Raw genomic sequence first — 72,089 nt, forward strand, 5'->3', positions numbered from 1 at the left:
TTTAGAGGAATATTTTCAGCTAAACACAACTAACCAACTGGCACACTCGACTATATGGGAGGCACATAAGTGCATGATCAGAGGGGAATTAATCAAATACAAAGCGAAATTACGGAAATGCCAAAGAAATATATATCAAAGGTTACTGACGTTGGCACAGCAGAATGCCTACACAAACAAGACCCAACAAAACAATCCTACACAGAACAGTTGACGCAAAAAAAGATTAGCACTACAGCAATATCTACAACTTGAACAACACTGTAGCACCTTCTCTTTAAAACAGTACTACTACAAACATAGTAACAAAGTGGGATGCCTAATGGCTAGGGCCCTCCGTCACAAGCAACTAAAAGCTTATGTCTATTCTTTAGAAAACAAAGCGGGGCAAATGTGTGAAGACAGTCTTCAAATAGCAGACATATTTAAATGCTACTATTCCACTCTTTATAATTTAAAGAGTGAGCTCCAAGGCCCCTCCCCCACGGACTTCACAAAGCTAATTTGTACCTGTCTCAGTACCTCTCTTCCCCTGACTTCCCTGGACTGGAGAACAGTGACTGAAGCATTAGAGGAACCTTTTAGCACAAGAGAAATATCCAATGCCATCAGGGAACTACTGGTCGGTAAGAAGAACCCGGGTCCAGATGGTTATCATAATAAATACTATAAGACTTATATCCATATCCTTACACCCCATCTCACCAACTTGTTTAACTCAATACAAGAGCATGAGGGGTTCACACAAAATATGCTAGAAGCTCACATCACGGTTCTCCCCAAGCCAGGGAAACCACCTACCAAACCAGAAAACTACAGACCTATTTCCCTTCTGAATACAGATATAAAAATATATGCCAAGCTGCTGGCTAATCGTCTCAACCCGTTACTTAAACATCTGGTACATACAGATCAGGTGGGGTTTATCCCAGGTAGGGAGGCTAGGGATAACACCCTTAAGGTTACCCAACTAATCTCTTATGCTCGTAATAATCGCATCCCACGGGGGCGGAGCCAACTGCCAATTCAACAAGACGTGCCGTTGCAGAGCTCCTGAAGCTAGATCATTAAAATATCACTTTATGGCGTCCTAAGAACTTATATATCTTTATGTTTCGCTCTTAACATATACTAGGGCATGGATTATATAACCTGGGTCTCAGATAAAACATAATTGATATGGAGAGGACACAGAGGCCCGCTAGCCAGTTGAGACCGTGACAGGGAATACAACATTATAGTTGAAGTGCCAGATATCCTCTTGGTGGACTGGACTGCTCCCTGGTTTATCATCAAGCCGGATAACATAACCCCTGCAATACTATCAAGATGGAGGAGTTTTCTATGCACCTTGCTCTTTTATTGGAAGGGCTATGTGGTAAAGCTGACAGACAGTTTCACAGTCTGCGGTCTCTAATCACTGAACTGCGCAACCAAGATGGCGCCTCTCACCTAAACAGCTCTGACACCTACGTGGTAAGCCCGATAGAAGACTTGATGTTGCCAACCCTGCTCCTTCATGAACGATCACAGGTAAAGCAGGCCGGGCAGGATTCACCTAGCATCTTATCAGAGGCAGTAAGTTACGATTTGACGCAACCACACACAGATGACCTGTTGCACTTCACTGCTGTTACATCAGGATCCACAAGAGTCGCTCCGACCACTACTGGGCAACATCCCCAGCTCTCTCTATCTCCCTACCTGCAATCCCAAGTGGCCCTAAGACCTAATGTTCTCAAGACTCTAGGAAATGCAGGCGGTTACTGCGGGCAATTAGTGGAGAATTTACACACTCCATTTAAGGTACTTACTGCATGGGGGAGAGGAGACCGGGCAACAGTCCTGTCTTTTGTCCAGGAATGGAGTGTTTCACAAAGCTCCTCTTTACAGATGTATTGTTCCACCACCGGGGTTCATCCAGAGGCCTACCGGGACCCCCAAAATGATAGAATTGGAGTGGGTTAGAAAGGATCTTTGCACATCCTCAAAGATTTTCACTTCGGCTCCCAGGGACTTAAGTTTATATGCTTGATGGAGACTGTCCTAAAAAATCTAGACACTTGGTCCAAGAGGTTGGAATTAGACTAAACATTGCCTTACTTGATTTTGTGTCAACTACACTCCTCAGCTTAATAGTGTTTTTTCCTACCTTTAGTAAACTTACAGTGGGAGAAAATATCTCAAATCCATTATACTATTGGTAGGAGCTAATATAGCCTTATTTCTGTTGTTGCCTATCTCCAAAGATAATATGTTCTGTATTCACATAAGAGGCCAGTAGTATGATAACTGTATGTTTGATGTTTTAATTGGTACTCTCCGTTTATATTTGTTTTGCAGCACATGTTTTTTGTTTTTTTTAGGCTTTGAGTAGCTGATTTACCCGCCTATGTTATTCCCATTTCCAGTATTGTAGGGGTACTCTCTTTATTCTCTACGCAGTTGTGGAAGTACTTACTCCTCACCAGACTTGATATTCTCTTAGATCTCATTAATAGGCTCCTTGGGACGTAATTATAGACTAAATTACTGCCATAAACCTCTTCCATATATACTTGGTACATTTACCCATTGCTCCCTATATAAGAAGGCATATGCGCACTATATTGGATGTTCGACTGCCAGAGCAAGTATAATTTACCCTGTTCCCTGTTTAGTAATACAGGCTGGGATACAGATTCTCACTCTGTCTAACTGCCCTGTCACCGCTACTAATAACCCACAGTAGCTCCCCCCAAAAGAATGCACATATCTAATGTATGTGCTGTTTCGCCAGATCCCTCTATGGAAAGTACTTACCTTAGAACCATAATCAGAGATTGTTAACCTACATGCCTTTGATATGTGGGTGTTTTGGGGTTTATAACTTATGCTAGAGGCTACACCAAATTCTATTACTCCCCTTTCTATGGCTAGGGAGATGCAAATACTTATTAGTTCATACCCATTGTTAACTTATATACAAGTTCTGTTGGCTTGGTTTCTTACATGTTATACGTCTTCTTGGAACTAGTTAATTTCAAGTTTAATGTTTAATTCAAAGCTTATATATATTTAGTATATTGTAGCATTAGCATGCTGTTAGCTATTACTATAGTCATAGTTACACTAGCCTACTAGGTGCATAGGGTCAAACTACTTCTCTATAATCTACCTGTCATGGGTATACTCAATGGTTTGTTTTGACCATACCTAATTATTTCACTATATTCCTGTCTGGATACTGCATGGGGTTAGAAAACATGTTCGACGAGATTTATTATACAATCAATATATATATATATATATATATATATATATATATATATATATATATATATATATATATATATATATATATATAGCTTGATAGGAGCTTACTGAGATTACAGTCTTATTATTTTATTCCCTTATTATACCTTTTACACAATAAATAGTGGTGTAAAGCTTGCTAACTATACAGTGAGGACTAATATTGTAAAATGTGGATAGAATTGTATAAGCTGCACACTGTTATCCATAAATTGTATAAGCACGATTGTTTATAATTGAAAGGGAAGAGAAAAGACGACGGCACTACTGGTGCTGTGTCCCTAATAGTATTTATATCTCTTATATATTTGTGGAGAAAATAGTAATATAATCTGGGACTTAGGTGCTGTACACTAGGAGAAACAGACTGAAAGATACCAATTGCTGTACGCAATTGAAAGAGTGTACTTGGATAGCACTCAACAGCACAGGTTGAATACTAGCTTGTCATACCATAGGTAAAGAAGCCCATAGAAGGCGAGTTTAAAACTTAACTTTTAATAAGAATGTTAAAAAATAAATTCTAAAAAATTCAGTCAGTGTGAAAGAGAATGGGGGTGATTCAAAAGGGCAGATGATACCTCCCCGATCACAAGGTATTTGGTAGGACTTTTGACAAAGCCGTTTTGGCGAAACATGTCAGGGCTACTATTTCTCCTTTTTAACTAACCAGCAGTGTGATTTGTAGAACGAATGTGTTATTAGAATTTAATTTAAACCGGTATCTGTGTGAGTGTGCCTGGATGAAGTATACTTAAGCCGAATACCGCTCAATAATTTACATTGTCTAAGTATCCCTCCAACCGTTACTCTGTAGCGCTTGTACCGCAAATAGATATATTGGAGGAGTGGAGACCAGAATCCACATTAACATTTAGAAAACGAAACCGCTAGCTGTAAACTTGCAGTATCCAATTAACCTTTACACCAGTAGCGCTTATACTCAAAATAGAGTTACGGGAAGAGGGGAGATCAGCTTTTTCCTATATAACAAGATAGCGATACTGCTAGCCGCAAACAGCGGGTAATATCAGGACAATCAATTTGGGGAACGAATTAGATTTATTCTACTATTCATTTCTGTCTCTCCCAGCGATATCACTGTGCAAATAATAATACAAATAATCTAACAGTGAAAATAGCACAAATCGCGGGACTGACTTTCAGTACTCAGTTTAAGAGATTCATTGATTTACAAAATCACATATAAGATATACCAAGTGTACTATTTGTTGTGGATATCATTTAAGCTGCCCACCTAAGGGGTAAGAAAAGAATATGACTTTGCAAATACAACAAATCTGATTCAAACTAGTTCACCACTGGTCTTATAGGAACAGCGGTTCCTGAATATATACAGCCTCCTTGAAAATCACATTCCGACCTTTCTATAATAAACCAACTTAGACTGGTATTCATTTAGTGTGTATATTTTCCCTGAAGCATTGTTGTACCAAGTATTTTACACCAAGCATTCCTCTAACACCATTACACATCAATATCAAACAGCACATTAACCGAATAGATACTGGGTTACCAATTGTGGCAAACTTTTAAGAGGGGTACAATTAGCTGAAACCCAGATACTTATACCAACAGTAATACTCACTTTGAGTTCAGCAAAATATTGTTTCCCAAATGATAAGAGAAACATTGGGCAGCAGCAATTATTGATGACAATTCAGGCTCCGCTACACTATTTATATTTATTATATAGTGGTACTATAATACAATAACAGTGTCCAAGACGCTGAGGATCCTAATATTTCAACAACTAGGGTAATAAACCTGGATTATAAAGATATATTTAATTCCCAATATTTACGAGTCACCTGAAAAGAGTGAATTATATTATTCTACACTGGGGTTTCACCCCAATTTTGTGTATATCTGTTGAAACAGTGAGGGCTCCTTAGATCCAAACATATCCCGGGTAGCCCAAGTGTCCTACTGGATGACAAAAGTAGAATTGATATTACAAGTACGTGGTATTTTACCATTATCACCACTATAATCTATCCAGGAATCAGAATAATGCCAATATACTTAGAAGTCCTATATCAGTGGGGAGATAACTTATGGTGAACCTCACAGGAAATTATTGACTCATAGGTAAACAGTAGGGATACTCATTCAATCCAGGTACTGAACAAGTGACAATTATCTCTAACTCGTATCTCCTAAAGGGAATTGTACCACATAACTTACACGGTGGTGTTATATTACCACATATACCCCCGGACTCAGACAAAGAGTAACAATAGGGGCGTTCTTGTTTTGATAGTGACATATACTTCAAACAAATTGAATAATACGGTACATATGTATAACCCCCTTTTAACTAAGGGTACAATTCCAGGAGACCATACCGGGGTCTTTATACCGAATACATTGTGATCAGGGAGGTATCATCCCCCCTTTTGAATCACCCCCGTTCTCTTTCACACTGACTGAATTTTTTAGAATTTATTTTTTAACATTCTTATTAAAAGTTAAGTTTTAAACTCGCCTTCTATGGGCTTCTTTACCTATGGTATGACAAGCTAGTATTCAACCTGTGCTGTTGAGTGCTATCCAAGTACACTCTTTCAATTGCATACAGCAATTGGTATCTTTCACGATTGTTTATAACCCTGATACTATTCCCTGGTACATATATGTGAATTTGAACAGGCCGATATGGCCAATGGCAAATTTAATGTGTATACCACCGAGACTACAGCCATATATACCACTAGACTACCACAGCGCTCTAGAACAGCTACTCCTCCCTGCCCACAGTACATTACACTTCTCTTGAGTCTCCTATATACCCAGGCTATGGCACACTGTTATATATGATATATGATGAAAGGGACTAAATCATATCAGTTTCCCCTCTCCATACACAGCACTGATAGGATACATACTTTCTCACTATACACTCACTTATAGTTTAAAAGCCCATAAGAATTTTCCAGTCTAGCATCCTAACTAACTCCACCACCCTTTCCCCCCCTTTCCTCATTTTGAGCGGCTCTTGCCCGCTGAATTTTTCTTCCCAAACCCCCCCCAAAAAAAAAAAACAAGCTACCCCCCCCTTGCCCCATTTCTCTTAGAATAGATAACCTAATAAATGTTCTTCATGGCAATGAGGGGACTGTTTTTCTTCTACATTTAACATAAAACTGAGGTTCCATTAAATTCTATATGAGATTCCCACAGACATACTAGTTTAAATTACTTCGGACTACCATCTCCACTTATTAGATCCATATCGTACATTTTTTTCTTATTTTACAGAAAGATTGAATAATAGATAAAGTTATATATTATACAGGCACAGCGTTTCCACCTGTTCAGAGATCTACGGACTTCATAATTTCATGTTTAAGAGTTTTTATCACTTGGGATTTGAGCTATGTCTTTTGACTAAGGGTGGTTGTATTATTACATTGTTATTTTTGTGTCTGTGTGATTATCTCATGTAAATTCCTTCATAACCTCAATAAAAATAAGTTTTCAAAAATAATTGCATCCCACTAGCGCTGATTTCTACTGATGCCGAAAAGGGGTTTCCTCAGGGCAACTCTGTCAAATATGAATCTAGGGGACACATTTATTGAACTCATTTTTGCTTTATGCTCTTATCCCACAGCCAGAGTTAAGATAAACAACCTCCTCTCTGAATCATTTAAAATTCAAAACGGCACCCTACAATGCTACCCCCTCTAGCCCCTTCTTTTTGCCCTCTCTATTGAAGTCCTAGATCACAAAATTAGACACAACTGTCTAATTAGGGGCATTACAGTCCGACACACAGAATACAAAGCGGTGCTATATGCTGGAGATGTCCTTTTTACTTTGACTGACCTAGATACATCCACTCCTGCATTACTCAATGAGTTTGAGACATATGGCAGGTTCTCTAACTTCCACCTTAACATCACCAAATCAGAGCTGCTTAATGTTTCCACTCCAGCCAATATTATGCCTCCTCATACTGCCCCTTAAAGATACAACCACATAAACTTAAATATCTGGGTATATATCTACTGGCAAATCCTCAAGACATGGTAGATGCTAACTATAACCCTTTTTCAGAATGAAATAATGACTGACCTATCTAAATGGAATGGTAGACCTTTTTCCTGGCTCGGTAGAATACAAATACTAAAAATACCCCGTATTCTCTACTTGCTCCAGACGATTCTTCTACCTCTGCCCTATCACTTTCTTTCTAAATTACAATCAAGGATAGAGGTGTTTGTGTGGAACAAAATTAAATGTGAATGTGAATAAGTGGTGCAACAAATTACAACAAATTGATAATAAATTTCAACTTAATAAAAAAAAAAGATTATATAATCTAGTGTATAGTTAATTAATTCTAGATGCAAAAAAGTGCCAATTGTGAGACGAATATAAATCGGTTAAGTTAATACAAAATTTGTGGAAATTTTTAAAATAAATGATTGATTCGTGGCTCTATATGAGGTGACGGGCTAAAAGGATTCTTTGCTTGAACAAAAGCAAAAGTTCATTAAGTGTCAAAATTCTAAAGTGTCCAAATTACAAATTGTAAAAAATTAGTCCATATTAAACAAAATAAATATTGAAAAAATAAAGAAAATAGTGGTAGAAAAATGGTTACGTGAAGCTTTGCTTGGATATTTCTGTATCGATAGCTTTTCTTATGAATAGCAACGAAAAAGCAGTGGGGCAGCTCTCTTCAAGAATAGGCAGATTCAGTGAACATCATCCTGGGTAGGAACAAACAAAGAAGCGCCCAATAGTGTGATAACGTAAGGACCAATGGCCATACAGCTAATGAGTACACCTATATTCACAAAGCAGGTTGCACATCCAGTACATTACTCAGCAGACCGAGTCTTCAGAGCTGCTCGGCTGACTCAGTCCCCCCCAGAGCAGGCAGCTGGGCCAGCTAACAAGCCGTTCCTCCAAAGCGTCTCCCACAGCAGTGTAAAGGACCAATCCGTGACATGTGAGTAAGTGAACAGTTGTGATTCGAATGTTAATCACAGAACAAGTATCCCAGATCCAAAGAGCAAGGTGATGGTAAAAAATGTTTTTATTTGGTTAAAAACAATTAAAACATAATGCAAGCACAGCAATGCATTTCTCAGTGATAGTGCATTTTCATCAGGCCCAGCTGCCTGCTCTGGGGGGACTGATGCTACCTGCTTTGTGAGTATATAGGTGTACTCATTAGCTGTATGGCCATTGGTCCTTACGTTATCACACTATTGGGCGCTTCTTTGTTTGTTCCTAGCCAGGATGATGTTTATAGACTCAGATATTCTGGAGCTCGAAAACGTGGGCACACTGGCGTGGATTATGCCACAAAAAAAAGGCCTACATGCATCAAACTATATCCACTTATGGACAAACTATTCAACCAATGGGACAAACTATGGAATACAATGTCACATGTCTCCTCTATTCCTTCCCCCTTAAAACCATTTAAAGAGAACCCTGACATTCCGCTACCTAGGCATGATCACTCTGACACATTATCTTTGCACATTAAAAATTGTGCCATTGGCTCCATCATAAGGGACGGCAAATTAATCCCACATGGTGAGCTTGAGGAGTTGGATGGACCTGTGTTTTTCTCATGGTTTTCATATGCACAGATAGCCCACTTCATACAATTGCATAGCAAGAGACCTTCTTTGACTAGACACACAACGCCGTTTGAGAGTTTGTGTTTGATGGAACACTTAGCTCGACATATGCTATCCAAAGTATATAAACTACTTACACCCACTGACACATTACCCTCATATATATATATATATATATATATATATATATATATATATATATATATATATATATATATAAATGGCATGCAGATTTCAACCTATAAATTGACCAAAAAGACTGGGGGGAGATTTTCCAATTAATTGAGTCCTTCATATACAATAACTTTATAAATTCAAACTCCTTGCCCTCATCAGTATCACATCTTTCTCTCCCCCTTCTACCTATTTTATCCTCTTAACTTTCCCTTTCCCCCCCCTCTATTCAAATAACTAGGCCGCAGCCTGTCAAGAGCCTAATGATAACTTACTGAAAGTCTTTATATACACAGGTTACATGTGATATTTGTTTGTTATTCAGGCTCTACTTTACCATACACATTCAGGGACCAATAGACCCTGACTATTTACTTAATGTTAATTTTTTTTCCTTCTTGTTGTTTAAAACTTTGACAAAAAACTTTGAGCTTGCCCGGATCAACCGTATATTCACCTAACCACAGGGAGGAGTTTGTGTGCATAGCAAAAAAAGAAAAAAAAAGCCAGCTCAAATACTACAACCCGCAACTCAGTGACTTTTTTCTACCCCATGACATTAAACCCCACATGCCTGCGGGATCGGGTGTTTGTAAATTGTCTCACTATAATTTCTGTAAACTGTTTGATCGTGATTGTTGTAACCTTTTATTTTTGCACCAATAAAGGTTGTTCCTTTTGTGTAGGTGTAAGTTAGCATTGTATTAACGCTTCCACCAAATGCCGGATTTCTAAAAATGAAAATGTTACTATGGTAACCCGACCTTACACTACACTCAATCGCATATACGGCGCCGCATACAAGTGCTGCGTGTATATTTTCCCCCTCACTCGCTGATAAAATCAAATCAAACACCTAATGCATGTGCAATATCTACCTCTCAATCGCACCCCCCACCGCAATAACTGTGTTAACCCCTAATCCCCCAAACCCCATATTGAAAACTAGCTATTTAAACTATTAACCCCTAATCCCCCATGCCCCCTTATCGCAATTAACATAATAAATCTATAAACCCCTAAACTGCCAACCCCCCACAATGCAAATAACAAATTAAGTTACTTAGCCCCCTAACCTAACATCCCCTAAATTAACCCAGATTACCTAAATTAAAAAATACTAAATTACAATTAAAATAAAAACCTAACATTACTTTAAAAATATACAGTTATACAGCTCCCAGCAACTGAGCAGTTCATCTGTCTGGGCGAAAAGCCCATAGGTTAGGGACCAAATGTTGTAACTCATACAATTTGACTTTAATCAGCTGTGTGCTTGTAACAGAGTGTCAGACTTTCTATGTGTTATGTTATTTCCAAATTAAACTTTCATGTAATTGTAAACAACTTTCTAATTTACTTTTATCATCAAATTTGCTTTGTTCTCTTGCTATTCTTAGTTGAAAGCTAAACCTAGGTAGGCTCATATGCTAATTTCTAAGCCCTTGAAGGCCGCCTCTCATCTAAATGCATTTGACAGTTTTTCACAGTTAGAGGGCATTAGTTCATCTGTTTCATATAGATTACACTGTGCTCATGCACGTGAAGCTATTAAAGAGTCAGCACTAATTGCCTGAAATGCAAGTCTGTCAAGAGATCTGAGATAAGGAGGCAGTCTGCAGAAGCTTAGATAGAAGTTAATTACAGAGGTAAAAAGTATATTTTTATAACAGTGTTGGTTATGCAAAACGGGGGAATGGTAAATAAAGGGATTATCTATCTTTTTAAACAATAAAAAATGTTGTGTTTACTATCCCTTTAATGGATATAACATGTATTATTTTTATTATTCTTAAATTATATTTGATAAATAAACTTGCTGTGTGCTTCATTAACAAAATGACGGCCACTCACACTTCTTTTAACCACTCTTTCTTTGACAATGCAGCTAATCAGCAGAATCATTATAACGTTGTTTATATCCAATGACCCTCCATTTTTTCGAGTTGCACTACATCTTATGGTTGGCCTAGTAGTCAAATTTTGGGTATGAGGTAACAGACAGCACAATGTGCAATATTTAAATATTGTTCAATGGGTCACCTACTACTTTGATGGCTCCCCGGTCATAAATCGATGACCCTTTTCCCTTCCTTTTTTGTGTTATTCTGTTAGAATAAAAGGGGTGCAATGTAAGAATATACATAACCAGCCTGCCTCCATCTTGTATCTGCTCAGCCATTCTGACTTAATAATTACCTTTTATTAGAGTTTATTATACTCTCACCACATAACATTCTTATCTCTGTACCAAGGTTGATGCTTCATGGTTTCTTATACTTTTCATAAACAATCGCATGTCTTAGACATTGTAACGTTCCACTTATTATGTTGCAATAATGGGTTGTGTATGAAGCCCCTTTGTTTATTAATCACGTATGCAATGTATACCATATAAACCCTGCACTGGTTAATAATAAACAGAACAGATTTTAGACTTTACTTGTCTCGCAAGGTTAAAACACCCAGTGAAGGTGATGTGCAGAATACTGATCAGTGACAATTGGTACCCGGCCTCAGAGAGGACCTCTAACAGTGTTTCTAAAAACATTTGAGGGGACTCGCTGTACTGACTAGACTTCTTATATCATCTCACCTGAACAGAGAGCTCAACTGAAAAATCATCAGCTTATGTAAAATCATATTGAAGTAACTGCCATAAACCAATGCTAAAAATGGCTGTTTAAGCTTTTTTAATGCTGAGGTTGGCACCACATGCATTTGAGGAGTCAAGGTGGCAATTTCTGTTCTATCAAGGAATGCTGGTTGATAAGTATGCTCCATGCACTGCACACTGGTCAAACCTACCAATTAGAGCATTAAATAAAGGATAATGCAGCCCCAGCATACTATTGAGATCTGTGGCCCTTTCAAATGATGTGCAATTGTTTAACACTTAGTAATTCTTATGGACACCCTTAACTGAGGCAAGTGACTCCCCAATGTCCAGAAATCCTAGTTCATAATCCCTAGTCTATGAGGCCTATTTATCAAGCTGTCAACTATGCTGCATTCGCCGGCACCAATACGCTCGCCTAACATCGCGATTGCGGACCTGAATAGGATCTCCATATTTATAAAAAAAGCCGGCAAAAAGCTGCGCACCAAGTACAGGGCGATGAGCAGTGGACTGTTGTTAACTAGCAGTCATCGATCTTGCTGCTATTCGGCTTTTTACCATTTTTATTTATACCCTGTCACTAAACACTGCCACTATACTAAAATGTTTAACCCCTATCCCGCTGCTCCCGGACCCCACCGCAACTTTAATAAAGCTATTAACCCCTATCCCACCACTCCGAGTCCCGGGCCCCGCCGCAACTAAATAAATGTATTAACCCCTATCCCGCTGCTCCTGGACCCCACCGCAACTAAATAAAAGTATTAACCCCTATCCCGCCGCTCCCGGACCCCACCGCCACTAAATAAATTTATTGACCCCTAAACCCCTGGCCTCCCACATCACTACCACTTACTAAACATATTAACCCCTAAACCGCCAGCCCCCCACATTGCCATAAACTAAATTAAGCTATTAACCCCTAAACCTAACAACCCGCTAACTTTACATAAAAATTACCTCATCCCTATCTTATAATAAATTAAAACTTACCTTTAGAATTACATTAAACTATATTAAACTATTAATTAACCTACCCTAACTATTATACTAAAATTACGTTAAACTATATTAAACTATTAATTAACCTACCCTAACTATTATATTAAATTACATTAAACTATATTAAACTATTAATTAACCTACCCTAACTATTATATTAAAATTACATTAAACTACCAATTAAATTAACTATATTACATATTTAAAAACCTAACCCTACTCAAATTATTTAAAGCTATAATTAAAAATGACTAAATTACAAAAAATAAACACTAAGGCCTAGATTTGGAGTTTGGCGTTAGCCGTGAAAACCAGAGTTAGAGGCTCCTAACACTGGTTTTAGGCTACCTCCGGTATTTGGAGTCACTCAAAATAGGGTCTAACGCTCACTTTTCAGCCACGACTTTTCCATACCGCAGATCCCCTTACGTCAATTGCGTATCCTATCTTTTCAATGGGATTTTTCTAACTCCGGTATTTAGAGTCGTGTCTGAAGTGAGCGTTAGACATCTAACGACAAAACTCCAGCCGCAGGAAAAAAGTCAGTAGTTAAGAGCTTTCTGGGATAACGCCGGTTCATAAAGCTCTTAACTACTGTACTCTAAAGTACACTAACACCCATAAACTACCTATGTACCCCTAAACCGAGGTCCCCCCACATCGCCGCCACTCAATTACATTTTTTCAACCCCTAATCTGCCGACCGCCACCTACGTTATACTTATGTACCCCTAATCTGCTGCCCCTAACACCGCCGACCCCTATATTATAATTATTAACCCCTAACCTGCCCCCCACAACGTCGCAGCCAGCTACCTACAATAATTAACCCCTAATCTGCCGACCACAAAGTGCCGCCACATACGTTATACTTATGTACCCCTAATCTGCTGCCCCTAACACCGCCGACCCCTATATTATATATATTAACCCCTAATCTGCCCCCCTCAACGTCGCCTCCACCTGCCTACACTTATTAACCCCTAATCTGCCGAGCGGACCGCACCGCTACTATGATAAAGTTATTAACCCCTAATCCGCCTCAATAACCCTATAATAAATAGTATTAACCCCTAATCTGCCCTCCCTAACATCGCCGACACCTAACTTCAATTATTTACCCCTAATCTGCCGACCGGAGCTCACCGCTATTCTAATAAATGTATTAACCCCTAAAGCTAAGTCTAACCCTAACACTAACACCCCCCTAAGTTAAATATAATTTTAATCTAACGAAATTAATTAACTCTTATTAAATAAATTATTCCTATTTAAAGCTAAATACTTACCTGTAAAATAAATCCTAATATAGCTACAATATAAATTATAATTACATTGTAGCTATTTTAGGATTAATATTTATTTTACAGGTAACTTTGTATTTATTTTAACCAGGTACAATAGCTATTTAATAGTTAAGAACTATTTAATAGCTAAAATAGTTAAAATAATTACAAATTTACCTGTAAAATAAATCCTAACCTAAATTACAATTAAACCTACTACTACACTATCAATAAATTAATTAAATAAAATACCTATAATTATCTACAATCAGCCAATCGGATTGAATTTGATTCTGATTGGCTGATTCCATCAGCCAATCAGAATATTCCTACCTTAATTCCGATTGGCAGATAGAATCCTATCAGCCAATCGGAATTCGAGGGACGCCATCTTGGATGACGTCATTTAAAGGAACCGTCATTCGTCGTTCAGTCGTCGGCCAGGATGGATGTTCCGCGTCGGAGGTCTTCAGGATCCTGCCGCTCCGCTCCGGATGGATGACCATAGAAGATCCCGCTTGGATGAAGACTTCAATCGGATGGAAGACCTCTTCTGCCCCGCTTGGATGAAGACTTCAGCCGGATCATGGACCTCTTCAGCTCCCGCTTGGATGATGACTTCAGCCGGATCATGGACCTCTTCAGCCCCCCGCTTGGGCTTGGATCAGGACATCGGAGGAGCTCTTCTGGACCGATCGGTGAACCTGGCAGGGTGAAGACAAGTTAGGAAGATCTTCAGGGGCTTAGTGTTAGATTTATTTAAGGGGGGTTTGGGTTAGATTAGGGGTATGTGGGTGGTGGGTTGTAATGTTGGGGGGGGGGTATTGTATGTTTTTTTTACAGGCAAAAGAGCTGAACTTCTTGGGGCATGCCCCGCAAAGGGCCCTGTTCAGGGCTGGTAAGGTAAAAGAGCTTTGATCTTTAGTAATTTAGAATAGGGTAGGGCATTTTTTTATTTTGGGGGGCTTTGTTATTTTATTAGGGGGCTTAGGTGTAATTAGTTTAAAATTGTTGTAATATTTTTCTTATGTTTGTAAATATTTTTTTATTTTTTGTAACTTAGTTCTTTTTTATTTTTTGTACTTTAGTTAGTTTATTTAAATGTATTTATTTGTAGGTATTGTATTTAATTAATGTATTGATAGTGTAGTGTTAGGTTTAATTGTAGGTAATTGTAGGTATTTTATTTAATTAATTTAATGATAGTATAGTGTAAGGTTTAATTGTAACTTAGGTTAGGATTTATTTTACAGGTAATTTTGTAATTATTTTAACTAGGTAACTATTAAATAGTTCTTAACTATTTAATAGCCATTGTACCTGGTTAAAATAATTACAAAGTTGCCTGTAAAATAAATATTAATCCTAAAATAGCTACAATGTAATTATAATTTATATTGTAGCTATATTAGGATTTATTTTACAGGTAAGTATTTAGCTTTAAATAGGAACAATTTATTTAATAAGAGTTAATTTATTTCGTTAGAATAAAATTATATTTAACTTAGGGGGGTGTTAGTGTTAGGGTTAGACTTAGCTTTAGGGGTTAATACATTTATTAGAATAGCGGTGAGCTCCGGTCGGCAGATTAGGGGTTAATGTTTGAAGTTAGGTGTCGGCGATGTTAGGGAGGGCAGATTAGGAGTTAATACTATTTATTATAGGGTTAGTGAGGCGGATTAGGGGTTAATAACTTTATAATAATATCGGTGCGGTCCGGTCGGCAGATTAGGGGTTAATAAGTGTAGGCAGGTGGAGGCGACGTTGTGGGGGGCAGATTAGGGGTTAATAAATATAATATAGGGGTCGGCGGTGTTAGGGGCAGCAGATTAGGGGTACATAAGGATAATGTAAGTAGCGGCGGTTTACGGAGCGGCAGATTAGGGGTTAAAAATAAAATGCAGGTGTCAGCGATAGCGGGGACGGCAGATTAGGGGTTAATAAGTGTAAGGTTAGGGGTGTTTAGACTCGGGGTACATGTTAGGGTGTTAGGTGCAGACTTAGGAGGTGTTTCCGCATAGCAAACAATGGGGCTGCGTTAAGAGCTGAACGCAGCTTTTTTGCAGGTGTTAGGTTTTTTTTCAGCTCAAACAGCCCCATTGTTTTCTATGGGGGAATCGTGCACGAGCACGTTTTTGAGGCTGGCCGCTTGCGTAAGCAACTCTGGTATTGAGAGTTGAAGCTGCGTTAAAAATGCTCTACGCTCCTTTTTTGGAGCCTAACGCAGCCTTTATGTGGACTCTCAATACCAGAGTTATTTTTATGGTGCGGCCAGAAAAAAGCCGGATTTAGCTACGCGGGTCCTTACCGGCAAAACTCCAAATCTAGGCCTTGGTTACAAAAAATAAAAAACACTAAGTTACAAAAACAAACAAACCACAGTATCAAAAATAAAAAAACAATTACACCTAATCTAATAGCACAATCAAAATAAAAAAGACCCCCCCAAATAAAATAAACCCTAGCCTACAATAAACTTCCAATGGCCCTTAAAAGGGCCTTTTGTGGGGCATTGCCCCAAAGAAATCAGCTCTTTTACCTGTAAAAAAAAATACAAACATCCCCCCAACAGTAAAACCCACACAACCATTGGCTGATTGGAATAGCCAATAGAATGCAAGCTCAATCCTATTGGCTGATTGGATCAGCCAATAGGATGAAAGCTCAATCCTATTGGCTGATTACAACAGCCAATAAGATTTTTTTCCCCTTTAATTCCTATTGGCTGATAGAATTCTATCAGCCAATCGGAATGTAAGGGACGCCATCTTGGATGATGTACCTTAAAGGGAAACTTCATTCTACGTTGACCATCGTAAGAAGAGGATGCTCCGCACCAGATGTCTTAAAGATGGACCCGCACTGCACCGGATGGATGAAGATAGAAGATGCCGTCTGGATGAACACTTCTGCCGGCTTCGATGAGGACTTCTGCCGCTTAGATGAGGATGGATGTCCGATCTTCGAAAACTGTAAGTGGATCGTTGGGGGTTAGTGTTAGGTTTTTGTAAGGGTTTATTGGGTGGGTTTTATTTTAAGAGTAGGGTCTGGGCAGTAAAAGAGCTAAATGCCCTTTTAAGGGCAATGCCCATACAAATGCCCTTTTCAGGGCAATGGGGAGCTTAGGTTTTTTAGATAGGGTTTTTATTTGGGGGGTTGGTTGTGTGGGTGGTGGGTTTTACTGTTGGTGGGGTGTTTGTATTTTTTTGCAGGTAAAAGAGCTGATTTCTTTGGGGCAATGCCCTGCAAAAGGCCCTTTTACGCCCTTTTATGGGGGTTTTTAATTTGGGGATCTTTTTTTATTTTGATAGGGCTATTAGATTTGGTGTAATTGTTTTTTATTTTTGATACTGTGTTTTTTTTGTAACAGTGTTTTTTATTTTTTGTAACTTAGCGTTTATTTTTTTGTAATTTAGTAATTTTTAATTGTAGATTTCAATAATTTGAGTAGGATTAGGTTTTTAAATATGTATTATAGTTAATTTAATTGGTAGTTTAATGTAATTTTAGTATAATAGGGTAGGTTAATTAACAGTTTAATATAGTTTAATTTATTATTATTATTATTATTATTATTATTATTATTATTATACTTTATTTATTAAGCGCCAACATATTCCGCAGCGCTGTCCATGGATACAATTCATTTAAATAAAACAATACAAGACTTGTAAGATACTAGACAAAATTTACAAACACATACAGGAGGGATTGAGGGCTCTATTCCCATGGGAACTTACAATCTAGAAGGGTAGGAGGTTGAGAAACAGGAGGTGAGGACTGCAAGATTGAGAAGGATGTTAATACAGAGTTAAATGAGGGAAATATTAGGTAAGTGAAATTAATTTATTATTGAGTTGGGTGGTAATGTCATTTTAGTAAAATAGTTAGGGTAGGTTAATAAATAGTTTAATATAGTTTATTTTAATTCTAAAGGTAAGTTTTAATTTACTATAAGATAGGGATGAGGTCATCTTAATGTAAAGTTAGCGGGTTGTTAGGTTAAGGGGATAATAGCTTAATTTAGTTTATGGCGATGTGGGGGGCTGGCGGTTTAGGGGTTAATAGGTTTAGTTAATGGTAGTGATGTGGGAGGCCAGGGGTTAATAATTTTATTACAGTTGCGGCGGGGGCCGGGAATGGCGGAATAGGGGTTAATACTTTTATTTAGTTGCGGTGGGGTCGGGTAGCGGTGGGATAGGAGTTAATAATTTTATTTAGTTGCGGTGGGATAGGGGTTAATACTTTTATTTAGTTGTGGTGGGGTCCGGGAGCGGCAGGATAGGGGTTAATAATTTTATTTAGCTTGCAGCGATGTCGGGGCGGCAGATTAGGGGTGTTTAGACTCGGGGCTTATGTTAGGGTGTTAGGTGTAAACGTAACTGGTTTTCTACCATATAAATCAATGGGATATCTGGCTGCATCGAACATAAGCTTTCGCTGCTTTCAGACTCCCATTGATTACTATGGCATCCACGGCCTCCAGGATGGCAGGTTGAAAACCAGGTACGCTGGGCCGGAATAGCGGCGAGTGTACCTGTTAGAAGTTTGATAAATGGCAAAAGGTGTCAGATAGTGCCGACTTTGTATTCGGAACATCTGTAATGACGTAAGCATCGATCTGTGTCGGATTGAGACCGGCGGATCGTATGTTACGTCATAAATTTAAACTTTTGCCGGTCTGTATGCTTTGATAAATAGGTCGAATCAAGCTCGCCACAATTACGCTGAGGAATTCCGTCATATTTGCGGTTGACGGCTTAATAAATAGGCCTCTATATGTTCTGTAAATTAGTTTGTGAGTCTTAGAGTGTAAGCAAAGTATTGTATTACTAGGACTTATTAACTTGAGTGCAGTGCCCCCATCAGTATTAATACAGCAGTGGGTTGTAAGTATGACTAATACTAAAATAGATGTGCTGTTCATGAATATATTTACACAATAAGCATATTTTGTGATTAAATATTGCGCAAGAAAGCATCTTATGTATATTGCATGTAGTATTATTTAAATTTAGCATACTTCCAAGGCTTAGAGGTGTGTTCTGTGACTATAAGATTTGGCTCTTGATATTTTAAATAAATTGTACAACAAAAAATATTTAAAAATTCTGTTTCACACTAGTGATTTCAAAATTAAATGAAAAGCCGTTTGTTCAATCTTTTTTAAAAGAAGAATTTCTACATTTTTCTGTTACCTATTTAGGGCCAGTTTAAAAGTGGAGCACTATTTAGCTCTTTCCCTAACGAGCAAACACTGCTGGAAGTAAACTTTTAAAGCAGGCTGGTTAGGACTCGTATTAGAAGTAAAAAGTAAAATGTTTGCGGGTAAGCAAATACCCTAACATTACAGTAAAATATATATATATAAAAAATAAAAAACACTTACAAAAAAAATAACACACAAATTATCAAAAATAAAAAATATGCCTAATCGAAAAACTCAAAATAAAAAACCCACCCCAAAACAAAGAAAACAAGACCCTATTCTAAAAATAAACTACAAGTAGCCCTTTTTGTAGGGCACTGCCCTAAATTGATCCTGCTCTTTTTTATAAATACAAACCCTACAACCCTCTAACAATAACCTACCTCCCACCCCTTTCATTCTATTGGCTGATTTGGCCGATTTGAAATTGAACATGCAAATCAGCCAATAAGAATGCAAGGGTACCCCAATATAAAAGAAGTACCTTGCATTCAGAATTCAGTGTTAGACCTTCGTGTTCAAGGTCACAAGATGAGGACCCCTGTCGCAATCACCTCCACTGCCACCACCAGGATGAAGATGGATTGCCGCCGGGATGAAGAGGGACATCATCTTCAGTGAGTACCATCTTGGGGTTTAGACTTTTTTTTTGGTCAGGTTTTTTTTTTTTTAAGATTAGATTTGATTTTTTTTCCCTCTGGGCAGCAAAAGAGCTAAATGCCCAGACAAATGTCCTTTTTCAGGGCACTTTTTAGATTACTTGTTTATAAGATATATATTTTTTTTTATTGGGGGTTATTGTTAGACGGTTGTAGTTTTTTTTTATGAAAAAGGGTTAGGTCACTTCAGGGCAATGCCCTGCAAAAGGCGCATTTAAGGGCTATTTGTAGTTTATTTTTAGAATAGTTTTTTTTATTTTGCTGTGTTTTTTTTTATTTTGGGTTGTTATAATAGGCATCTTTTTATTTTTGGTAATATGTTTGTTATTTTTTGTAAGGTTAGTGTTTTTTATGTTTTGTAATGGTAGTTTTTTTTTTTTACTATAATGTTAGTTTTTTTACTGTAATAGAAGGCTATTTTATATTGTAATGGTAGTTTTTTATTGTTATGATGGATTTTTTTTATTGTAATGGTAGTTTTTTTTAGTTTTTTTTTTAATCAGGTAAGTATATATATATATTTTTTTTTTAGTTTTCAAACAAGCTTTATTCATTGACAAGAGATATACAGTATCGAGCAGAGCAAAGTGATATGGCTAAAACAACATAAACATAGATTAACACAAAAAGTCTTTGAACAGTATTGCCAAAAACAGTACTCTTGTCAGTGACTGCATTGCATTGGTCCATCGATTTTGAGCTTGTTCCCTCGATAATTAATGTGAGCTGCAAAAAGAGTCCAGCGATACTAACAAGTTATAAACTAACAATTTATACATCAGGTGTTATTATATTTATTTCAATGAGGATACCCAGCATAAATTTTACACAGAGCTGGGTGTATCTGAATACCTGATGAATGCACTCAGATGAGTGCAGGGGTAAGGAAACGACAGTGAGAGAAAGAAACGAAAGGGGGTCAGCGGGGGGGAGTGAAGGGATGTGTAAAAGAGGGTAAAGGAGAGAGGAGAAAAAAAAAAAAAAAAAAAGGGAAAGGGGGGGGGGGGGGATTTGTTTCCACTCTCTCTCTCCCTCGCGGGGGGGGGGGGCGAACTGAGGGGAAAGTCTATTGGGACGGTCAGAAGATGTGAGTCGGTGAGAGTTATCTCTGGGGGCTGGAGGACAACAGACCCCTGCCTTCCCATGTTAGTACCATCATCTTGCTAATTTACCGGTTTTTAGGTAATGGTAGCGTTCTAATCGTAGCAAGTCCTCCACTCTAGCCCTCCACTCCTGAACACTGGGAACTTGCGGGCTCTTCCAGTGGGCTGGGATGAGCGCTTTTGCTCCATTTAGCATCAATATGAGCAGGAAATATTTATCTTCCCTCGTGATCTTAGGAAGCTCATGGTAGATTAGGTATGTTGGTTTTGGGGGGAGTATGATATTCAGAACTTTGCTCATTACTCCCAGCACCTCCTCCCAGAAAGGTAGTATGTGTGGGCACATCCACCAGATATGATGAAGAGATCCCTCCTCTCCGCAACCCCTCCAGCACCCCCCACCCGAGCGAGGGTAGATTTTGTGTAGTCTTTGAGGAGTCAAATACCACCTACTTAAGTATTTATAATGCATTTCTTGCATTTTCACGGATGTCGAGGCCCTTTTGGCTCTCACAAAGATCTTTGTCCATTCTTTGGGTGATATCTCTGTTCCAAGCTCGGTCTGCCAAGCAATGGTGTACGATGGGAGCGTAGATCCCCCCTTCGTCAGTAAAATTTTGTAGAGTCGCGATATGAGATGAGTTGGTGTTTGTTGTTGAGTACACAGCACTTCAAACAGAGTTCTGTCTCTGGTCAATGCTCCTCGTTCCTTGTGTGTTTCAAGGTAGTGAGCCATCTGTGCAACTCTGAACCATGATGTAAATATGGTCCTGTCCCAGTCCACCAACTCAGCCTGTGGTTTAAGTTTGCCTTGTTGTAAGATATTGGAAATGGTTATGTCTGCCAGTTCATAAGGGCCCCCCTGAGCATGTGATTTAATTGCCATGCCCAGATCTGGGTTTTCCCTTATCGGGATGTTTGGTGATGCAAGTGTGGACACATACTTGCCCTCTGCCATTAGTTTGTCCCAGGCTTTGAGGGTTTCAGCTATCATAGGGTATAATATAGCTGGTTCCAGTCGATTCCCCGCCGAGACCCAGGCCAGAGACCCCACGTTTCCACTTTTGAGGATCTCGTTATCCAGTTGTATCCACCTCGTTGCACCATTCCACAATCCTCTGGAGAGAGATAGCTCTTTGGTACTCTCCCAGGAGGGGGATTCCCAGACCCCCACTATTTCTAGGTAGATATAATGTTTGTTTTCTGATACGTGGTCTTATCCCGTTCCAGATATACGCCTCCATGGCCGACTGGATTTGGTGGATGTAGTGAGATGCCGCCATAGCAGGGATCGTTTGCATAATATATAGCACCCTTGGTAAGATGTTCATCTTCACCACCCCTATGCGGCCCATCCAAGAGATTGTTTTTTTTTCCAGTTGGAAAGATCCTTGCAAATCTCATTGCAGATATTTTTATAATTCAGGGATATTGTTTCTGCTATGTTGGATGTGAGTGTGATTCCTAAATATTTGATTTTATGCGTGGCAATCTGTATCGGGCAGTTGGTTCCCAGGGCGGCAAAGGCCTCTGTGGTTCGGATATATTTAAAATCTCGGATTTTTTGGGGGTTGAGGAGAAAGTTCGAGACCTTTCCGTATGCCGCGAACTCCGCTAGTGCTGCTCTTAAGGAGTCAGACGAGTCCGATATGGTAAGGAGGACATCGTCGGCATACATGGATAATTTGTGCTCAGTAAACCCTCTCACCGCCGAATTAGCTCTGATTTTGCTTGCCAATATTTCAATGGTGAGGGCGAACAAAAGCGGCAAGATGGGACACCCCTGTCTCGTTCCGTTCTTGATCAAAAACGTGTCCGAAAGGATACCGTTTACTCTCACCCTTGCGTTTGGGGTTGAGTAGAGAGACATCACTTTATTTGTGAAATTAGGCCCAAAGCCGAATTTTTGTAGTGTTAACCGAATAAATGACCAGCTGACTCGGTCAAACGATTTCTCCGCGTCTGTTGTGACCAGAGAGAGCGGTTTGTCATGGACATGGGCATAGGTTATTAACTGTAAGACTTTAAGGGTGTTATCCCTGGCTTCGCGTGCGGGTATGAATCCGACTTGTTCAGTTGAGTTAAATCTGGGAGGAATCTGTTTAGGCGTGTGGCCAAGACCTTTGCAAGTATCTTCACATCTGAGTTAAGTAAAGATATAGGCCTGAAATTCTCTGGTCTATCCGGAGACTTCCCTGGCTTGGGAAGGACCGTAATGTAGGCCTCTAACATGGAGCCCGGGAGAACTGGGTCATCCGCCAGTGAATTGAACATATTGGTTAGTTCCGGGACAAGAATATCTGTATAATGTTTATAGTATTTCAGGCCAAAGCCATCTGGTCCCGGGGCCTTACCCGAAGGGAGGTCTTTAATGGCCTTTTGGACTTCTTCTTTTGTAAACGGGGATTCCAGAGAATCCATGTCCTCAGTCGTGAGTATGGGGAGCTCGATCCCCTCAAGATATTGAAGGATATCCTCTTTTTCCCGGTCTTGGGAGGGGGTAACCCCTTCCTGCCGGGAGTTATGCAAATTGTATAAGGAGTTGTAGTAAGCCCTGAAAACCTCTGCAATGGACTCTCCGTCCATTCTATCCTTTCCCTCCTTGTCCTTCACTTGGCGCACATATGCTTTCAGTGTTTTCCTCGCCAGTGCCCTGGCAAGGAGCTTTCCGGGCTTGTCCCCCTGCTCAAAAAACAGTTGTCTCAGCATGAGTGCCTGTCTCTGATATTCTTCTTGCAAGAACTGCAGAAGGGTTTCCCTGGCTCGGGTCAGTTAAGCCAGCTCAACTTCGTCATGCGGGCTCGCCTTGTGGAGTAATTCTGAATTTTCAACTTGAGACAATAGAGCGGTATAACGCTCTCTTCGCAATCTTTTAAGCCTTGCTCTCCGCTTAATCAGTAGGCCTCTGATAGTGCACTTGTGTGCTTCCCAGATGGTGGTATCTTTAATCTGGTCATCAGAATTGATGCAGAAAAATTCAGTCAGGGATTTCCGGATATCAGAGTTGAATACCGGGTCATCCAGTAACGTGTCCTCTAATCTCCACATAAAGGGAGTGAGTGGGGTATAGAACATGCCACTGGAGCGTGATTAGACCAGGTGATAGCAGAAATATGACTGCTTTTAGTGATTATTAAACCCATTGAGTCAGTGAACAGGTAATCGATTCTAGAATACTTTCTATGTGGGTGCGAATAGAAAGTATAATTTTTATCTAGAGGGTGGTGTGTCCGCCTTATGTCGTGAACCGCGATTTCCGCTAATGAGGTTGCCATTCGTTTCAGGGTTTTCTGAGAGGCGCTGGAAACGCCATTGGAGGTGTCAAGAGAGGGACCGAGGGAGCCATTGAGGTCCCCCCCCAGGAAGAGAACACCCATCTGGAGCTTGAGAATTTTGCGGGTGACCCTCTGTAGGAAGAGGTGCTGGGATACATTGGGGCTGTACACATTTGCAAGTGTTATCGGTCTCCCAAACAAGGAGCCGGTGAGTATCAGAAATCTGGCTTCTGGGTCCCTGTGGGCTTGTGACAGTTGGAAGGGCACTTTCTCACTAAAGAGAATACCTACCCCATTTTTTTTCACAGGGCCGGACGCAAAATATGCAGTTGGGTAATGACGGTTGAGCCATCTCGGTTCATGTGTAGCCGAGAAGTGGGTCTCTTGAAAAAATATAATGTCTCCTCCCATTCTTTGCATATCTTTTAAAACAATCGAGCGTTTGTTAGGGCTATTGAGTCCCTTCGTGTTTACAGAGATTAGCTCAATTGGGTGGGACCTGTGTCTCCACCGTTGAGGCGCCATTTTGGTCTGGGGGCTGAGGGAGAGTCAGTGGGGCTTATACAAGGGATGTGTGGAGGAAGAGAGAAAGGAAGAGAAAAAAAAAAAAAAAGGGGGGGGGGAAGGGAGGAGGTAAGAAAGTGTCCTCTCAAGAGAGGAACAAATTTAGTAGCAAAAAGTGTTATTTACAAATAAATCAAACCACGTGAACTATAGTAACAGCAATAAACAATACGGTTCTGTTAGAACAATAAACAATTTCAACTACTTTATCAAGCAGGGGTAGTTGTCCCTGTGTGAATTGCATTGTATATAAACCAGTAATATAATCTTTGTAACTCAGAATAATCTATGCTAACTAAATGTAGAACTTAAGCAAATCCCCATAATTTTTAAGACCGGGACAGAGGGCCTGTAAGGCCATGGTGCCCATACTTTCTAGTGTGAATATGTCGCATAATGGATATACAAAAGTAAGTTCTCTGCCCCACTTTTCAAATGTAATATAATCTGATTCTATGATAATTTATCGGGCTAGGGATATTGATGTATGACCCACTTTTTTTTCCTTCCTTCCCCTCTTTCTTTTTCCTTTTTCTCTCCCCTTTTTTCCTTCCCCTTTCTTTCTTTTCCCTTTTTTTTTCCTCTTGTTAAAGGATCAGGGTGCCTTGTGAGTTAGTCTCACCTCAATCTGTAGTTCAATGTTCCCTGTCTGGGCGTGTCCTATTGTTTATGTAGCGGAGTATAGGCATTTTTCCATCTGTACCCCCCAGGTAGTGATGAGCATTAAATATCAGCAGGTTACACCGCCGTCTGTTGGATCATGGGGCAAAATCAGGGGGTTAATATTTGCAGGATGCAGTGCTGGATGATTCTAAGAGGGCAACCAGGACTATTGCCGCAAGTGGGCGGCGCCCATTCTGTCAAAGCTCCTAATGGATCAGGCTTACCATGTATTATGGATTGAATTTTCATTTCTGAGTGTGCCTATCTATGTGCCTATTGGGGTGTATACACTGCGTCTCTTGGTTCATCAGGGCATCAAAGAGCATTTACAAACAGTGATTTCCCTCAATCTCAGCTAGGACATATACCCTTTTCAGGGGGTTGAAACATGCAAAGTCAGCAATAAGGGGTGAGACATGTTAGCATTTAAGTGGGTACAACAACAACACATATACAATTATATTAAACTATAAAATTCACATGAACATACGACCTGAAAGTTCATCTGAAATGTCCATTACTCTGTCCCTGTGGCAAAAGAGGTATGGTCCATAATAGGTAGGGGATTTAGGATACAGCAACCTTCTCCAGATGCACTAGAAAAAGTCAATTTTGGGCTTACTGATTTTCTCCCCGACCCCCACCACGGACATTCCGTGGGGCAGCATCTTCGTCCTGGAGAGGACCAATATCAAGGCCAAGTGCTTGAGTAAATCCTGGGAGGTCCTCCGGGGTTCTGAGAATGTGGGTAGTGTTGTCTTTGGTAGCTATGAGGCATGTGGGAAACCCCCACCGATAAGGAATCCTTCTTTCTCTCAGCGCCATGGTGATGTGCCGCAGGTCTCTTCTCTTTTTCAGTGTTGTGGGGCAAAGATCTGAATACACCTGGATCTCCGCTCCCCTGAATGTTATGGGGTGTTTTGTTCTGGCCAGTTTTAGGATCTCTTCTTTGTCCCTAAAGGAGAGAAATTTCAATATGACGTCTCTTGGTGGAGCTCTATTCAGAGGTTTTGGGCGTAGGGCCCTGTGGGCTCTCTCTATCTGCAACTCCTGTGCAGAATCGTTGTTTTTGAGATATCTGATGAATTCCTGGATGTACTGTAGTAAAGCAGGCGGATCTACAGCCTCGGAAATGCCCCTCAGTCGCAGGTTGTTCCGCCTGCTCCGGGTTTCAAGATCCTCCACATGGTCCATCAAAGCTTGCACAGTGCCCTCCTGAGCCTGTAAGAGACTGGACTGTTGTTGCACATCTGTGCTTAGAGTTTCCTGTTTTTCCTCTACCTGAGTGACACGTCTATCCACCGCCATAATATTTTTTTTAAGTTCCCCGAACATATTCTTAAAGTCCTGCATAGCATTCTTTATATCCTCTTTAGAGGAAAGATGGGTGATATCACTCTTTGTGAGGTAGTTATGCATTGGTGTACTAAGCTCTTGATCTTGCATATGGGCTGAGGTGGGTGGCTCCACCACTGCAAGTGTTGTTTTACTGGGGGGTAAGGCTGTGTCTGCCGAGATCAAAAAGTATTCCATAATTGATGATTGTGCACCTTTTTGTGGCTTGGGGTTCCTTTTGCTGGCCATGGATGAATGTTATAAAGTTCCCCTATTCACACCTATGTTTACTAGGCATTTGCAAATCTGTTCCTTTTTATTTTTTTGTCTTTTTCCCCTCTTTTTTCCTGTTTCTCTCTTTTTTTTTTTTTTTCTCTTTTTATTTATTTTTTTAAAATCTGGCCTGTTTCTGTGATTGGGCGTTTTGTATGTGGCCCCCTTCTCAGTATTGCTATATAGTGGAGGGTGGTTTGGAGTGGCAATAGGTGTTTAAGGCTACACTTGGGTTCCCAAAGTGTTTTGGAGGGCAGATGACCCGGATAGGCCTATATGTGAATTAACCCCTTTTAGTCTTTGTAAGGAAAGTGGTTGCAGTAATTGATCATATGACACTTGCTTAAATTTGTGTAACTTTGCCTTTAAGAGAGTGTGAGCATAAGACACTTGCACTAACTTGTGTGACTTTGCCTTTAAGAGAGTGTGCCTTTAACAGAGTAAAAGACATTAATTAACTTCAAGTAGATGACACTGAATTTTACTAAGTCATGCTACAAGTGGTAAACAACCGATGGATGCTGATGATAAGAAGTCAAAACCCAGACAGAACAAGGGTGTAACCTTGGCAGGGGTCACTTACTGACATTAAGGAACATCTTGATAACACATTGGTATAGGGGCTAATGCCTAGTAATATTGTAAACAATGAATTATTATTAATTGCAATAGGCTAAGTAATATCAATTGCAATAGGCTAAGTAATAAAGCCATTATGATGTTTAGCTATTAATTATATCTATAGAAAGATTGTTAAAACTATTATTGATGTATTTGACAGAAGTAACTGCATAAGACCACATAATCAGATATATAATGTTAAGCAGAAAAACATGTTTGTTTGAAACTAAAGATGACGGCATCGCAGTTTAGTAATACGTCAGAGATAGTACCTGGGCATGCCCTGATAAGCTTGGTTGAGGCTAAGACAGACTGGCCAGATGTCTTGGGCCATAGCCAACCTCAGAGGGAGCGGTCTCAGGATCTGTGGAGTTGCGCCAAAACTGTTACACAAGTGAACAGTATAAAGAGGGGTACATCTAGGCAATCTGATCATGTCTGAGAGTCTGAGAGTCTGAGAGTCTGAGTGTCTGAGCGTCTGTGTATTTGTGGTGTGTGTATTTGAGTGTATTTTTGGGGCCTGTGGATGGACGCATCTTCAGTGTTGTTTTTTCCCGCTGATCGCCTGTTTTTCTCCTGGTCCAAAGATTGCCCAGATGTCACCTCCCATTGCGCCCCAGAAGCGGCAGGATAGGATGATGCAACCAGAGATCACGGTGATGTATTAATTTGTTTGTATAAAACTAGCTAGACTTGTTTTAGTGGTAATACAACATAAGATTGTTATCAGTCGTTGCGCAGGCAACTGAATGTAACTAAAAGCTGCATAGATGATTATATGAGTTTTGCAATTGCATAGAGTGTTATAAGTATGAAATAGTGGTTTGTGGTATTTTGTTTCCATGATTATGTTGCAGAATAAACCATCATTGTTATTATAAGATTGTGAAAACCTGTGTAATGTGTCAGTCATTTCCTTGCTGAAAAGTGATATATGATAACATCATATCCTGAAAAAAGAATCACATAACATTATTGGCGTAGTCGGCAGGATACATAATTGTCTATCACTTGAGCAAAGAAACTGACAGTTTTCTTACTGAATGTGCAGAGCTGATAGACGCAGCTCAGAGCGAAAGTGAAACCCCTTTGTAGATAAAATAATAAGCCAGAAAAATATATAGTTGTATCTTGCACGGTCAGGAGTATAAATATATATGTTTCTGGATTAGTTAGAATTGAATTGTTAATTCCTCAAATGAGCCATGAAAGCTGTGTAAATAAACAGATATTTCATGGACATAGTCACAATTGTCACCTTGGAATGAAATTAATTGATATTGCACAGGTATATACATATTAACGTATATTGTTATTGTTACTGTGAATTTATTGATTGATGTCAGCAATAATTGAAGGTATTATGAAAATGTTTAGGAAGAAAGCACAAACGGTTCCCCCTTCACGGCCTCAAAATATTGCGGCTTGGGAGGGGACCCCATATCAGGAATTAGCAGGGGAAGTCTGGGACTGACCTCAAAGATAACGCTGAATTTTTTGACAAAACAGAACCTTGTGAAGTGTTGAATAAATTACAGAATGTAAAAGTTAAGACAGATTCAGACACAGAAAGGTTACATAAGAAATTATGGGTGTTATTACAGGCATACAGAAAGACACACGAGCAGTTAGAGGAAGCTGTAGAGCAGACGGTGTGCCTGCAGAGTCAGAATAAATTGCTATTAAAAAAGAGCCAGTTTTATGAAGATGTAGCTCAACAGGCTGTGGTTAAGGTAGCCAGGGCCAAAGTAAAGCGGAAGGGTGGTAGGTTGAGCAAAAGTAAGTTACAATCAGTATTGCAGAGCAGGGCCAGATGGGACCCTGGGGGGTGGGATGAAACTTTGCAGAAATGGAAGGTCCATTTTGGAAAAGCAGTAAATGTACTGAATGACAGATCTATCACTGACAGTGAAATCTCACTGTCCAGAATGATAGGCACACAGGAGTACATTGAGCATCATGCTCAAAATACTGTGGTAACGTTTTGGGAAACTAGCCCGGAGGGGAAAATGTCCCTATTTGATTCCCAAACAAAGTCCACTGGAAAAGGATACCAATACCTGGATGGGACAAAAAGGGCCAGTGCCCCTGAAGCCCCAGGGCCAGGGTTGGACTTGCTTTCGTTGGAGGACCTGGAGTAATATTTCCAGGGCCCATACGAAACAGGCCAAGCTCCCAGTATCAGTATGGTCTATTTTAAGCAGGCTTTGATTGATACTGAAGTGGAGGCAACTTAGATTTATTGGGGGGGGGAGACTATAGAGGTAAAACAAGCAGGGGTGGCATTGAAAGTAGGAAGTCTCCCTAAGCAGTGATGTTTTGTTTTGATTGTACCCATCCCAGAGTATTTAATTAGCATAGATGTATTAAAAGGGAAGTTACAATGTAGTGAATGTAGTCAAGGATAGGGAGCAATGATTGGCTGCATGTGCCTGCAGGCAAGTGCTATTTACGGAATTAATTTGAAGTATGTTTCCTTCCTAGATATTTGCTGGTGTCGCTGCTATTGTAACCGGTGCTCTGTTAGGAATCCTTTTGGCCGCATGCGTAAGCCAAGCACTGATGAGCCAGAAGTTGAAACGTGAAGTATCCGGTGCCAGCTATCACACCTTCTATGAGGGAAGCATGACCGTTCCGTATTGCACAACATGGGCATCCTGCTCCATCCCATTTACCTTTGATGACGACGTAACCTGTTTGACCAAAAATGAATATGGAAGTTGGATGTTCCTTACCAAGCGGGAAAGGGTGGTATTTGAACTATCAGAAGAAGAGACAATTACCTGTGACATCCCTTCCTCCACTGTACATTGTGTAACTAAAATTTTTGTTCTGCTGCAGTGACCAGGGAAGACTGTAAGGACTCTAAGGAGGACGAGAGCTGGACAATTGTTTTACCAGATGAGAACTTAATATTTGAATTGCAAGAAGGGGTTGGGTTGATTTGTGAAAATCCCAGTACTCCTTCCACTTCCCCAAAACTAACAGTGGGGATTCAGGAACGCATTTTAGGTTGTAAAAGATCCACTGATACACAGGTTCGTGCTGTAATGTTAAACATATCATACACTGATGGGGAACCAGAGGGACTGACATATGTGTGTAAATATACAGGAAAAGAGTCATCTGAACCTCTTTTAATGTATATCAGGAGACCTGTAATGGATGGGAAATAATTAAACAACCGACACAAGGGAAAAAGGGACCATGCACGGCGCCATTTAGGCTCCCTGCATGCCTCCTCATTGGAACTTGATAATACCTTTGTAAAAACTGCCAAAGATGTGTTCAATGTGACAAATGTTCAGGGACCATGTTGGGTATGTGGGTTTATGCCTCACGGGCAGACTAGGGGTTACCCTTATTTAGGTGTCCCTTTAACCATGAGTATGCTTGCCAATATGATTGGGAATAAGACTGTGTGGAATTTTACAGGTCTTAACACACCAGGTAGGGATGACTTGCTGGATAAGTTGCATCTAGCTAATAATGTGACTACAGGTGCTATTATGTTTCAGAATCTAGATGGGGATATATATAGTACTAATAACCTAACCCAGCTACCTGACATGATGTTAATGTATAACATAGGACGGCTAGTTAAAAATAGGACAGGGGTATTCAACATTAAACTGAAATTCTATGACTTCTCATATTTGACATATGCCCATGACAAATGGAAGACTAAGTTTGGTGAGCCCAGTGACCTTATTAAAGACTGGTACCAACTCAATAGGGAAACACTAGCAGGTAACAGACGGACTAAGGATGGGAGGAAGCGACTGAATAGGATATGTCCTCCTTTTGTTAAACTGCCAGTGGGATATTATTGGTTGTGTGGCAGGTGGGCAGTAAAGGTAATACCTTGCACCCATTATGGCCCATGCTTTTTAGGATATATATTCCCTGCTTTTAACATAACCACCACGCTTCCACCACCTATATTGCATAGAACGCGAAGATACCTTGACCTGGACAAAATACACAATGGAGTTAAAATTAGTGAAGGTATGCGCCTGCTTGCAACATTTGTCCCTCATTATGGGGCTGCTACAGCCCTCACTAGATTAAACACGCTAGCTGATTTAGTAGATGAAGCTTTTAATGTAACTGGAGATGCAATAAAGCTTTTAGCATTAGAACAGGAACAAATTAGGATGGTGGCATTACAGAATAGAATGGCTCTAGACTACCTCCTAGCTGCAGAAGGAGGAGTTTGCCAGAGAATCCACCAGCAATGCTGTGTGTACATAGAAGACAATACAGGTAAAATCAAACATGACCTACACAGACTAGAAGAAGTGCAAAAGCACATACGTGAGGTACATGATGATTCATTTAGCAAATGGCTTAAAGACTTTGACTGGACTTTTGGACTGGGGGGATGGCTTGGAAGCTTAGGCAAAACTATAGTTAAATGGCTATTAATAAGTTTGGCTTGCTTGTGTGGGATATTCATTATAGTAAAAATGTTTGGATGTTTCTGTAATACATTAGGTAGGATGTGTTTTAAACCAAAAGACAATATTACTTGAGTGGATAAGTCTTAATTATTAAGGTATGTGTTTAGAAACAAGCAAGGTGTCACATGACCAAGGGGTGGAATGTAAGGAAAGTGGTTGCAGTAATTGCTCATATGACACTTGCTTAAACTTGTGTAACTTTGCCTTTAAGAGAGTGTGAGCATAAGACACTTGCACTAACTTGTGTGACTTTGCCTTTAAGAGAGTGTGCCTTTAACAGAGTAAAAGACATTAATTAACTTCAAGTAGATGACACTGAATTTTACTAAGTCATGCTACAAGTGGTAAACAACCGATGGATGCTGATGATAAGAAGTCAAAACCCAGACAGAACAAGGGTGTAACCTTGGCAGGGGTCACTTACTGACATTAAGGAACATCTTGATAACACATTTGTATAGGGGCTAATGCCTAGTAATATTGTAAACGATGAATTATTATTAATTGCAATAGGCTAAGTAATATCAATTGCAATAGGCTAAGTAATAAAACCATTATGATGTTTAGCTATTAATTATATCTATGGAAAGATTGTTAAAACTATTATTGATGTATTTGACAGAAGTAACTGTATAAGACCACATAATCAGATATATAATGTTAAGCAGAAAAACATGTTTGTTTGAAACTAAAGATGACGGCATCGCAGTTTAGTAATACGTCAGAGATAGTACCTGGGCATGCCCTGATAAGCTTGGTTGAGGCTAAGACAGACTGGCCAGATGTCTTGGGCCATAGCCAACCTCAGAGGGAGCGGTCTCAGGATCTGTGGAGTTGCGCCAAAACTGTTACACAAGTGAACAGTATAAAGAGGGGTACATCTAGGCAATCTGATCATGTCTGAGTCTGAGTCTGAGAGTCTGAGGGTCTGAGTGTCTGAGCGTCTGTGTATTTGTGGTGTGTGTATTTGAGTGTATTTTTGGGGCCTGTGGATGGACGCATCTTCAGTGTTGTTTTTTCCCGCTGATCGCCTGTTTTTCTCCTGGTCCAAAGATTGCCCAGATGTCCCCTCCCATTGCACCCCAGAAGCGGCAGGATAGGATGATGCAACCAGAGATCACGGTGATGTATTATTTTGTTTGTATAAAACTAGCTAGACTTGTTTTAGTGGTAATACAACATAAGATTGTTATCAGTCGTTGCGCAGGCAACTGAATGTAACTAAAAGCTGCATAGATGATTATATGAGTTTTGCAATTGCATAGAGTGTTATAAGTATGAAATAGTGGTTTGTGGTATTTTGTTTCCATGATTATGTTGCAGAATAAACCATCATTGTTATTATAAGATTATGAAAACCTGTGTAATGTGTCAGTCATTTCCTTGCTGAAAAGTGATATATGATAACATCATATCCTGAAAAAAGAATCACATAACAGTCTTGCTGCCCCTTTTATTACCGGGACTCACCAGCCTCTTTGGGTGCTGTTCTCTATCTAGTCTCAGGGACTCGGGAGCTTCAAATGGCAGCCTGCACCCCTGGAGTGATTACCGCGTTAGGCCTTTGTTTGCAGGGCTCTCGCCGCCAGTGTCTCGGCGGGCCACGTGGGTGCGGCCCTCGCTCGGGCGTTGTAGTCTGCGGCAGAGTAGAAGGAGAAGGAGCACCGTTCCAGTGCCTCTTAAGGTTGGTCACTCCTTAGCTTTGTCCGGTGCGGGGGGAGCTTACAGAGCTCCGTATGCAGCTGCCAGGCCAGGTCCCGGTCCTCAGGGCCCTCTCTGCCTCCGTTTGTAGGTAAGCCGCATGGGTGTTCTCTGAACGGTCGGGGGTAATTGCGGAGGCTACCGGCTCTTATGCTGTTAGGAAGTGCGCTCACCCCAGCCCCCTCTGATGTAGAAGGTTGTGGGTTCGGAGCCTTTTACCAGGTGTGTGCCTTTTACCGGGTGTGTGCCTTTCTTGTGACCGGGAGATTCTCGGTCTTCTGCAGAGTTTTGGCGTGCTCCTCACTAACTCCCCCAATTGGTGTATCGCAGGGTTCCAGGGTTTATATTGGGGACTGCCAAGTTTTTTTTTAGATAAAAAAGTTATTTAATCATGCTGAGTTTAAGCAATTTTCACCAGGGACTACAGAGCTCTAGGGAATAGCAGCCATCTCAGTTCATGGCTAGGCTCCGCCCCCAAGTATATATTTTTTTAAAGTTTGTTAGATTTTATTTGGTAAAGGTAGAGTTAGTATATTTTGGGTTAACTTAGGGTTTGTTAGGTTAGGGGGTTTAGATTTCAGTGGGTTACTTTGGGTTGGGTGGGCTCACGTTTTAGGGGTTAATATGGTAGTGCAGACTTTGCAATGTGGGGGTGTGGTGGTTTAAGGGTTAATAGTGTAGAATCTTACTTTGCGGTGGGGGGTGTAGCGGATTAGGGGTTAATAGTGTAAAGAGGTAGTCTGCGATGTGGGGGTGTTTTGGTTTAGGGGTTAATAGTGTAGTGGGGACTTTGTGGTGGGCTATGTGGCTATTTATTGATTATAAGAGTTGGGGAGTTGCACTAACCCGACATGAAAATATGAATATTTATCATTGCAATATTCTTCACATACAAGAATATTTATCTATACCTATAAATTAGGTTAAACATCCTCTATGTTCCAGTAGTTTGCACAGAATGTAATAAGAATGAATACTGCTGATCTACTGGAATTTTGGTACTGTGACTTTTCATTATTAGTTAAAGGAACATTGCACAGTAAATTTGTTTACAAATATCTCCTTTTCCTTTATGTTGCCAATTGAGATAGCTGATTTTGCCCGTTGAAACTGCCATCTGTGCAGAACATTTCAATACTCCAGTATTGGCATTAGAAAAGCTACACAGACTAGGGGCAGCAACAGAAATCAACCTCCCACTGGGGTTGGGAGAGAGAACACAGACCATTTGAAAGGATGTTCCTGCAGTATCTTTGAATACAATTAACTATCAGACACTTTTCATAGTACACTGTCCCTTTAAAACACTGCATAGAGTTTTTATTGAACTGCTATGCATCAAGTTATAAGTGTTTATTTCTTGCCCATCGTGTTATTTTTTTATGCCATTTATGCCATGCTGTCAGCTGCAGCTTCTCCTGTGTCATTCTTTTGAGCCGGACTTGTTTGTGTCATTTTTGTTGCTGCATAATTTTTCCAGCACTTGGCAATTTGACTATATCATGACATAGCCCATTTGTAAACTTTATTCTGGGTGTGTTAATTTGTGATCCTGTTCTGCTTTTTCCTTTGATAATTCCTTTGCATGTCCCTTTGTACTTCGCTGCTCAGAAGTTATTGACCTGTTCTTTTTACCCTGCTGGTTGCTGATTTTGTACAGAATGATTGTGAAATGTACCAACCTCTTCCTGCCTCTAACAATTACTATGTTAGGTAAAGCACTAAGTGGTGGCTGACCTGACTTGTCAACAATTCCTACAAACATACAGCCAGATTACGAGTGAAGAGCAATCGTTTGTGTCCGAGCAATAAGGGGTTTATCATGGGGGTCTGCGCTCGTTGGCCTTACCGCTTGTATTACAAGTTGAAAGTCAACGCAATCACTTGAGTGCAATCGCGATTTACGCTAGAATGATTACTGCATACTCAGAGCTCTGGTTAACAGTTTCGCGAAACAAAAAAGTTCCACAAAACAAATAAAAAATACATTAAAAAGTAAAGATAAATAAATAACTATAACTATACTCCCTAGGAGTAAAAGGGGAAAACAGACATGGACTCCTTGCACACATGCCCTAGAGAGATGCAACTGCACCTCACTGACGAGGCCCACAGAAGGCTGAAACGATTGTCTGGGGTTGTTGTTTCTCTTGTTCAGAGAATTGCCTGATATTTTGGTGCTGGACTGTCATTGGGCAAGGTCAGACTGATATGCTACAGGATATTTTTTCTCTGTGAAAGGCTAGCGGCTAGATTTGGAGTTTGGCGGTAAAAGGGCTGTTAACGCTCCGCGGGTTTTTTTCTGGCCGCACCATAAATTTAACTCTGGTATCGAGAGTTCAAACAAATGCTGCGTTAGGCTCCAAAAAAGGAGCGTAGAGCATATTTAGCGCAAATGCAACTCTCGATACCAGAGTTGCTTACGGACGCGGCCGGCCTCAAAAACGTGCTCGTGCACGATTCTCCCATAGGAAACAATGGGGCTGTTTGAGCTGAAAAAAAACCAGCGTTCAGCTCCTAACGCAGCCCCATTGTTTCCTATGGGGAAAAACTTCCTACGTCTGCACCTAACACTCTAACATGTACCCCGAGTCTAAACACCCCTAGCCTTACACTTATTAACCCCTAATCTGCCGCCCCCGCTATCGCTGACCCCTGCATTACACTTTTAACCCCTAATCTGCCGCTCCGTAAACCGCCGCCACCTACGTTATCCCTATGTACCCCTAATCAGCCAATCAGATTGAGCTCGCATTCTATTGGCTGATCGGAACAGCCAATAGAATGCGAGCTCAATCTGATTGGCTGATTGGATCAGCCAATCGGATTGAACTTGATTCTGATTGGCTGATTCCATCAGCCAATCAGAAAATTCCTACCTTAATTCCGATTGGCTGATAGAATCCTATCAGCCAATCGGAATTCGAGGGACGCCATCTTGGATGAAGTCCCTTAAAGGAACCGTCATTCGTCGTCTAGTCGTCGGAAGAAGAGGATGGATCCGCGCTGGAGGTCTTCAAGATGGAGCCGGTCGTCATCGGATGGAAGAACATAGAAGATGCCGCTTGGAGAAGATGTTTGCCGGTCCGGATGTCCTCTTCTTGCCGGATAGGAGGAAGACTTTGGAGCACCGGATTATGGATCGCCAACCCCCGCTTGGGTTGGATGAAGATCTTGGAGCCAGGACGGATCGGTGATACCTGGATGGTGAAGACAAGGTAGGAAGATCTTCAGGGGATTAGTGTTAGGTTTATTTAAGGGGGTTTGGGTTAGATTAGGGGTATGTGGGTGGTGGGTTGTAATGTTGGGGGGGGGGTATTGTATGTTTTTTTTTACAGGCAAAAGAGCTGAAATTCTTGGGGCATGCCCCGCAAAGGGCCCTGTTCAGGGCTGGTAAGGTAAAAGAGCTTGTAATTTTTGTATTTTAGAATAGGGTAGGGAATTTTTTATTTTGGGGGTCTTTGTTATTTTATTAGGGGGCTTAGAGTAGGTGTAATTAGTTTAAAATTGTTGTAATATTTTTCTTATGTTTGTAAATATTTTTTTATTTTCTGTAACTTAGTTCTTTTTTATTTTTTGTACTTTAGATAGTTTATTTAATTGTATTTATTTGTAGCAATTGTGTTTAATTAATTTATTGATAGTGTAGTGTTAGGTTAATTGTAGGTAATTGTAGGTAGTTTATTTAATTATTTTATTGATAGGGTAGTGTTAGGTTTAATTATATCTTAGGTTAGTATTTATTTTACAGGTAAATTTGTAATTATTTTAACTAGGTAACTATTAAATAGTTCTTAACTATTTAATAGCTATTGTACCTGGTTAAAATAAATACAAAGTTACCTGTAAAATAAATATTAATCCTAAAATAGCTATAATATAAATGTAATTTATATTGTAGCTATATTAGGATTTATTTTACAGGTAAGTATTTAGCTTTAAATAGGAATCATTTATTTAATAAGAGTTAATTTATTTCGTTAGATACAAATTATATTTAACTTAGGGGGGTGTTAGTGTTAGGGTTAGACTTAGCTTTAGGGGTTAATACATTTATTAGAATAGCGGTGAGCTCCGGTCGGCAGATTAGGGGTTAATAATTGAAGGTAGGTGTCGGCGATGTTAGGGAGGGCAGATTAGGGGTTAATACTATTTATGATAGGGTTAGTGAGGCGGATTAGGGGTTAATAACTTTATTATAGTAGCGCTCAGGTCCGCTCGGCAGATTAGGGGTTAATAAGTGTAGGTAGGTGTCGGCGACGTTGTGGGGGGCAGATTAGGGGTTAATAAATATAACATAGGGGTCGGCGATGTTAGGGGCAGCAGATTAGGGGTACATAGGGATAACGTAGGTGGCGGCGATTTGCGGTCGGAAGATTAGGGGTTAATTATTTTAAGTAGCTTGCGGCGACGTTGTGGGGGGCAAGTTAGGGGTTAATAAATATAATATAGGGGTCGGCGGGGTTAGGGGCAGCAGATTAGGGGTACATAAGTATAACGTAGGTGGCGGTCGGCAGATTAGGGGTTAAAAATTTTAATCGAGTGGCGGCGATGTGGGGGGACCTCGGTTTAGGGGTACATAGGTAGTTTATGGGTGTTAGTGTACTTTAGGGTACAGTAGTTAAGAGCTTTATAAACCGGCGTTAGCCAGAAAGCTCTTAACTCCTGCTTTTTTCAGGCGGCTGGAATCTTGTCGTTAGAGCTCTAACGCTCACTGCAGAAACGACTCTAAATACCAGCGTTAGAAAGATCCCATTGAAAAGATAGGCTACGCAAATGGCGTAGGGGGATCTGCGGTATGGAAAAGTCGCGGCTGTAAAGTGAGCGTTAGACCCTTTAATCACTGACTCCAAATACCAGCGGGCGGCCAAAACCAGCGTTAGGAGCCTCTAACGCTGGTTTTGACGGCTACCGCCGAACTCTAAATCTAGGCCATAGTGTGCTAAAAGAGACTGCATCCTGAGTGGCACTGGCCTTGTGAACCAGCTCAGATGTTTTTCTATCTTATGTTCTGTCTCAACTGAGTGCATCTCTCTATTTTTATGAAAGTATAGTTACACTCATAATAACACCATCTAATGAAAAAATATTGCACACAAAAGTTACAATTAAAAGGTATGAGATATCAGATGTTGGGGGAAAAAAGGCAGGCAAAAGGCTTTAACATAGAGATACATTCATATACATGTCTAGATATGTATACATATGTTTATGTATGTGTACATACGTATGTATTTATATGTGTATATATGTGTATATATGTATTTATATATGTACATATGTATTTATGTATTTATATGCGTATATATGTATTTAAAGACATAAGACATATGAGATAGACCGATTGTTTGGATTGCTCAAAACATTTGAAAAAAACAAACAATATAGTGACTATCAACAACAACTAAATAAAACTATAAATAAATTAGACTCAGAATTATCAGAGAGAAAAGTTAAGAAATATCAAAGAGATGCAAAAGACTATGATTTAGACATAGTCTATTCATGGCAAAAAGTATTAGAAGAGTTAATCAAACTACTAAACAAAATAATAGTGATAACACCAAGACAAATAAGAAAAATAAAAATAAAATTAGGAATTACAAAAGACACCAAAGACAACAATCATCATCAAAAAAGTTACATTTTCTAGTATAGATACTGATCATCAAGATATAGATCCCACTTTCCGTCAGTAGGATTACACTAGACTGAACTGAAAGACCTAACACATCTCATCACTCTATCTGCACAAACTAATACACATCAACAATCAACTTCTGACACAAAATTTAGTTTTAAAGATAAATCTCACTTCTATCCAATACATAGTAGAGCCACTAATATTGAAATGTATCAAAAAGCTATTGAAAGAGATTTAATTACCCTCAATAAACAAACCCAATCCAAGACCTACAAATATAAGGATAATCTCTCTAAATTAGAGAGAAAAGCATTGAACAAGCTTAAAAATAACAGTGACATCATTATCACTCAGGAGGATAAGGGAGGGGTGGTAGTTATTTTAGATAAGGAACAATACCACAATGAAGTGATGCTACAACTTAATAATGAAGAACTCTATACTAAACTATCATTTAAGGCTACTTTGTCCTTCAAACAGTTAATTATGTCACTGTTAGACACTGCTGTTGAAAACAATTTTATGGACAGAGACTTGGTAGATTACTTGTTGATTGAAGATCCTATAATACCGTACTTTAGAATTACACCAAAGATTCATAAAACAGTAATACATCCACCAGACAGGCCCATAGTGGCCAGCAATGGTTCTCTCTGTGAAAGACTTGGAGAATGGCTTGACCATATCCTTCAGCCTGTAGTACTTGCTCTTCCAGGTTATATCAGGGATAGTTCTCACTTAATAGAACAACTTACTGATATACCATGGAAAGACAGATATAGATAGTTGACTATAGATTTTACTGCCTTATATTTTAATATACCCCACGATTTGGGCATTGAAGTTCTATCAAACATGTAGTATGGACATACAGAATATGACAGTAACTTCATAACATGTATTATCACAATCACATAATTTCTGCTTTCAAACAACTATTTTGTATATAAAGGAGAATATTATCAACAAAAGAGTGGGACGGCCATGGGGGCTAAATTTGCCCCCGCTTTTGCTAATCTATATGGGTTGGCTGGAATATTGCCTTATTTTTCTGATCTTTGTCCTTTTTCTGATAATATTATACTTTATGGGAGATTTATTGATGATCTTATATTAATATGGAAGGTTGAAGATATAAACACCATTGATAATTTCCTTTTATATATGAATTCTAACAAATATAATCATAATCTCAAAAGTAACATGCTTTATGAGAGTTTCAGCGTTTACACTTAGGAGCAGGGGACCCCATGTGGTGAGTATGAGACAAAAAGTCTGGCAACTAAATACTGAAAGGGCAATGGGGGACGTTAGGATAACAGCACATGATTTCAGACCAACTGTATATATTTTAATGGATATGAGATGTGTATATGTATGTGTATGTATATATATATATGTATATATATATGTGTATATATATATATATATGTGTATATATGTGTATATTTTGAAAGCATGAATATCTTAACCTCTGTGTTTTTAAGAATATAAATAGATGTTTATGGACCTGAAGAGAAGTGATTATTAACATTTATTTTTATTTCAGATCTACATAGACAGGATTGATGTATTCAAGAAGAAATACACAGAAATGTAACATTCTATATCAGGAGTTTTAAATACTACCGATCTGGAAATATAAAAATAGGCTGTTATTTCTATAGAAATGCCAGGATACTGATAAAATTATAATGCATTTTAAGCTAATAATTAGCAGTATTAAATTGCCTTAACATAATAAAATGTTAATAATATAACGTATTTGGTATCAGAATAATCAGAAAAAAATAACCTAATATTAACCATCTGTAATTGGGGTTATATATGATTAATGCAGAGAGTGTAATCTGATTAAATAATCATTTTATAAAAAAATAATAATAATTAAGTTGGTTTAAAAGGTTCAGAAATGGTATTGATATGTCTGTTCATAATGCTGCCACCCGGTGTTGCCATGAGAGAACTACAGCCAGAAAGCCTTTTGGCTGTTGGGAATGAGATATTCCGGTTGTCCAATGAAAAGGGACAAGGCTCCGTGGGCGTTTCCATAACAACAATGTATACTAAACCAATGATCCAATGGCAGGGACAAGCAAAAAGGGCGTGAATGAAACAGGTTATCAATTATTATATAATGGGAGTGTTGAATGCACAAGAGAGAGTTGTCTGTAACTTGCTGAAAACTAGTGATCTGATTTTGGCTGCGATATACCTGGAAAAAATTTCACTTCAGCAAGGAGCTCAAAACTTAACCTTGATTTGTGCAAAAACCTTCCTTCAAATGAGATGACCTAAAGACCGCTACAAATTGGTTCAAAATTGGTGAAGTATATTGTATTTTAAATTTGTAGTCATAAGCCTAGGTATTGTTTAAATCTGTGTCTGATATGTTAAGTAATTAATCTGTGCAAGTTCTGATACTGTAAATTTTGTATTAAGATAAATTGCAGTTAAATAACAGAATATATATATTGTCCTATTGCTTAAGAGCACAGTTTAAAATTGTATTGTTTGGATGTTAAAAGACTTGTAAATAAGGCTGTTTTTTTTTTAAGATAATTGTGTATGAATTTTGCATAGCATATTTAAATAGTTTTCAAGCGCATATAATATTATTTAGTTTCCTTTTATTGCAAATATATTTCAATATGTTCATGGATATTAACTAAATAAAATAATTCAGATATTTATATTAATTGTATGGTCTAGTAGATGCATGGTTGATTAGGGTTTCTATTTTTAAGGAAAATTATTATTTGTATTGTGTTTATAACCCTGCCATAAACTGATATATTATTTGGATAGCACTACTATGATTTTCATAAATATACTGACATAATAATTGGAGGCACTTTGCATGAGATTTATTAATATTCCATCATATTTGATATAATATATTTGTGGTAAATAGAAATTATTATAAAAGAGAGAAAAAGTTTCATATTTCGATATTAATATTTTGAAGATATAATTTTTGAAGAGTTGAAACATTGATTTTCATATTTCGAGATTGATATTAATGTCTTGAAATATTATTAAAGATTAATTTTGAAAAATTAATAAAAATATACATTTTTCATATTTCAAAATTAATCAAAAATATTAATTTTTCATATTTTCAAAATTAATCAAAATTATTAATTTTTCATATTTCGGAATATTAATTTTTCATATTTCAAAATTAATAATATATATTTTTTTGAAATATAAAATTTTTTCTTCTCTCTTTTTATTGGCAAAAATTGTATTAGCGTTTTAATTTAACTGAATACTAAACCAATATAATAATGTCTGTAGCCAGAAGTGACTCATTTAATTCTATACATAGCGATGAAAATGGTCCCATAACCATACCTATTACTAAAGGTCAGGTCCTTAAGAAAGATATCTTGTTACCTTAAAGGGAAGTTTAATATTGCGGGTGAATTAAATGATTTTATGGATATGCTTGAAACTAGGGCTAAAAATATTACCGTTAATAATAATATGTGGAATGAAGAGAATGAATTCTTCCAGGAATTATTAATGATTAATCAATGCAAAGCTCCCAAAAAGCGAGAAGAACTAATACTAAAATCTTGGCCCCTCTTAATATGCATTATTGCCGAAATGTCGTTTTGTGTCACAGACAAACGATTGCAAATAGAGGAGCTAGAAAATAGTATTCGTTCCTCGCGCAGACGCGAAGAGGGTTTAAAAATAGCCAAAAATAAAATGGATGAATTTGCCCAAAACCTAACCGCCTTAGATAAGCATAATACAGACTTAATCGCGCAGATACAAGATTTAAATAAACAGCTTGCGCAAAGCCAGAGAGAATTAAGCGATTTAAAAAGGTCATATCGCCATAATGAAAACCCTTATATTAACAGTGAGAATAATGCAGATAATGCTAACTCCTTTAGCGAACACGTCAGGGACGAGGTACAAAAACATTTGGAACAGTATAGACAAATGACCCCTAACGGGTCAGAAATAGATTTCCCAAATAGACAATCCCCTCATGATGCAAATCTAGAGGACTGCTGTAGCTCAGCTGGCGCGGGGGAGGGAAACTCTAACAGAGAAGCCTGATAAAGTCTATGATTCCCATAAAATAATCACCTTCGTACAACGCGCAGTACCTATATTCTCCAATAAGGGAACAACATCTGTAATTGATCATTTACAGGCTTTTGAAAATGCGTTAGCTATAATGAATGTTACAAGTGAGAAATTGAAAATTGAATTTCTGCCCTGGGTATTTGAAAATAAACACCACAAATTCTTTGCTTCACTAAAGGATATGAATATTCATTCCTGGAATGGGGTAAAACGACAATGCAGAAAAGAATTCTGGCAATATCGCACTAAAACTGCCGCGAAAATAGCGGTATATGGTTTAAAGTGTTGTGCGAATCAGAGTCCAATCGAATTCCTTTCTGTATTAAAAAATGCGTACAGTATGGCTGAAGATAATCCCAAATTTGATGGCTCAGAATTTGTAAATTTATTTTTTGAAGCACTGCCTACACCCATCAAAATCAACTTAGCTAGAGATTTTGATGAGGACTGCTCATTGGAATGGCTGATCAAAGAGAGTACAAAGTTATACTCTATTCAGCAGTCCAGTGAGCAGGGGGTTAAAAAGGAGTCAAAACCCAAAATTGTAGCAGAAACTAGGGTGTCACCTAGCCCCCTCAATTTGGAGTCTAAAAAGAGAACTTATGCAGAGGTGGCCAGTCAAAACAGGCCATCTCCACAGAGGTTTAATTCTGCCCCTCCCCCTACACAGGTTGAGGCGCAGGGAGACTATAACCAAAGTGGGGGACATAATCAGGTGAATAGTTACTCACAAAGAGAATACTCACCAAATAATTGGTATCCGCGCAAGGGTAGATACAATAGACGTTGAAGATATTCTCAGGGTAACCAGACACCCCAGGTATATAATGCTCCCCAAAGTACTAATGCTGAACAAGCTGAACCCTAGGGGCAACCACGCCAGAATAGAAATAGCGGCCCTGTTTCTGAGGGAACCCAATGGTCCAGGAATCATTACTATGGGGCACCAGGAGATAGGCCCAGGGGTATAGGTAACTTATACAATCAGGTAGATATGCTGTTTACCCAGTTAAATCGGTTGAGCGAACAAATCGCTAATAAAAGTCAAAAATCTACGGCTCAGCAACCGAACAATACTTTTTTAGGGGTACAGCCAGTGGTCAGCAGTGGACCACAGGCACAGTCATAAATACTGCAGTATCACCTGAAGGGGAGGGGAGAGATATACAAAATTTAATAATAAATATCAATGATACTAATCATATTCTCTCCCCACAGACCGAAAACGGACAATTTAGCTGTAATGACAGGCAACCTCATCCGGGAAAAACTAACAAACCTCTTCCCTTGCAGCACTCTCTTAACCTTGTTTCCACAGATGCAGTACACAAGAATCCAGCTGAACCTGTCATAGAGGAAACAGGTAGGTATGAAGATTCTTCTGCATCAGAAAGCATGGCAAACTCAGGTAACACTTGGCGAAGCCCACAAATGTATGATAACGCCAACTTTATGTGTGAAATGGTAGAAACTGCAGGAAGATATTATGTATTAGTTGAGCTGCAAGATTCAGTCTCCAACCCTATCAGGGGATTAATTGACACTGGGTCACAGGCCACTATCTTATCCCACAGGTACTACACACAGCTAAATGAGTTAACACCCCACAAACCTAAAATAAAAGAATTTGACGGTTCTCTAATAGGTGTTGGGGGTGACTCCCTAAAAGTCTACAGTACTGCCTGGTTAAAATTTAAATTGGGGAACAGGGTCATAAGACACCCTGTCATTATAGTGGATCTGCCAACTGATCGTTTAATTATTGGTAGTGATCTCCTGAAGCGATTAAGCACCATAATTGATTGCATAAATAATGTAATTTGGTCACAAGTTAAGAGACCTATCAATTATGAAAAATCTGGTATATCTCGTGCCCAACATAGCTGTCACGTAGTGGAAGAGAAACCAGATGCTGTGGAGATTAATTTCAGGAATAACTCTGTACCTGAAATCACTATTCTACAAATAGATGATCAGACTCCTTTTAGTGGCTCTGATGGTAATACTTTTAAAATTTTGCCTGGGAAGATAGCGAATATCTCCCTAGATGGCGATGTATTAACCATATCACTCCACAAGGGGGATCATAAAATCCCTAAAGGAGGAGGCCACGCTCAATACCTCACAGGGATTGAGAGAGTTAAAGAGGATCTATTTATCCCTATACAAGTACATGACCTTGGCAAAACCAAGTATGCTAAAATAAACTTAAAACAGGAAGCTAGCTATATAAGCGAAGGTTTATTAGCGCAAATAGCTGAACCTAAAGTGATTAAATATCTTTCTCCCCAAGACCACTGTGTCAACGACCTGGATGACAGGTCTGAAAGCTATAACATCACAGCTAAGTGCTTATTATCTATCTATATAGGTAATAAGTCAGTGAAGCACCTGTTTTTAGTTTTAAATACTCCCCATAATCAAATATGCATTGGCAATTATATCTTACTCAGATATGCCATACAAATAGATTTGATTAACTCTTGCCTCTGGAGCAGGATAAAGGGGGACCCTGAAGTATTTCAGGATGAAAATGCAGCCCTGAAATCAAACCAGCAATTGCCATATGCTGGGAATATGCAGGTATCTAGCGATGTTATAATTCCTGCTGGGGCTGATACATTTCTTTTACCCTTACAGGTAAAGAGAGGTCAGAAATTAAGAACTTCTGAAACACTGATCTGCCTCTCCCATAGAATACAAAATCTGGGTGTCACAGTAACCTACACTCCTATGGTGAATATTGGAACTATTCCAATACATATTATTGTACATAACATGACCCCACAGGATGTTGCATTATCCAAGATAACTACCATAGGATATGCACTGGAATCAAGTTATTACACTTTTGGATTCCAGAATAATGTAATTGGGCTAATACATGAAGGATACGTAACTGAAGAACAATTAATAGAACAATCCTTTGCATCTATGCCAGAGGGTCTATTTAATGTTCAGTCCATTTATCCCTTCAGCTCAGAGGAAGGCATCTGTAAAATTGAAGAAGCCTCTCTAGTGTTTGATCAGCCAATCAAACTTCAAGATTACCCCAATACCCAGAGTCATGGGAGCAATGTAAACTATAATCAAGGGGATCTCACCTCTAGATTGGAAGAAGCCTATGAAATAGGACAGCCTGAAATCTTTCCAGGATTTCAGCAAATAGTCGAAGAGCAAATATCCTTAGCTAATGGTTGTTCCAGCGATGATGAACGCCAACAGCTGCGAAAACTCATAATGGAATACAAGGATATTTTCGCTAAAGATTCTTATGACTGTGGTACTACAGACTTGCACATTGCAAGGATACAAACAGATCCCGATGCACCACCTGTATTTGTCAAACAATACAGACTTCCCTTAGCCTCATATGATTCTCTTGCAGAGATCATAAGGAACTTGGAAGAAAGAGGTATTATCAGACAGGTGCACAGCTCTTATAATAATCCTATTCTAGGTGTCCTTAAGCCCAATGGACAATGGCGTTTGTGTGCTGACTTAAGACAGCTAAACAAACGAGTATACATGTCTGGCTGGCCTGTACCATACATTGACCAGTGCCTAGCACAAATGCAGGGATCCAAGATATTCACTGCCATTGATTGTGCACAGGGATACTGGACCATAAAGGTACATGAAGAGGACCAATATAAGCTAGCATTCTCCTTCCAAAAGGTCCAATATGCATTTCAAAGACTTCCTTTTGGATACATAAATTCTGGACATGAATTTGCTGTATTCATGCATAAGGCTATGCCTGATGCACTGGAAAGGGGGACCTTATCTTATGTTGATGATGTTTTAATCAAAAGCACAGACTTTGAAAAACACATCGCAGAGCTTAAACACGTCCTCAGCCAACTTAAAAGGGCAGGTGTCAAATTATCCCTACAAAAAGCTCAATGGTGCCGCACTCGTGTAAACTTCTTGGGACATGAAGTTACCTCTGAAGGATTAAATCTCCAGAAGAAAAAGGTGGAAGCTATAGTGAATTCTAAAAACCCAACTAACTTAAAGGAATTGAGATCATTCCTGGGTATGACAAATTATTCTCGCAAATTCATTGATAATTATGCGGAATTAGCTAAACCACTACTACTTCTTCTAAAGAAAGATGTGAAATGGCACTGGAGTGAGTCTCAAGAGACAGCCATCAGAGAGCTGAAGAGAAAACTCACTCAAGCACCTTGCTTAGCGTACCCTGAAGGTGGTAAACCTTTCTTCTTAGAGACAGGTTATACAGATATAAGCATGAGCACTGTTTTATACCAGAAGCATGATAATTTGAATAAAGTCATTGCTTATGCGAGCAAAAATCTATCCCCAGTAGAAATAAAGTTTAACGATTGCGAAAAAGCCCTCTTATCTACTGTATGGGCTCTACAAAATTTCCGCAGCTATATACAGGGCGAGAAAATTATTGTAGAAACGGCCCACCAGCCTTTGCTATATTTGCAAAGTGAGAGAATAAGAGATGGGAATTTGTCTAATAGCCTTATAACAGCGTGGACTCTTTCCTTACAAGGCTGGCCCTTAGAAATTCGCTACAAGCAGAATAAAAAGAATCCAGTCACACAAGGGCTTGCTGAGCTCCACGACTGTACTGCCAGAGATCCAGGGGAAGAATTATCAGAAGATGATTTTCTGGAGGAACAATTGCTTTCCCCATATAAAATATACAATGAGGACCATTGTCAAACATTACCTTGGGTGTATGTTGATGGTTGTTCTTACCATGCAACTATTGATAATGAGCGCAGATTAGTCGCTGGCATTGGTATAACTGGGGCAAATGGATTTCCAAATATATCTATAGGTTTCAACATTGGACCAAGATCCAGTCAAGTTGCTGAACTAACTGCTGTTTTCAAAACCATTGAAATGGCTATTGAACATGGTATTCATGAATTTGTGATCATAACTGACTCAAATTATGTGCGTGACAGTTTTGTTGAATACCTGCCAACTTGGAAAAGAAATGGCATGCAGAAAAGCAATAACAAACCAGTCAAGCATGGCAAGTTATTCTGCGAGATTGATAATCTGGTGGTATCCAATGATTTAACCATACACTGGAAAAAGACCAAGGGTCATTCCAGAGTTCTAGGTCCTGATAAGGAAGGCAATGACCTTGCGGATTCGTTAGCCAAACAAGGAGCCATAACTGGAGAACTCCTTAATATTGATCACTTCATGGGTGAAATTCAGGTAGAAGCCATTACCAGAAACCAGGCAAAACAACAGAGTGAACCTAACTTGATACAATGGAGTCAGGATTCTCCCAGTGAGGACCTGATCACTAGTCAAAAAGAAGACCCCATTGTAGGCATCTTCTATAAACACATAGAAGATCCTGAAAGCAACCCCATCTCAAAAGATGATTGCATTGGCAAAGAAGATCTTAGAATCTTAATGAAATCTAGATCACAATTCAAGTTACAGGATGGTTTGTTAATTAGAACCTCCAAAACTGGCATCCAGCAGTGGGTAGTACCCACCAAGTTCAGAGGTCTAATGCTTCAACATGCCCATGATGCTCCCACATCTGGTCATCGTGGTGCCAAACTCACGTATGAAATATTACGTGATTGCGCTTTTTGGCCACACATGTTGAAAGATGTTCAAACCTACTGTCAGGGGTGTTTAATCTGCCCACAGTTTCAACCCACTGCACCAACGCATAGAGCGCCATTGCAGAAAAGGGGGATGGTAATGCCATGGTCAGATATACAAATTGATTTTATTGGTCCAGTAACAAGATCATCAAGAGGTAACAAATACATGTTAACCGTGACATGCCTGTTCACTAAATTGGTAGAGTGCATTAGTGCACCTAACAATAGTGCTGAAACATGCGCAGCATTGCTCATCAACCATGTATTTTCCAGATTTGGTCTGCCCCAAAGAATCGAGTCAGATCGGGGGACCCACTTCCCTAGTGAAGTGATGACAAAAATACTAGGGGTTAAAAGAAAGCTCCATATTGCTTATAGAGCTGCCTCAAGTGGTGGTGTAGAGCGTTACAACCAGTCCATCGTTAAAACCCTCAAAAAGTTTGTGAGTGAAACGGGTAAAGACTGGGATGTAAAACTACCTCTAGTCTTAATGGCATTAAGAGCAACTCCAAGTAGTGCTACCAAGATGTCACCTTTTGAACTGATGACTGGTAGAAGAATGGTTCTACCTCAGCATCTACTGTACCGTACATTAGACCAAAATTTGATAAACGCTGCCAATACACATCAATATGTGGAGAACCTAAGAAAGCACCTGCAATATGCATTTGCATTTGCTCAAAGGAATTTAGAAAGAGCCGCAACCGCCACCAAAACCTATTATGATCTCAAAACGTCCAAAAAGGAATATGAAATAAATGATAAAGTTTATCTTTATAACTTTGGAAGAGATCAGGTTAGGGAGAAGAAATTTCTTCCCTCATGGAAAGGTCCTTTTGTCATTACTGACAAAATATCTCCAGTGGCCTATAAAATAAGAATCCCCAAAAATGAAGGTTTCATAGATAAATGGGTCCATATCAATCAATTGCGGGCATGTCATCCCAGATCCCAACTACAAGTTATAGAGGGAGAATGAAGTGTCATATCCCCAACTACACTAAAGACATACTGTAGTTTGAAGATGACTGGCTCAAAAATAACGGACTTTCTACTTAAAGGACTGCCTCTGATGTATACGGTTAACGTCCTCACCAAATACCATTGACTTTAGACCAATTTAAATACATGTGTCCTACATCTATTTAAAATTGGAAGGGGGATTTATGTCAAGGTATATGTGAGATTAATAAATATATATTTTAATCATATATTTCAAGATTAATAAATCTGTATCTTTGATCAGATATTTCACTGATCAGTAAAAAAAAAATAACTCATTGCATTCAGAACTGACTTCAGACAGGTTTAGTTCTCCCCCACTTCTTCAATTACACAGGAAACTCCTAAGGATTACTTCAAAAGAATCATTCCTAGCTAAAGTGTGAACATGAAGCCCATACCAAATTTGCTATAATCAACTTACAGTTTGAGACAGGACCAAAACCATTTGCTCTTTAATTAAAAATACAAGCTTCAGAGCATCCCTTACCCCATACAGTTAATAAAAACATAAATGTCTAAGGCTGTTGATTTAAGAGATAATGAGATGGGAATTAGCAGACTGGAATCAGGATACCATTTGTCTTTCAAACTGAAAAGGTGTAATAGAATCTCAAAAGTAACATGCTTTATGAGAGTTTCAGCGTTTACACTTAGGAGCAGGGGACCCCATGTGGTGAGTATGAGACAAAAAGTCTGGCAACTAAATACTGAAAGGGCAATGGGGGACGTTAGGATAACAGCACATGATTTCAGACCAACTGTATATATTTTAATGGATATGAGATGTGTATATGTATGTGTATGTATATATATATATATATATATATATATATATGTATATGTATATATATATATATGTGTATATATATATATGTGTGTATATATGTGTATATTTTGAAAGCATGAATATCTTAACCTCTGTGTTTTTAAGAATATAAATAGATGTTTATGGACCTGAAGAGAAGTGATTATTAACATTTATTTTTATTTCAGATCTACATAGACAGGATTGATGTATTCAAGAAGAAATACACAGAAATGTAACATTCTATATCTGGATGAATGCAGTATATCAGGAGTTTTAAATACTACCGATCTGGAAATATAAAAATAGGCTGTTATTTCTATAGAAATGCCAGGATACTGATAAAATTATAATGCATTTTAAGCTAATAATTAGCAGTATTAAATTGCCTTAACATAATAAAATGTTAATAATATAACGTATTTGGTATCAGAATAATCAGAAAAAATAACCTAATATTAACCATCTGTAATTGGGGTTATATATAATTAATGCAGAGAGTGTAATCTGATTAAATAATCATTTTATAAAAAAAATAAATAATTAAGTTGGTTAAAAAGGTTCAGAAATGGTATTGATATGTCTGTTCATAATGCTGCCACCCGGTGTTGCCATGAGAGAACTACAGCCAGAAAGCCTTTTGGCTGTTGGGAATGAGATATTCCGGTTGTCCAATGAAAAGGGACAAGGCTCCGTGGGCGTTTCCATAACAAGAATGTATACTAAGCCAATGATCCAATGACAAGGGACAAGCAAAAAGGGCGTGAACGAAACAGGTTATCAATGATTACATAATGGGAGTGTTGAATGCACAAGAGAGAGTTGTCTGTAACTTGCTGAAAACTAGTGATCTGATTTTGGCTGCGATATACCTGGAAAAAATTTCACTTCAGCAAGGAGCTCAAAACTTAACCTTGATTTGTGCAAAAACCTTCCTTCAAATGAGATGACCTAAAGACCGATACGAATTGGTTCAAAATTGGTGAAGTATATTGTATTTTAAATTGGTAGTCATAAGCCTAGGTATTGTTTAAATCTGTGTCTGATATGTTAAGTAATTCATCTGTGCAAGTTCTGATACTGTAAATTTTGTATTAGGATAAATTGCAGTTAAATAGCAGAATATATATATATTATCCTATTACTTAAGAGCACAGTTTAAAATTGTATTGTTTGGATGTTAAAAGACTTGTAAATAAGGCTGTTTTTTTTTTAAGATAAGCGTGTATGAATTTTGCATAGCATATTTAAATAGTTTTCAAGCGCATATAATATTATTTAGTTGCAAATATATTTCAATATGTTCATGGATATTAACTAAATAAAAGAATTCAGATATTTATATTAATTGTATGGTCTAGTAGATGCATGGTTGATTAGGGTTTCTATTTTTAAGGAAAATTATTATTTGTATTGTGTTTATAACCCTGCCATAAACTGATATATTATTTGGATAGCACTACTAAGATTTTCATAAATATACTGACAGTGTAAATGTGTAAGTGTGTGTAAATATGTGTGCGTGTAAGTATGTGTATGTGTGAATGTTCATCCACAACAGTAATCCAAAACTTTCCTTCTTTTGTTGGGACATTTACTTTCTCAATGTAAAATGTATCTATATATGTGTGTGTGTATATATGTATATAAATATAAATATATATATATATATATAAAATTATTATGCAGCACAACCACTGTCTGATTTGCTATGCAGCACTAGCATTGTCTGATTTGCTATGCAGCACAACCACTATCTGATTTGTTATGCAGCACAACCATTGTTTGAAAATGAGAAAGTTGCTTAAAATGTCATGCTCTAAAAAAATTGGGGTTCATATCCCTTTAACTAGAATGGTATGTAATTGGGGGGGGCAAAATGTATCCTCGCCTATGTGGCCAAAAATCCTAGCACCGGTCCTTTTTACAATATACTGAAATTTGTAATCTTCTTACCAAAAATCTACCTATATTACACATGGATCATACTCATAGCAAGAAGAGCTAAAACTTTGGGAGATATTACTAGAACTGATATGTCTGATAGGGGTAAGAATAAATCTTTGACTAAATGGCTAAACCGACAAATGGCTTTTATAAATGTGGACATATCCCTTGTAAAAGTTGTACCTTTACACAAAAGAATAAAACATTCAGATCCTCATCTACAGGCAAAATATATATTAGAAGTAGAATTGACTGCACTACACAATTTGTAATATATTGTATTACTTGTCAGTGCTGTTTCCTTCAATACATTGGGATCACCATTAGATCCCTAAAAGAAAGAATTAGACAACATCTATTATCACTTGAGGATAAAGAAGCCAAAACTCCTGTAGCGAAACATTTTAGACAACATGGTAAGGGAACTAAACACTTTTCCTTTATAGGTATAGATAGTATATTAAAAACTGCTAGAGGAGGGAATAGAACTGACCTATTATTAAGGAGGGAGGTCTTTTGGATTTTAGAATTAAATACTAGAGCCCCAGAAGGTATCAACAAAAGATTGGATGTAGATGCATTTATTCCTTGATATACTATTTTTTGTATTGTGTTGTTTAAATTAGTACTTATAACAATTGCACACTTATATACCTATACATCAAAAAAACATGGGAACTAGCCTTTTTATGTGATACAGTCAAGTGCTGACATTACCTTCAAACTACTGTATTAGGCACTATTTGAGACATCCTAGATTACACATATGAAATATTATAGTTTTTTTTTTGGGCTGGGATATAAATTCTGATCTAAAGTTCTAATTTATAGTTGTGCCTAAACCCTGAAGGACTCACATTGCTGTACTAAAATATTATTCCTGATCTAATCTTAGTTTTGGCTTTAGCCTTAGATAAAGGGCTAGATTATGATTACTATACTCTCTATTCCATTATTTCTCTCTCTAATCTCTATTGATTTTGACACACTTGTTTGAGATATTGCTATATCTTCCCACAAATCATAGTACAATTGTTAAACTAAGCTGAGCGAGAAATATATTTTATATATATATATGTACTGGTATCTATTGACACATTATGTAACTTTATCATGTTGCAACATATTCACCTAGATTACGAGTGTTGAATTAGCCTTAAAAAGCAGCGTTGAGGGGTCCCAACGCTGCTTTTTAACGCCCGCTGGTTTTACGAGTCAGGCAGGAGAGGGTCTACCGCTCACTTTTTTTCCGCGATTTTAGCTTACCGCAAATCCCCTTACGTCAATTGCGTATCCTATCTTTTTAGTGGGATTTTCCTAACGCCGGTATTGTGATCGCCTGAAAAAGTAAGCGGTAGACCCTCTCCTGGCAAGACTCCTACCGCACATAAAAGTCAGTAGTTAAGAGTTTTATGGGCTAACGCCGTAACATAAAACTCTTAACTAAAGTGCTAAAAAGTACACTAACACCCATAAACTACCTATTAACCCCTAAACCGAGGCCCTTCCCCACATCAGAAACACTTTAATAAAATGTTTAACCCCTAATCTGCCGACCGGACATCGCCGCCACTTTAATAAATTTATTAACCCCTAAACTGCCGCACTCCCGCCTCGCAAACACTAGTTAAATTTTATTAACCCCTAATCTGCTGACACCTACCTACATTTATTAACCCCTAATCTGCCGACCCCAACGTCGCCGCTACTATATTACATTTATTAACCCGTAAACCTAAGTCTAACCCTAAGTCTAACCCACCTAACTTAAATATAATTTAAATTAAACGAAATAAATTTACTACTATTAAATAAATTAATCCTATTTAAAACTACTTACCGATAAAATAAACCCTAAACTAGCTACAATATAACTAATAGTTACAATGTAGCTAGCTTAGGATTTATATTTATTTTACAGGCAACTTTGAATTTATTTTAACTAGGTACAATAGTTATTAACTATTTAATAACTTCCTAGTTAAAATAAGTAAAAATTTACCTGTAAAATAAATCCTAACCTAAATTACAATTACACCTAACACTACACTATCATTAAACTAATACCCTAAACTACCTACAGTTAATTACAATTAAATTAAATAAACTAAATTACGAAGAAAACCCCCCCACTAAATTACAGAAAATAAAAAAAGAATTACAATTTTTTAAAACTAATTACACCTAATCTAATCACCCTAATAAAATAAAAAAGCCCCCCAAAATAATAAATCAGCCAATAGGATTGAGCTCGCATTCTATTGGCTGTTCCAATCAGCCAATAGAATGCGAGGTCAATCCTATTGGCTGATTGCATCAGCCAATAGGATTTTTCTTACCTTAATTCCGATTGGCTGATAGGATTCTATCAGCCAATCGGAATCAAGGGACTCCATCTTTATGACGTCACTTAAAGGACCAGTCATTCAGTCGTTGGCTGTCGGATGAAGAGGATGCTCCGCGTCGAATGTCTTGAAGATGGACCCGCTCCGCTCCGGAAGGATGAAGCTAGAAGATGCCGTCTGGATGAAGACTTCTGCCGGTCTGCAGGTCCTCTTCTGGCTGGATAGGATGAAGACTTCGGACCCTCTGGAGGACCACTTGTGCCCGGCTGGGTGAAGACGTCTCAAGGTAGGGTGATCTTCAAGGGGGTACTGTTAGGTTTTTTAAGGGGGGATTGGGTGGGTTTTAGAGTAGGGTTGGGTGTGTGGGTGGTGGGTTTTAATTCTGGGGGGGTATTGTATTTTTTTTTTACAGGTGAAAGAGCTGATTACTTTGGGGCAATGCCCCGCAAAAGGCCCTTTTAAGGGCTATTTGTAATTTAGTATAGGGTAGGGAATTTTATTATTTTTGGGGGCTTTTTTATTTTATTAGGGGGATTAGATTAGGTGTAATTAGTTTAAAAAAATTGTAATTCTTTTTTTATTTTTTGTAATTTAGTTTATTTAATTTAATTGTAATTAATTGTAGGTAGTTTAGGGTATTAGTTTAATGATAGTGTAGTGTTAGGTGTAATTGTAACTTAGGTTAGGGTTTATTTTACAGGTAAATTTGTATTTATTTTAACTAGGAAGTTATTAAATAGTTAATAACTATTTAATAACTATTGTACCTAGTTAAAATAAATACAAAGTTGCCTGTAAAATAAATATAAATCCTAAGGTAGCTACAATGTAACTATTAGTTATATTGTAGTTAGCTTAGGGTTTATTTTATAGGTAAGTATTTCGTTTTAAATAGGAATAATTTATTTAATTGTAGTAAATTTATTTAGATGTATTTAAATTATATTTAAGTTTATTAAAATATATAAATTTATTATAGTGGCGTCAACGTTGGCGGCGGCAGATTAGGGGTTAATAAATGTAATATAGTTGCAGCGACGTTGGGGGGCAGATTAGGGGTTAATAACTATAATGTAGGTGTCGGCGATGTTGGGGGCAGTAGATTAGGGGTTCATAAGTATAATGTAGGTGGCGGCGGTGTCGAGCGGCAGATTAGGGGTTAATAATATAATGCAGGTGTCAGCGATAGCGGGGTTGGCAGATTAGGGGTTAATAAGTGTAAGATTAGGGGTGTTTAGACTCGGGGTTCATGTGTTCAGGGTGTTAGGTGCAGACATAAAATTAATTTCCCCATAGGAAATAATGGAGCTGCGTTAGGAGCTGAACGCTGCTTTTTTGCAGGTGTTAGGTTTTTTTTCAGCAAGCTCAGCCCCATTGTATCCTATGGGGAAATCGTGCACAAGCACGTTTTGCCAGCTTACCGCTACCGTAAGCAGCGCTGGTATTACAGTGAGATGTGGAGCTAAATTTTGCTCAACGCTCACTTTTCTGAGGCTAACGCCGGCTTGAAGAAAACTCGTAATACCAGCGTTGGCTTAAGTGAGCGGTAAGAAAAAAAGGCTTGTTAGCCCCGCACAGCCTTACTGATAAAAACTCGTAATCTAGGTGATTGTTTGTTTGCTCTGTGACAAGTATATATGTAAATATATATATATATATATATATATATATATATATATATTTATATATATATATATATATTTTAATAAAAATGTGGATATTTAAGATGTTGTTATTGTTGTTTTAAAAAAAAACATTTAGTTTGTATATACTTATAGTTTACACCATTTTTACTATTCATTTGTTATTTTTTATCTTTTATTTTTTATCTTATTTCTTTATATATATATTTTTATTTTCCTTTTTTTGAAGTTTGCACCTCCCAATATGTGCATAGTTAATTTAGTATATATAATAGTAATTGGTCTGCTGTTTATCAATACTGTATGGATTATGTGAATATATATGACTGCTTTTCATTTTTCCTTACTACTACTTTGAATCTACCGAAATGTTCTTTATATGTTCAATTTATATCGTGTGCAGGCCAATATTGAGTTAACTTTACAATTTGGGGTGTAGTCATTTCTTGTATTTCTATTAGCTAAGCTCAGCCTTTAAAATGCTCATACCTGTTCTGAATGATCACCTCTGATGAAGCGTGGGTACACCTGCGCAAAACATGTCAGGTGTTTAATGTCTGCTTATGTCTCCTTCTGTGGACAATAAACCTTACCTGATTGAACAGTACATAATATTGGTTTGCAGTGTTTTCTTCCTTGTCACCTTTAGTATCAGCCAATAGAATTAAAGTAGCTCGCATCTGATTGGCTGATTTGAATTTGAAGGCTCAAATCAGCCAATAGGAATTCAAGGGACGGCATTTTTAATTGCGTACCTTGAATTCCTATTCAGTGTACGGCGGCGATCGTATGAAGAGGATCCTCCACGCTCCGTCACCGGTCTTCAGTTCCAGCGGTCTTCAGTTCCAGCGTCTCCGATCTTCAGTTCCAGCATCGCCGGTCTTCAGTTCCAGATGGACTTCAGCTCCGCGGTCATCGGTCTTCAACTCCTCCGCTCCACACCGGCTGGATCCTGGAAGAAGAAGAGGTCACCGTCTGGAAGAAGACTTCTCCGCCTGGAACAGGAACTTCTCCGCCGGTCTTCAGGACAGGTAAGGAGCACTTGGGGGTTAGACTTAGGTTTTTTAAGGGGGGATTGGGTGGGTTAGAGTAGGGGTATGTGGATGGTGGGTTGTAATGGGGGGGGGTTGTTGTTTTTTTTACAGGTAAAAGAGCTGATTACTTTGGGGCAATGCCCCACAAAAGGCCCTTTTAAGGGCTGGTAATAGAGCTGATTACTTTTATAATTTAGATTAGGGTAGGGAATTTTTTTTATTTTGGGGGGCTTTGTTATTTTATTAGGGGGCTTAGAATAAGTGTAATTAGCTTAAAAATCTTGTAATCTTTTTTTATTTTTTGTAATTTAGTGTTTGTTTTTTTTGTAATTTAGTTTAGTGTATTTAATTGTATTTTAGTTTAGATATTTGTAGTTTATTTCATTAGTTTATTGATAGTGTAGGTGTATTTGTAACTTAGGTAAGGATTTATTTTACAGGTAAATTGGTAATTATTATAACTAGGTAGCTATTAAATAGTTATTAACTATTTAATAGCTATTGTACCTAGTTAAAATAAATGCCAAGTTACCTGTAAAATAAATATAAACCCTAAAATAGCTACAATGTAATTATTAATTATATTGTAGCTATCTTAGGGTTTATTTTATAGGTAAGTATTTAGATTTAAATAGGAATAATTTAGTTAATATTATTAATATTATTTAGATTTATTTTAATAATAATTAAGTTCGGGGTGTTAGAGTTAGATAGGGTTAATATAGTTAATATATATAATATAATAACTATATTAACTATATTAACCCTATTATAATTAGGGTTAATATAGTTAATATATATAATATAATAACTATATTAACTATATTAACCCTAATATAATTAGGGTTAATATAGTTAATATAGGTGGCAGTGGTGTAGGGGGATTAGATTAGGGGTTAATATATTTAATATAGGTGGCGGCGGTGTAGGGGGATTAGATTACAGGTAAAAGAGCTGATTACTTTGTGACAATGCCCCGCAAAAGGCCCTTTTAAGGGCTGGAAATAGAGCTGGTTACTTTGGGGCAATGCCCCGCAAAAGGCCCGTTTAAGGGCTGGTAATACAGGGAGTGCAGAATTATTAGGCAAATGAGTATTTTGACCACATCATCCTCTTTATGCATGTTGTCTTACTCCAAGCTGTATAGGCTCGAAAGCCTACTACCAATTAAGCATATTAGGTGATGTGCATCTCTGTAATGAGAAGGGGTGTGGTCTAATGACATCAACACTCTATATCAGGTGTGCATAATTATTAGGCAACTTCCTTTCCTTTGGCAAAATGGGTCAAAAGAAGGACTTGACAGGCTCAGAAAAGTCAAAAATAGTGAGATATCTTGCAGAGGGATGCAGCACTCTTAAAATTGCAAAGCTCCTGAAGCGTGATCATCGAACAATCAAGCGTTTCATTCAAAATAGTCAACAGGGTCACAAGAAGCGTGTGGAAAAACCAAGGCGCAAAATAACTGCCCATGAACTGAGAAAAGTCAAGCGTGCAGCTGCCAAGATGCCACTTGCCACCAGTTTGGCCATATTTCAGAGCTGCAACATCACTGGAGTGCCCAAAAGCACAAGGTGTGCCATACTCAGAGACATGGCCAAGGTAAGAAAGGCTGAAAGACGACCACCACTGAACAAGACACACAAGCTGAAACATCAAGACTGGGCCAAGAAATATCTCAAGACTGATTTTTCTAAGGTTTTATGGACTGATGAAATGAGAGTGAGTCTTGATGGGCCCAATGGATGGGCCCGTGGCTGGATTGGTAAAGGGCAGAGAGCTCCAGTCCGACTCAGACGCCAGCAAGCTGGAGGTGGAGTACTGGTTTGGGCTGGTATCATCAAAGATGAGCTTGTGGGGCCTTTTCGGGTTGAGGATGGAGTCAAGCTCAACTCCCAGTCCTACTGCCAGTTTCTGGAAGACACCTTCTTCAAGCAGTGGTACAGGAAGAAGTCTGCATCCTTCAAGAAAAACATGATTTTCATGCAGGACAATGCTCCATCACACGCGTCCAAGTACTCCACAGCGTGGCAGGCAAGAAAGGGTATAAAAGAAGAAAATCTAATGACATGGCCTCCTTGTTCACCTGATCTGAACCCCATTGAGAACCTGTGGTCCATCATCAAATGTGAGATTTACAAGGAGGGAAAACAGTACACCTCTCTGAACAGTGTCTGGGAGGCTGTGGTTGCTGCTGCACGCAATGTTGATGGTGAACAGATCAAAACACTGACAGAATCCATGGATGGCAGGCTTTAGAGTGTCCTTGCAAAGAAAGGTGGCTATATTGGTCACTGATTTGTTTTTGTTTTGTTTTTATATGTCAGAAATGTATATTTGTGAATGTTGAGATGTTATATTGGTTTCACTGGTAAAAATAAATAATTGAAATGGGTATATATTTGTTTTTTGTTAAGTTGCCTAATAATTATGCACAGTAATAGTCACCTGCACACACAGATATCCCCCAAAAATAGCTAAAACTAAAAACAAACTAAAAACTACTTCCAAAAATATTCAGCTTTGATATTAATGAGTTTTTAGGGTTCATTGAGAACATGGTTGTTGTTCAATAATAAAATTAATCCTCAAAAATACAACTTGCCTAATAATTCTGCACTCCCTGTAGAGCTGGTTACTTTGGGGCAATGCCACGCAAAAAGCCCTTTTCAGGGCTATTTTTAATTTAGTTTACGGTAGGGACATTTTAGTATTTTAGGGGGTAAGACATTTAATATAGATGGTGGTGGTGTAGGGCATTTTTTATTTTGGGCGGCTTTGTTATTTTATTAGGGGGCTTAGAGTAGGTGTAATTAGCTTAAATTTGTAATATTTTTCTAATGTTTGTAAATTATTTTTTTATTTTTTGTAACTTAGTTCTTTTTTTATTTTTTGTACTTTAGTTAGTTTATTTAATTGTATTTATTTATATTTATTTGTATGTAATTAATTTATTGATAGTGTAGTGTTAGGTTTAATTGTAACTTAGGTTAGGATTTATTTTACAGGTAATTTTGTAATTATTTTTAACTAGGTAGCTATTAAATAGTTATTAACTATTTAATAGCTATTGTACCTGGTTAAAATAATTACAAAGTTGCCTGTAAAATAAATATTAATCCTAAAATAGCTACAATATAATTATTCGTTATATTGTAGCTATATTGGGGTTTATTTTACAGGTAAGTATTTAGCTTTAAATAGGATTAATTAATTTAATAAGAGTTAATTTATTTTGTTAGATAAAAATGATATTTAACTTAGGGGGGTGTTAGTGTTAGGGTTAGACTTAGCTTTAGGGGTTAATACATTTATTAGAGTAGTGGCGAGGTCCGGTCGGCAGATTAGGGGTTAATACTTGAAGTTAGGGAGGGCAGATTAGGGGTTAATACTATTTATTATAGGGTTATTGAGGCGGGAGAGAGGCGGATTAGGGGTTAATAACTTTATTATAGTAGCGGTGAGGTCCGGTCGGAAGATTATGGGTTAATTATTGTAGGTAGCTGGCGGGGATATTGTGGGGGGCAGATTAGGGGTTAATAAATATAATATAGGGGTCGGCGGTGTTAGGGGCAGCAGATTAAGGGTACATAGGGATAACGTAGGTTGCGGCGGTGTACGGTGCGGCAGATTAGGGGTTAATAATAATATGCAGGGGTCAGCGATAGCGGGGGCAGCAGATTAGGGGTTAATAAATATAATATAGGGGTCAGCGGTGTTAGGGGCAGCAGATTAGGGGTACATAGGGATAATGTAGGTTGCGACGTTGTGCGGTCGGCAGATTAGGGGTTAAAAAATAGTGAGGGGACCTCGGTTTAGGGGTGCATAGGTAGGTTATGGGTGTTAGTGTACTTTAGAGCACAGTAGTTAAGAGCTTTATGAACCGGCGTTAGCCCAGAAAGCTCTTAACTCCTGGCTTTTTTCTGTGGCTGGAGTTTTGTCGTTAGATTTCTAACGCTCACTTCAGCCAAGACTCTAAATACCGGCGTTAGAAAGATCCCATTGAAAAGATAGGATAGGCAAATGGCGTAGGGGGATCTGCGGTATGGAAAAGTCGCGGCTGCAAAGTGAGCGTTAGACCCTTTCCTGACTGACTCTAAATACCAGCGGTAGCCCAAAACCAGCGTTAAGAGCCTCTAACGCTGGTTTTGACGGCTAACGCAGAACTCCAAATCTTGGCGTTAATGTAGCTAGCGGCAGTGTAGCGGGGTCAGATTAGGGGGTAATACATATAATATAGGTGGCGGCAGGGTCCGGGAGCGGCGGTTTAGGGGTTAATATATTTATTATTAGGAGTGAGAGGGGGGATTGATAGAGGGGTATTCGTGTCGGGCTATCTTTGGGAGGCGTGTTAGACAGTACGGGTGATTTTATAACTTAGTCAGTTTTTTTATGCAGCGGCAGTTTCTAAAGTGCCGTAAGTCACTGACGACTCCAGAAATTTGTACTTACGCAGATTTCTGGACATCGCTAGTTTGTCAGACTTACGGCACTTTAGCATCTGACGGCGCCGTATATGAGATAGCTCGAGTTGCGAGCTGAAACTACGTGCGGCGCAGGTTTCCACGCTTGCGCCGAAACCTGCGTCGTATATCGGATCGCGCCCTACATCTATTATCAAATTTTGCACAGTCTTTTTATATTCACACTTTTTGGGAAACAATATTCTAATGAGCATGTGCACAAGCTCAAAGGGTATATATATATATACTAGTCTATGAATGGCTTATGTCTGTCATATGATACAGGGGGCTGCAAAATGGGACAAAAAATACATTTGTCAGAAAAAAATCTACTGCTTGTTCGAAATTCAGAGTTATTATTAGGAGTGAGAGGGGGGATTGATAGAGGGGTATACGTGTCGGGCTATGTTTGGGAGGCGTGTTAGACAGTACGGGTGATTTTATAACTTAGTCAGTTTTTTTATGCAGCGGCAGTTTCTAAAGTGCCGTAAGTCACTGACGACTCCAGAAATTTGTACTTACGCAGATTTCTGGACATCGCTAGTTTGTCAGACTTACGGCACTTTAGCATCTGACGGCGCCGTATATGAGATAGCTCGAGTTGCGAGCTGAAACTACGTGCGGCGCAGGTTTCCACGCTTGCGCCGAAACCTGCGTCGTATATCGGATCGCGCCCTACATCTATTATCAAATTTTGCACAGTCTTTTTATATTCACACTTTTTGGGAAACAATATTCTAATGAGCATGTGCACAAGCTCAAAGGGTATATATATATATACTAGTCTATGAATGGCTTATGTCTGTCATATGATACAGGGGGCTGCAAAATGGGACAAAAAATACATTTGTCAGAAAAAAATCTACTGCTTGTTCGAAATTCAGAGTTGGTGCTAAATCACTGTCTTTTTATTATACTCTTGTTAATTATGTAATTCTACTGCATTGAGTGGTCCTTTAAGTAGATGAAAACCTGAAAAAGCATATTTATTCAATATTAATTTTTAAGAAAGGTTTTAACTAAGTATTTACTGTAAATATTTTTCATTCCAATGTTCTGCACATACCAGAATATGTTGTATGCATGTTTAAATATATATGTATATATACCTATAATATACCTATATATAATCATGTATATATATATTTATATATATTTATATATGTCTAGATATATATTGTACCAAAATACCATCAGTTATATGTAGAAATATTTATTTATGAATAAATGGAACATATTCTGCAATATGCATAACACTGGAATGTGAAATATTCATATTTTCATGGTGGGTTAGCGAGAAAGTGGAGTGTTAGGTTTTTTCCACTTTTTTTTCTCCTTAGACTTCTATGGGGAAATACATGAACCTGCACACGATATTCTAATTTCGGGTTAGTGCTTGAACGAAAACATTTTACTTTAAACTCGCAATACGAGCGCAACCCGACGTGCACAAAAAGCTTACTTTTAGTGCTCGAGTGGGAGCATTAATTAATGCTCCACTTGTAATCTGGCCTATAATGGGCCATGTCGTGGGCCTTACTTTGTCTGTTGGAAATGTGTGTTCAGTATTTCACTACTCAGTCTCTGGATCTTAAAGGGATAGAAAGGTCAAACTTGAAATGTGCATAGGTGCATTTAATTTAAAATACTGTACTTCCATTAGAAAGCAATGCTTCTAGTAAAGGTTATTACTGTTTTCTGTGGCATACGCACATATCCTGTGAGGGCCCGTGCACCAGTATGCAAACACCACACCTTATCAGAGAGTCAGCGGTGGCTTGTATGACACAGAAGAAATAGACACCACCACTACCAGCTGTCTGAGCAGCCATGATGTTTACTGGTGCACGGCCCTCACAGGATATGTGCGTATGCCGCAGAAAAACAGTAATAACTTTTACTAGAAGCATTTTTGATAATGGAAGTATATAGCAAAAATGCTTCTATTTCTCATTAAAATGCATTCATGCACATTCAATTTTTTACTTTTCTATCCCTTAACCTGGACGGACATTGACATTGTTACAATATAGAGTATGGAGTATTAAAGTGAATATCAATTTTGATGAATTAGTGCCCGGTTTTTAATAATCCTATTAAAAACAAGGGCACTTTAATTCATCAAAATTGACATTTCACTTATTTTCTTCAAAAACTTACCTTTTAATCCTGGCAGCCGCTCCAGTGATTCCCCTGGCCGTCTGAAGCCTCTGCAGACGTCAGAAATGACAAATTCGGCTTCCTCCAATCACAGCTTCCCCCCCGTGGGAATCTTGGCCTGATGCAACGCCGTGATTGGAGGAAGCCGGAAGGAAGTGCTGGAGCAGCTGCCAGGATTAAAAGGTAAGTTTTTGGAGACAACTAGTGAAATTTCAATTTTTATGAATTAAATAGGATTATTAAAAACTGGGCACTAATTCATCAAAATTGACCTTCATTTTAATGCTACATGACTGCAAAATTGTATAGCCCATAAATAAATGAAAAAATTGAAATTAAATTGCAAAAACTAACAATAATACCAGTATTTTCCCACTAAAACTGAAAGCAAAACAAGGAATGCCTGGTTTAGTAATAACTTAAACTTTATATACCTTAGCCTGGGGTCACCTGAAATTTTGCTCTTAATATCTAACCTTAAGAACTAAATTCATTCTTTTTAAGTTATAGAGCAACCATTCTTAAAATGATTTGCAGCTTATGTGTGTATCAAGCATCTCTCTTCCGACATACGTGCAACAACATTATTATATTCAAGACATTTTATTTTTAGGTTATTTCCCTGGCCCTCACTCCAAAATTTTGAATTTTTCTTGTTAAATGATGAAGTTATTGGTAAGGAGAAATGATTTGGTTGTCTTTTCATGTAGTGCAGCCTCCAAGATACTGATAAACAAAAAGTTTAAAGGAACATAAAAATGCAAAAAAGAAAATGTTCTGTGGTAAAGCATTTTATTACTTATCCATTGCTTCCATTTAACTGTGTGTTTAACCCCACCAAATGAGTTAAACACATAGTTAAAATCAGTTCAAGAGCAACAATGTACTACTGGGAGCTAGCTGAACCTATCTTGTGAGGCATATGTGTAAAGACACCAGTTACTACCTAGTTCCCAGGAGGGAATTGCTGTTCCTGAGCCTATATATTATGTTTTCCAGCAAAGAGCCTGTTATGTTTTCCAGCAAAGAATACAGACAGAACAAAGTGCATTTTCTAAGAAGACTCTTGAAAACTCATAAAATTGCATTATCTTTCTGAATCATGACATATTAATGTTGAATTTCATGTCCCTTTAAATATAGAACTTTTATTTAGTAAACACTAAAATTTAAAAAAATCTATACATTTCCATAAGTTTTTGAAATTTTAAAATCATTGCCATAGACAATGTCCATTTTAGGAAACAGTATACTTAGGTTTTGCCACCCTTCTCATTTACCACTTGTGTTCTTTTATTTCTCATCTTTCATTATTATTTTTTTATTACCCAGATGTATATCTGGAGAATAGGAAAGCCAAAATTAAACTTGCACAATTCAGATAGAGCAGGTAAGTTTTAGACATCTTTAAATTCACTTCTATTTTTAAATGTGCTTTGTTCTCTTATTATCCCTTCTGGAAAAAAAATATGCAAATGTCCTACACTAGTGGGAGCTAGCTGCTGATTAGCACCTGTACACATTTGTATCTTGTGACTGGCTAAGTAGATGTGTTCATCTAGCTGCCAATGTTCCTTCAGCTAAGGATAACAAGAGAATGAAGCAAATTTGATAATATAAGTAAATTGGGAAGTTGATTAAAATTGTATGTTCTATCCAAATTATGAAAGAAAATGTTGGGGTTTCCTGTCCCTTTAAGGAACATCCTGCTTCAGTTTGCCAGTCTAACATGCATTATTCTAATCTCTCTTTAGCTTCTTGTCGCTTGCATGTTCTGAAGATTGTATAGAACTGAATATGAAGCCATCTTGATCTTTTAAAAACGAGCATTCTTGACCAAGGATGCATGGTTCGTGCCAGACATATGTCTCCTTTTTGGATGACCTCTTTATGAGCTTGGCATCTGTCTTTATTCTGATGCACTTTCCCTGACACAGTAATTGGTTGTGGGTCAGACACAGGAAATAACAGCAACAACAGCAAACAAATCACCTCCCTACTTTACGCTCTGTTAGGATCAGGAGTTTATGTACCATGTATAGGCAGGTCTGATTGTAAGGGTAGATCTATGTGTGCCGGGGGGGGGGGGGGGCTTGACAATCCACAGAGGTTTATAGATATGTGTGTGTGTGTGTGTGTGGGTATATATATATATACTGTATATATATATCTCATTGTTGTCCCAAAGACATTTTTAATGGGTGCACCTGATATCTACTGGAACAGATCTGCAGTTCATTTTATCTGTAAAATAATATTTAAAGTGACCTGTATCACTCCCCAAAGGGATAACATATTATTTTTAACCACTGTTTTAAAAACCCAAAATTGTTACTGTGCTGTGTGCCCCAGTTTAAAGTAATCTTGGTAATTTTAGTATGCTCTGAGATTGTATAGTCACTATTTAGTAGGCTCTGATATTGTATAGTCACTATAGTAATGTATATGTGTGAATGAGCGTTCAGCATATTCCCCTTTTCTAGTTCACAACACTGTCAATTCCCTGATCTTTACATCTCGATATACTAGTTACCATTTTATTCCAGGAGAGGGCAGTATACACTGAAAAAAATGAATTCCTTTTTTTCCCTTTAGTATTGAATGCATTGCTTGGCAGCATGAGGTTGCCTGCTATGTCACACATTATTTTGTCACATGGTCTGGAATTCTGGGTAGAATAGGCAGGATGCAGTCAAAGGGAAGAATTTCAATCAGTGTGGGGTTGCTGATTTTAATTTGTTGACATAGATTTATAGACAACCCACATAAAACATTTCAGTCAATCACACATTGAACAAAACTTGATCTGTGATTTGTTTGCAAGAGATTGTATGTTATAGACAAAGTGCTGAATTATCACTAACATCAGTGAAATTAAGTGTAAAGGGACAGTAAAGTCAATGCAATTTTAAACAACTTTCCAACTTACATTTTTTTTTTAAAATTACATACAACTAGATTACGAGTTTTGCGTTAGCCTTAAAAAGCAGCGTTGAGAGGTCCCAATGCTGCTTTTTTCCTAACGCTGGTATTACGAGTCTGGCAGGTACAGGTGTACCGCTCACTTTTTTTCTGCGACTCGAACGTACCGCAAATCCACTTACGTCAATTGCGTATCCTATCTTTTCAATGGGATTTTCCTAACGCCGGTATTACGAGTCTTGGAAAAAGTGAGCGGTAGAGCCTCTCCTGTCAAGACTGCTACCGTATTTAAAAGTCAGTAGTTAAGAGTCTTCATCCAGATGGTATCTTCTATCTTCATCCATCCGAAGCGGAGCGGGTCCATCTTCAAGACATCCGACGCGAAGTATCCTCTTCCGTCCAACGACTAACACTAAATGATGGTACCTTTAAGTGACGTCATCCAAGATGGCGTCCCTTCAATTCTGATTGGCTGATACAATTCTATCAGCCAATCGGAATTAAGGTAGAAAAAATCCTATTGGCGGATCCAATCAGCCAATAGGATTGAGCTGGCATTCTATTGGCTGATTGGAACAGCCAATAGAATGCGAGCTCAATCCTATTGGCTGATTGGATCAGCCAATAGGATTGAACTTCAATCCTATTGGCTGATGCAATCAGCCAATAGGATTGAAGTTCAATCCTATTGGCTGATCCAATCAGCCAATAGGATTGAGCTCGCATTCTATTGGCTGTTCCAATCAGCCAATAGAATGCCAGCTCAATCCTATTGGCTGATTGGATCCGCCAATAGGATTTTTTCTACCTTAATTCCGATTGGCTGATAGAATTCTATCAGCCAATCGGAATTGAAGGGATGCCATCTTGGATGACGTCACTTAAAGGTACCGTCATTTAGTGTTAGTCATCGGAAGGAAGAGGATGCTCCGCGTCGGATGTCTTGAAGATGAACCCGCTCCGCTCCAGATGGATGAAGATAGAAGATGCCGTCTGGATAAAGACTTCTGCCTGTCTGGAGGACCTCTTCTGCCCAGATAGGATGAAGACTTCTGGCCATCTGGAGGACCACTTCTGCCCGGTTGGGTGAAGACGTCTCAAGGTAGGGTGATCTTCAAGGGATTAGTGTTAGGTTTTATTAAGGGGGGATTGGGCGGGTTTTAGAGTAGGGTTGGGTGTGTGGGTGGTGGGTTTTAATGTTGGGGGTATTGTATTTTTTTTACAGGTAAAAGAGCTGATTACTTTGGGGCAATGCCCTACAAAAAGGCCCTTTTAAGGGCTATTTGTAATTTAGTATAGGGTAGGGATTTTTATTATTTTGGGGGGCTTTTTTATTTTATTAGGGGGATTAGATTAGGTGTAATTAGTTTTAAAAAATTCTAATTATTTTATTATTTTCTGTAATTTAGTGTTTGTTTGTTTTTCGTGATTTCGATAATTGTATTTAATTGTATTTAATTGTAGTTAGTTTAGGGAATTAATTTAATTATAGTGTAGTGTTAGGTGTAATTGTAGCTTAGGTTTATTTTTTATTTTACAGGTAAATGTGTATTTATTTTAGCTAGGTAGCTATTAAATAGTTAATAACTATTTAATAACTATTATACCTAGTTAAAATAAATACAAAGTTGCCTGTAAAATAAAAATAAACCCTAAGCTAGATACAATGTAACTATTAGTTATATTGTAGCTATCTTAGGGTTTATTTTATAGGTAAGTATTTAGTTTTAAATAGGAATAATTTAGGTAATTAAAGTTATTTTATTTAGATTATTTTAAATTATATTTAAGTTAGAGGGGTGTTAGGGTTAGACTTAGGTTTAGGGGTTAATATATTTATTATAGTGGCGGCGACGTTGGCGGCGGCAGATTAGAGGTTAATAAGTGTAGTTAGGTGGTGGCGATGTCAGGGATGGCAGATTAGGGGGTTAATAATATTTAACTAATGTTTGTGATGTGGGAGTACAGCGGTTTAGGGGTAAATAATTTAATTTTAGTGGCAGCGACGTTGTGGGTGGCAGATTAGGGGTTATTAAGTGTAGGTAGGTTGCGGCGACATTGGGGGCAGCAGATTAGGGGTTAATAATATAATGTAGGTGTTGGCGATGTCGAGGGCGGCAGATTAGGGGTTAATAAGTGTAAGATTAGGGGTGTTTAGACTCTGGGTTCATGTTAGGGTGTTAGGTGTAAACATAAATTTTCTTTCCCCATAGGAATCAATGGGGCTGCGTTAAGAGCTGAACGCTGCTTTTTTGCAGGTGTTAGGTTTTTTCAGCCGGCTCTGCCCCATTGATTCCTATGGGGAAATCGTGCACGAGCACGTTTAGCCAGCTCACCGCTACCGTAAGCAGCGCTGGTATTGAGGTGAGATGTGGAGCTAAATTTTGCTCTTCTCTCACGTTTCTGCGGCCAACGCCAGGGTTTAAAAAAACCTGTAATACCAGTGTTACTGTATGTGAGCGGTGAGCTGAAACTGCTCGTTAGCCCCGCAAGCCTTACCGACAAAAACTCATTATCTAGTCGCAAGTTTTTTATTGAGGTAAAATTGGAGTACATATATGCATACAGAGAAGAATCCCGTCAGTCCCGATGGGTTACAGGAGGGGACGGGAGGCAGCTTAATTACGAGTACATAATATGAATAAAGATAAAGAGTAATGAACATTTAACATCAAATGACTTTCTTAGTACATAAAAAATAGAACATTCGTAAGGGGCATGTGCCTCAGATACCTCGTTTTACAACTGAACTACGTTCAAATGGGTTTAAAATAATTAAAATGGTTCTGTGCTGCACGTCAATACCTAGCAGGTTTGCTTATGAACTTTGCGTGAGCTATTTTAACCTGATATGTATTAGATACCTTGAAAGATAGGGAGCATTACACTAGTTAGGGTCAGGTAGAAGAATAGGAAAAACCCAAATGGGTCTCACTGTGTCTAACTGCATACATGTCAATTACTGAGTTGCAAACAGGCAGGCGGAGAGTGAGGGAGGGGAAAAGAGAAGAAAAAGAAGGGAGCAGATGAAGAGAGGGATGTAAAAAAAAGAGGGGAAGGAAGAGTAGGCTCCTCCAGTTAAGCTATTCGGCTCTACAGGTGTGGGGCAGACAATTCCCGTGACCCAGGTCTATATAGATCATCATTGATCTTATGCTAACTCTTGTCTATGGAGCCATAGATCCCAAATCCTCCAGTAGGAGTCTGGTTTGTTCAGGTGCCAGAAGAAACCTCGCTCCATAGAGGCAAATGTCTCTAGGGTTTTCTTAATAGTAGTAAGAGGTGGGGGTTCTGGCTGTCTCCAAGATCTGGCAATCGCGATCTTGGTTGCCGCAAATATGAAAATGGCTAGTTGTTTCATAGATTTGGGTATTTTCGTAGGGAATATATGAAGGAGAGCAATTTTAGGTTCTTTCGGGAGTACTATTCCAGCAGATCTGCATAGCTGGAACACCTCATCCCATAGTCTATCCAGCCTCGGGCACGCCCACCAAATATGGAGGTCGTTTCTCACCTGTCCGCAATTTCTCCAACACAAAGGAGAGTGAGTTGAGGACATCTGTGCTAATCTTAGGGGAATGCAGTGCCATCTAAGTGAGATTTTAACCTGGAGTTCTACTGAGTTAGCATAATGAAGTGTATTCTTAGTAAGTGAGAGAGCACTTGCCCAGATCTTGTCAGAGATTGTACATTTTAGGTCTTGAGCCCAAGCCTTCAACTGCCAGACGTCTCCAGATACTACATCCTTCATGATCAGACTATAGTGTACAGAAAGGGGACGAATCTGAGTCAAGCCCAACTGCCATTTCCCCTCCCAAATAGAGTGTTGCCTCAGGTTTGAGGTTGGGAAGCCCCAACTAATGAGGAACTTATGTAATCTGAGACATTCAAATTGAAACCAAGGTGGCAAGAGGTCACGCCTTTCCGGTAATGGGTCTGCTAGCTGTAATGTATTCTGTAGGTATAGGTCATAAACGTGAGAAAGATCCCATTTCCTCCATTGTGTAGCATGAGAGTTCGGGAGACCATGTAGCAAACCGAAAATAGAGTGGATTGGAGACGGGTGAGGGGCTATCTCAGTGTAGTAAACCAAAAGAGAGGAAGAAACCTCTCTAAAAGACTGCACGTGCAGCACTCTGTGCCTGGACTTGTAGTGGAGAAATTGGGAATTTAAAATATAACTTTTATTAAGTATATTAAAATAAAACACTCAATTAAAAACAACCTGATAGTAGTAGGCCTATTCCTTAATCTTCTGTAAGCCTTTGATATGTTGTAAGTGCTTAGAAGGAAATTGTATAGGCAGGGAGTTATAAGTGAGACCACTCAGTTTAATAATTTCACTAGTAATATAGGGTTAGTCTTTTTGTGTCAAATACACATGTATCTGGATATCCAAATATGCTATTGATTTGTGCTTGGGTGTTAGAATTAGGTTCAATGCTAGTGACGCTCTGTAAACTCAGAAATACAAATAACAAGTAGTGTTAAAAATTCCACTTTGTTACTGAATATCACCTCTGTTTA

This window comes from Bombina bombina, chromosome 6 (genome assembly GCF_027579735.1).
Source record: "Bombina bombina isolate aBomBom1 chromosome 6, aBomBom1.pri, whole genome shotgun sequence".
Taxonomy (NCBI): domain Eukaryota; kingdom Metazoa; phylum Chordata; class Amphibia; order Anura; family Bombinatoridae; genus Bombina; species Bombina bombina.